General features: G+C 48.0%; 1 protein-coding gene across 2 annotated transcripts; it reads left to right on the top strand.

Annotated features, from left to right (window-relative positions):
- Positions 1–30,078: 30,078 nt before the first annotated feature.
- On the top strand, positions 30,079–53,748 carry TENT5C (terminal nucleotidyltransferase 5C). Of its 2 annotated transcripts, none has more exons than XM_043877373.1 (2): positions 30,079–30,235; positions 48,167–53,748. In XM_043877373.1, the coding sequence occupies exon 2, from the start codon at positions 48,193–48,195 to the stop codon at positions 49,366–49,368; it is 1,176 nt and encodes a 391-aa protein (XP_043733308.1). In that variant the 5' UTR covers positions 30,079–30,235; positions 48,167–48,192; the 3' UTR covers positions 49,369–53,748. The 2 variants fall into 2 exon arrangements, with proteins under 2 accessions (XP_043733308.1, XP_043733309.1); XM_043877374.1 differs by lacking the exon at positions 30,079–30,235 and adding an exon at positions 31,012–31,141.
- Positions 53,749–71,430: the final 17,682 nt, after the last annotated feature.

The raw sequence follows: 71,430 nt of genomic DNA, 5'->3' as shown, positions 1-71,430 counted from the left end.
GTAAGCTCTCAGAGTCTTCAAAGTGAAGTCCCCTACCCCTCAAGTGTGCACACAGATAAGCCACTGCCATCAACCTCATTCATGTGAGACTAGTTGAGGAGGAGAGGTGTCTGAATTGCTTGTCAGCCTTTTTCTATCCTCTTGGCTTCCCTGATGGCTCAGATGGTAAAGAATCTGCCTGCAATGCAAGAGACCCAGGTTCCATACCTGGGTCGAGAAGATTCCCTGGAGGAGGGCATGGCAACTTACTCTAGTATTCTTGCCTGGGAAATCCCATGGACAGAGGAGCCTGGCGGGCTACAGTCCATGGGGTTGCAAAGAGTAGGACACGACTGAAAGATTAACACTTTTACTTCTTGCCCCTGAAGACAGAGGAGGATGAGAGAGTCCAGGTTTAGGGCTGCAAGCCCACACCCCACCTGGAGCCCTTGGGGTCAGGTAGAGGGGGAGCAAGCTTGGCCTCCACTTGATAAATAGCGCGACTTGACTGGCCCCTCCTTACGCATCTTCTTGGAACAGGTGAGCCTCATAAACAGGGTTGTCCCAGGACAAATCCACAAAGAACTTGGCTGGGCCCTGCTGCTCCAGCTTGGAGGCGGGGGGCGGGACAGGGGGCAGGTGGCATCCACTGCCACAGATAGCCTCGGATTCCTGCAACATGGTTTGGTGGGAATCAGCACCGTTTAATCTCTACCCACCGTGTACTGAGCACCCCCTTGGTTCCTCCTGGAGATACAGAGATGAGTGGAGCGCAATCCCTGCCCTCCAGGGGCTGCCAGCATAGATACTGATAAGCACCACATACATCAGTGGTGCTCCCCCGGCAGGCAGCTGGAAGGAGACTGCTGCCCGGGTCCACCCAGAGCACCACACACAGGTGCACACACGCACACACACCACATGTATACACGCACTGTCCACAGCGCCTGGCTTGTGGCTCCTCCAATCCTGTGCCGATCTGCTGGGCACACTCCTGCCTCTGGGTTTCTGTTGTCTGGGGCACTTTTTTATGATGTCAGGCTTATTGAGGAATATAATTTGTATAGGTAGGATTCATCACTCTAAAGTGTATAGTTCGATGAATTTGGACAAATGTATGCAACTGTGTAATCACTGCTACAGTCAAGATAGAGAACATTTCCCCACAGCACAAAGTTCCCTCAGTTTCTCAACAACTGGTATCTCCCCTCCTCAGATCCTGTTTAAATCACCACCAGCATTTACTCCCCTTTCTCCTGCTTATATTTTCTCCCCAGCACCAAACATCTTGTGTACATATATACACTCACATATGCATCTTAAGTATGCTCCATCCAGTACGTGATTTTTCTGTTTGGTTTACTGTCATATTCCTGGTAGTGCTCAGGAGTTGGAGCTCAGAATTCCCAGTCCAGAGAGACAGATAACAGACAAGGGATGGAAAAAAAAAACAGACAAGGGGTGGAGGGTTGGGGAATATTGGGGGGTCTCTCTCAGTTGGGGGGACAGACCTGGAGAGCAGCAGGTGGAAAAAGGAGAAAGGAACTTTGTCATCTGAGCCTCAGAGGTCGTTTGGTGGGGCTGATGAGAAGCGGTTGGACAGGTGAGCAGAGGGCATCAGGTCTGCTAGGCAGGGAGTTTCTCATGCATCAGACCCCCTGCCTTTTTCACTCCAGAGGAGGGGCCACATGGGAGAATTTTAAACAGGCTCTGATCCACATGTTAACACGGACTGTCTGGCTGCATCGTGGGGGCAAGCCTGGACGAGAGACAGACCCAGAGGCTGGCTGCTAGGAGCTGGGAGGCGATGGCGACTGAGATTGCATTTGGGCAATTGGGAGAGGAGAGGACCCCATAAGTTCAGGCAGTTGGTGGCAGCATCATGTGCTAGGGGCCAAGAGGCAGACTTGGAGCTGCCAACCCCTACCGGTGGTGGCCCCGGCAGGACAGTCTTGATGGAGTCAGGTCTGGAGCTGTGGCATCGCAAAGTGCTCTTAGGAGACAGTTTCGGTCCCCACAAGGTGCCTAGCTTGAGTGACATTACCAGGCTGTCCTTCTGCCTGGAGCCCCCTGGGCTAGAGGTCAGGCCTTGCTCAGGTTCTCCTACAGGGCTCCTCCTCTGCTCTTACCTGCAAGTACAGCCTCTAGGTTCTGGTCACACTCTGCCTTTTCATTCTTTTATTTTTATTTATTTTTTATCGATTAATTAATTTTTTAATTGAAGGATAATTGCTTTACAGAATTTTGTTGTTTTCTGTCAAACATCCACATGGATCAGCCGTAGGTATCCCTATGTCTCCTCCCTCTGGAACCTCCCTCCCATCTCCCTCCCCATCCCACCTTTCAAGGTTGATACGGAGCCCCTGTTTGAGTTCCCTGAGTCATACGGCAAATTCATTATTTTATTTTTAATTAATTAATTAATTTTTGGCTGTGCTGAGCCTTTGTTGCTCTGTGCAGGCAAGCAGGGGCTCCTCTCTAGTTGTGGTGCACAGGCTTCTCTTGCTGCAGAACTGAGGCTCTAGAGCATGGACTCAATAGTTGTGCTGCACAGGCTTAATTGCCCTGCAGCATGTGGAATCTTCCCAGACCAGGGATCAAACCCATGTCCTCTGCATTGGCAGGTGGAGTCTTATCCACTGGACCACCAGGGAACTCCTGCCTTTTTGTTCTTCATTCTTCTAGTGCTTCAGATCTCCACCTGCCAGGATGGCTTTCTCACTGCAGGACACCCAGTGGGTGACTTCTGAGCCATTCTGGAAGCTTCCTTCTGACTCACCCTTGCAGATGGCAAGCACATCCTGATCCTTCCGTGAGGCTGTGTGATTTTTGGAACTTGTCTTGATGTTCATCTTACACATCCAGCCCATCAGAGGCCTTGAGCTGGGTCTTCAGATTTGCTTTGCTGGGATGGGTGTGTGTGTGTGTGTGTGTGTGTGTGTGTGTGTGAAGGATGAGTCAAAAGATGTTGTTCTTGTTGCCTTCCCTGTCAGCAGATTTTAACTGAATCTTCAGTCAGTGCTAAGCTTTGTGACAGGAGCTGGGGGCGTGGAGATGGATAAGACACACTCATTGTCCTGAGAAAAACAGAGAAGATGACATATGAACTAATCAACCACAACACAGAGAGATACGTAGATATAGAGCATACTGTGGGACACCTCAAGAGGGTGTGATTGAACATGGGAGGGAGTATTCGGGGAAAGCCTCCTGGAGGAGGTGACATTTGAGCTGGGTTTTGAAGGATAAACAGGAGTTTTCACATGGTGCCAGCAGAAAAAAATAGGTTTTGCACTGCCTGGAGGACTGAAGGTCCATGATGGTTACAAAGTTATGATCATTGATAAAGTCCTTGCTGGGCTACTGGGGTGATCAGAAAATTCTGAGAAAGGAGACATTCATCTTGGAGAGCAGTGTGGGCAATCATTCACTGGCTGCTTTCAGCCTCAGATTCCTGATTAACATTCCTTGGCATTCTGTATCTGCCATCCTTTCCCCAGGGCCTTCTCTTCTCTTCCCTCTAATGTGCCTGCCTCTTTCTGGGTTTGCCCCTTCTGTGATAGTCTGGGCCTGGGTGCAAGGCACTGCAGGACTCCCTCAGCCACACGGCAGGGTCTGGAACTGCTCCAGCATCTTGTGGAGAGAAAAGGTGCAGAGCAAGGACTCCAGGGGGCAGCTAATGCCCAGTGAACTAGTGGGGATCTGTCTGTGAGTGACAGGACCCCAGCTGTGAAGCTAAGCAGATGGAAGGAAGGTCAATCCTCCCAGCTGATCACTGATCACCAAACGGGGCTCAGAGCAGGGCTCCACCTCAGAGGGCACCTGGGGTACCAGCAGTGGGGCTGCTCAGAGCCAGGCATGGGAACCAGGGCAGAGAAGATGGAGCCAAGTCCATGGGGTAGGGCAGAGGCATCAGTTAAAGATGGCTTGTGCTGGGCAGTGACAGGGAGGCTCCGAGTGCTACCCGGGAGCCAGGAGCTGCCAGGTGGGGCTGAGCCCACAGCTAGACGACTTTCCTCTGATGTAGAGAACTCCATCAGGCTGGAGCCGATAGGTAGGAAGGAAAACTAGCTCCATTCCTTTGAGAAGGGGCGTGTTTCACATTTTGGACTGTGTCCTTTACAGAATGCTGAAGGCTTGGCAGACGTGACAAGTGAGGGTTTCACGCTGATGCCTAGTATCATCTGGGGCTCTCCATGTGCCAGGCACTGTGCTACACGTTTTGAAAACATTGCCTCACTTAATCTTCATCCTCTCTGCTCTGTGTGGGAGATGCTGTTATCATCTCTCATAGAGATGAGAAACCACAGCTCAGGGCAGTTAGATGTGGTGGGCAAGGTCGCGAAGCTGTAAGTGCTGGGGAGCCTGGGAGCTGTGCCCCGGCCCGCCGCATGGGCCTGCTCGTCCCCAGGGAACAGAGCTGTGCCCAGCCTGTGTTCCTGCCCTCTGCCCTCGGCTCCCCGCATGGGCCTGCTCGTCCCCAGGGAACAGAGCTGTGCCCGGCCTGTGTTCCTGCCCTCTGCCCTCGGCTGCCCGCATGGGCCTGCTCGTCCCCAGGGAACAGAGCTGTGCCCGGCCTGTGTTCCTGCCCTCTGCCCTCGGCTGCCCGCATGGGCCTGCTCGTCCCCAGGGAACAGAGCTGTGCCCGGCCTGTGTTCCTGCCCTCTGCCCTCGGCTCCCCGCATGGGCCTGCTCGTCCCCAGGGAACAGAGCTGTGCCCGGCCTGTGTTCCTGCCCCCCGCCCTCGGCCCCCCGCTCTCCCCACAGCACTGGCCAGGGTGGGTCCCTGTGGTGGGAGCGGGGGAGAGCTGGGCTGCTCTGAGCTCAGCCAGCCATCCTGTCGGCCTCTGCCCTTCCCTGGCTCAGCAGCGGCCCAGCCTGGGTGTCTGTGTGTTGGGTTGGCCCTCCTGGGGCTGAGAAGCCACCGGGGCTGAGTCACAGAGATTTCCTCAGGATTAACGCTCCTCTGAGGTCCATGGTACCTGCTTGTGGTAGAGGCAGTTGGCTCTTCCAGCCAAGCACTAATCCTAGTGAAATACTTGGTATTTCCAGTCATTCCGGCTGGAATTAAACTTACATCAAGCCCCAGGAAGCACAGCCAGGAGAATGTGAGCTGAGTCGCCAAAGAAACCAGACATGTGGCCTGCTCGGACCGGGGCTCCCCTCGCAGGGCTGGGAGGTGGGGGCGTTCACACGCCGAGAGCAGGAGGGGCAGAGCCCTATCGGCGCTCACGCCGCCCCGCAGGCCCGGGCGCCTCCCCTCCTCGGCCCCACCTGTCTGGCGTGTGTCCTTGCGTCCCTGTAAACTCCCTCGTGGTGAATGGCGCCTCTCGGGAAGGCTGACTGAGGCAGCAGGGGTCAGAAGCAGGGTCTCACCTGCCTTCTGAGTTGGCATCACAGTTCTGCCCAGGGTCACCCAGTGGTAGTTGGTGGCAGAGAGGCAGCTCAGCTGAGCAGGCACTGAGGCTAGGGCCTGAGCCTGACTCCACTGCACACGGGGTGGCCACTAACTTGTGACTCTCTGGGTCTGAGGGTCCCAGTTTGGAAAAAGAAGATAATGGGGGACTGTGAGTGTTCAGTGGGTTAATACTTCTGAAGAGCGGGGACACTTCCATGCCCGGCATATTGAAACACTGTGAAGCTGTAATTATTCTCTGGGCCTGGGTTTCCTCACCTGCAAGATGCAGCTGGGGGAAGGTCTTGACCTCCAGAAGTCTTCCTGTGCCGTCCAGTTCTCTGGCTGTGAAAGGGGCCCACCCCCAGCAAAGCACTTGCCTTGGAGGCGTGGCTGACAGACAGCATTACCTACTCCACAAGCCACACCCCACCAGTGGCTGTGCATGCATGAGTGAGTATATCTGTGCATGTTTGTGTATACATGTGTTTGTTAATGGATATATGCATGTGTGTGCTTGTGGATATGTGTGTACACATATATACCGGTGTCTTGTGTAGATGTGTACATGTATGCGGTCTTTGTGTGGATATGTATGTGCATGTGCGCATGTGTGTCTCTGTATATGTGTACAGGTGTCTGTATGTATATGTATACATGTGTTTTGTGTGTGCATATACACATGTGTATGTGTGCACATGTGTGTGTATAAAGAGACATGTGCATGCAAGTTTGTGTACAGGTATATATGTGTTTTGTGTATTTTATACATGTGCATGTGATGTGCACATGTGTGCATGTGTGTGCACACATGTATATGTGTATCTGGGTGGATAGTGCAGAGATCTAGCTCATTAGGTCCTTTGTTGAAGTACGGTGGGACTATGGTCCTAACCTCACCACACACCTCCTCTCAAAACCATCTGAGCAGACAGAGGAGGTGACATGAGCCTAAGAAGAAGGGATGCAGTGTGGGTTAGAAAGTGAAGGCAGGGGCCAAGAGTGTTTTAGCCAAAAATATTCAGCAGGATTTAGAGTGAAGGGGGGCTTCCCTGGGGGCTCAGTTGGTAAAGAATCTGCTTGCAATGTAGGAAACCCAGGTTCAGTCTCTGGGTCAGAAAGATCCCCTGGAGAAGGAAATGGCAACCCACTCCAGTATTCTTGCCTGGAGAATTCCATGGACAGAGGAGCCTGGAGGGCTATAGTCCGCGGGGTTGCAAGAGTCGGATAAGACTTAGTGACTAAACCACCACCACCACAGAGTGGAGGAGCTGACAAGTGAAAGTGAGGCCAGTCACTAGAGGCGGGCATCACACTCTGAGCTCTGTGGCTCTCATGTCGTACACCAGGATGGTGAAGCTCAAAGAGGTTGAGGAACATGCCAAGGCCATCAGCAGTTATATCAGTATGTGGCCTCAGGGTTGACCAGTGCAAAAAAGCCAGCCGACGGGGCAGGCAGCATCACCAGGCCCTCCCTCTGCAGGGCTCTAGGTCAGGAAGGGAGCTGGCCTCCCCAAATTGCGGGACAGCAATGCCCCTATCCTGGTATAGGGGAGAGGTTGCTGAGGAAGAGAAGACACCGGGTCATTCCTATTTTAGTTCTATTTACAATGTGTATCTTTGGTCAGGCCAAGTCACCTTTCTGAACCTCAGTTTTCACATCTGTCATATGGGGCTGCTACCCCACCACAGCCTCATAGGAAGAAGCCGTATAATGTCGGGGTTGAAAGTCCAGTCTTTGGTGCCCTCAGAGTGAAACCCAGAACCGATCCTCAGCAGCTGTGTGACTTTCGGTCAGTCACTTAACCTCTTAGCCTCAGCTTTCTTCCACGTGAAACGGGGATAACAGTGGTCTTGACCTCATGGGACTGGTGAGTTTTAACTCAAAGAATGATTATAAAGCACTTAGAATGACACAAAGAAAGTGTGCTTTTGCCATTGCTATTATTTTGTAAGCTTGTTAGGGGAACAGAACAGGCTTGCTCAAAGGAGACTGCTGAGTTGTGGAAAGATCTGCTGGAAGGGAGGGAGACTATTAACATTCAGTATGTAATAACGTAGTGAAGTCGCTCAGTCGTATCGGACTCTTTGTGACCCCATGGACTGTAGCCTACCAGGCTCCTCCGTCCATGGAATTTTCCAGGCAAGAGTACTGAGTGGGTTGCCATTTCCTTCTCCAGGGGATCTTCCCGACCCAGGGATGAAACTCGGGTCTCCCACATTGCAGGCAGACGCTCTACCATCTGAACCACAAGGGAGGCATAACATAGTATAATAACATAGTAGTTTGCACTTATTCACACCCTCCTTCCCTGTGAGAAAAATGTACATTCTTACCCCATTGACTTTGGACTTGACTGTGTAACACAATTTAGCCCACGGATTGTGAATAAATGTGATGAGGTGTTCCACATCTCAGCAGAAGTTTAAAGAGAGTTTCCATCATTGCACTTGCTTCAGAAGTGCGTCAGAAAAATGAGCTGACCCTGGGACAGCTCCTACAGCCAGGGCCCCAGGATGAGGAGTGATGGGGCCAAGCACAGGAGCCATAGCCGACAGGCTCCTGCAGGTGATGTTCGGGAACAAGAAATGTGTATGATTGTGAGGCCCCAAGATGCTGTGGTTGCTTGTTACTGCAGCCAAACTGACACGTTTATTAGGAAGAAGAAGGGTTGGAATGTTACTCAGCCATTAAAAGGAGTGAAGTCTTGCCACTTGCGACAACATGGATGAACCTAGAGGGTATTATGCCAAGTGAATAAGTCAAACAGAGAAAGACAAATGTTGTTATGATTTCACTTGTTTGTGAAATCTAAACAAAATAAACAAATCAGTTCAGTTCAGTTGCTCAGTTGTGTCCGACTCTTTGCAACCCCATGAACTGCAGCACGCCAGGACTCCCTGTCCATCACCAACTCCCGAGTCCACCCAAACCCATGTCCATCAAGTCAGTGTTGCCATCCAACCTCTGTCGTCCCCTTCTCCTCCCGCCCTCAATCTTTCCCAGCATCAGGGACCCATCAGGTCTTTTCAAAAGAGTCAGCTCTTCAAATCAGGTGGCAAAAGTATTGGAGTTTCAGCTTCAACATCAGTCCTTCCAATGAACACCCAGGACTGATCTCCTTTAGGATGGACTCATTGGATCTCCTTGCAGTCCAAGGGACTCTCAAAAGTCTTCTCCAACACCACAGTTCAAAAGCATCAATTCTTCGGCTCTCAGCTTTCTTAAATAAACATAACCAAACAGAAACAGACTCATAGATACAGAGAAAAACAGATAGTTGTGAGAGGGGAGAGGGGTGTGGGGAAAAGGAGAGAAATAGGTGAGGAGATTAAGAGGTAAAGACTTTCAGTTACAAAATAAGGGAGTCACAGGGATGAAATGTACTGCGTGGGTAATATACTCAATTATTCTGTAATATCTTTGTATGCTGATGTATTGTAACTAGACTTATGGTGGTGATAATTTTGAAATGTATAGTAATATCAAATCACTATGTTGTACACCAGGAATTAACATAGTGTTGTAGGTCAATATACTCCTAAAACAAACAAACTCACAGAAAAAAAAGATGAGATTTGTGGCTACCAAAGGCAGGAGTGGGGGGAACAGGGGGAGGGGAATAAAATGAAGGTGGTCAAAGGTACAAACTTCCAGTTATAAGGTAAATAAATACTAGGGATGCGAAGCATAACACAATAAGGATAATAACACTGCTATATGTTTGAAATGAAAGTTGTTAGAGAATACATTCTAAGAGTTATCACAAGGACCAACTACATTTTTTTTTTTCTACTTCTTCAAGTGTTGTCTCATATGAGATGATGGATGTTTACTATACCTATTGTAGCAATGGTCTCATGATCCATGTAAGTCAAATCATTGTTACACCCCTTAAACTTATACAGTGCTGTGTTAGTTGCTCAGTCGTGTCTGACTCTGAAACCCCATGGACTGTAGCCCACAGTCTCCTCTGTTCATGGGATTCTCCAAGGCAAGAATATTGAAGTGGGTTGCCATTTCCTTCTCCAGGGGATCGTCCCGACCCAGGGATCAGACCCAGGTCTCCCACATTGCAGGCAGATTCTTTACTCTTTGAGCCTTCAGGGAAGCCCATACAGTGCTGTATGTCAATTACATTCAATAAAGCTGGGGGAAAAGAAAGAAGGCAGAGAACAAGGAAGAGGAAGTGGAGGAGGGGGAGGAGGGAAGGGTCTCTAAGGAGATGTCCCACCACCTACTGAGAGGAGAGGTGCCAAGTCTTGGAGGCTGAGGTCAAGGAGGGGATTGAAGTGACAAAACACACGCACACGCAGGTGTGTGCCCACGCATGCATATGTACACACACACACACACACACACGAAACACAAGGAAACCTCAGCAGAGTCTGCCCTTTATTTCCATAAGACCCTGCACTACTCAGCAGGTCCCTGGAGCTGGCCAGCTTTCCCACAGGGTCGTCTCGCCCCCACCCCACCCTGCGGGCTCCTCCCTTGCTCCTGGCTTTGGTCTCTGGATCGTTCTCGTTAGAAAGCCCAAGAAGCTGCCTGCGTTGGCTCCCGTTTTGTTTGCCCTCACTTATGCCAACGCCAGCCCCCGCCGCAGACCAACGGAAACATTTCCCGGCCTCCGGTTGGATGCCGTTCTCTTCCCGTGGGTCTTCCTTCCAGAGCCAGGTCTGTAAACTTGGGGAGCAGATGGTGTGTTGCCACATTCCCTCCGGTCCAGAAGTGGTTTTTCTCAGAGGGGACCAAAGACAGAGAGGGCTGAGGTCTCGACCGAGCTGCTTGCCCTCTGGCCCCTGCGTCCTTCCTGAGGGGTCCCCAGGGTCTGGCCCACACCGCCATCTTGCTTTTTGGAAGAGGGACTGCTCAGAGATTCTGACCTCACTGGTCCGGGAAAACTTTCCATCTCTAGTGCTTGCCATCCGGGAGGCAAAGCAAACATCTGGTCACATAGTTCCCTTCCTCCTTGCCAGCCTTTCCACTCGGGGATTCCAGGCATTTGTTCCATCAGTTCTTTATTTTCCTCCATACCATCTAGCTGAGCTTCAGCTGCTTGTATCCCCTCCCAGCTAGGGAGACATTCATGGCCTCTCTCCCCTTGTGTCTGCTCCTGGCCCTGACGGGAATTTTCCTGTGGCTTTCTGTGCTCTCCAATCCTGCAATTTACCACCCAATGCTTCTTGCACTGAAGACTTTCCGGGCAGAATCTTGGTCTAGTGTGGTTACTCTGGGTAATCGTCACAGAAGGCCTTGAAGAAGCCGCCTCCGTAGCCAGCTCCTGGCAGCTTTGGCCTGCGTTTGGTGCTCTTGGGGTGCAAGGGCCAGACGCATGCTTGGGCAACCTCCTGCGTCGCTGGCAGAGTCTGTGAGCAGGAATGAAGCTCTGGCTGGCTCGGCAGGGCTTGTGGAGTACTGCCTCCGGGCTCCTCCCCACTCAGCCCTGTGGCTTCTGGTCTCTCAGACGCTGCAGCATCTCTTCCTGCTCCTGTGTCTTCAACATCCTTGCAACTCGGCCTTTCTCGGCTGCTGCTGCTTCCCTGGCTCCTGCCCTCCATCCTTCTCTCCTCTCTATCTCCTGTGCTTCTGATCGCTCCTGCTGTCTAGTGCTTTGTGGCTTCCAGTCACTGCCATCCCTTGTGGGGTCTCTCAGCTCTGCTTCACTCTGCTGACTGGAGCCACCTCCGTGTGGCTGCTGTCAAACTTGCCAAGAGGCCTCCAGCCCACCTTGTACCACAACCCTGACTTCTCAGCTCCTCAAAGACACCTAACTCTGTCTCCTTGGCATATCTATTAGCTCCATGCAACAGGAACTGGGATTTTGGTCTCCACAGTGGCTGAATGATGCTAGCATGTGTAGATGCTCAATGAGTATTCTTGAGTGGCTAAGTGAGTGATCTTGTGCTTTGATGTGACTGGAAGGAGAAATTGTAGGTACCCAGTGAGGAGCAGGGAAAGGCAGGCATGGTCGGACTGAAGGCAGCAGGGGCGGGGAGGGAGACAGGCTGAAGGGAGTTCAGGTCAAACTGTGAGGCTTCAGATGCCAGGCCCGAAGTCTAGGCCTGACTCTGTCCCCTGTGCCTGAGGCTGGAGCATCGTGCTGAGGAAGCTGTTGTTATCGTTGTTCAGTCACTCAGTCATGTCCAACTCTCTACAGCCCCATGGACTGCAGCACACTAGGCTTCCCTGTCTTTCACCACCTCCCGGAGCTTTCTCAGACTCATGTCCATTGAGTTGGTGATGCCATCCAACCATCTCATCCTCTGTCATCCCCTTCTCCTCCTGCCTTCGATCTTTCCTAGCATCAGGGTCTTTTCTAATGAGTCGGCTGTTCGCATCAGGTGGCCAAAATATTGGAGCTTTAGCTTCAGCATCAATCCTTCCAATGAATATTCAGGACTGATCTCCTTTAGGATGGACTGGTTGGATCTCCTTGCAGTCCAAGGGACTCTCAAGAGTCTTCTCCAACACCACAGTTCAAAAGCATCATTTCTCTGCTCAGCCTTCTTTATGGTCCAACTCTCACATCCATACATGACTACTGGAAAAACCATAGCTTTGACTAGATGGACCTTTGTCGGCAAAGTAATGTCTCTGCTTTTTAATATGCTGTCTAAGTTCATCACACAGAGGAAGGGGTGTGCGTAATTCAGGAGGAGGCAGCCACCGGAGAATGGATTGAAGCATAAGAAACCTGGAAGCCTGAAGACAGGATGGGAGGCTCTGGAAAGATGCTGGGCTTGGCTAAGAGCTGGCCAGAGCCTGGACGAATGGATGGTACAGAGGCCTGGGGGACTACAGAAGGAGCCAAGTCCGAGAAAATGGGACCTGCAGGTCCTGGAGTCTCTGCATGGGTCCCATATTCTGATCTCTAGGAGGGCAGAGGAGTGACAGAGTCTGGATGCGGGCAGATGGTCTGACCAGGAGCAAGGGTGGTGGCCATGCCAGTGTGGCCTGGGTGCCCAACAGCCCGGCATGCTCCCTGTCTCTGTCATTTACTAGTTTGCTGAACTTGACTGATCACTTCTGACCTCTGCACCTCAGTTTCCTGACCCATCCCATGGGAATAAGAATCTCCTAGTTGGGACGATTCCCTAAGAAAATGCAAGCGAAGGGCACAGCACAGTGCCCATGTGGACTTAGTCCTCTGGAAAACAGCAACAATTCCTTTGTAACTAACATTATTATAAAATTATAACATGTTCGTTGCACACACTGGGACCTAGAAGGACTGGTCCTTGCAGATTCAGGCGGAAGAGCTCAGCTACAGACCAGGCTTCCCAAGAGAGTACAAACACCTGTGTCTGGGTTCTCGGGAAGGTTGCTAAGCCCCTCAGTGGGGGCGGAGGCAATGAAGGCTGCCCCTCAGGCCAGTGAGGCTGGAAGACTGGGGTGCAGAAGCCTGCTGGGGGTGCATTGGACTCAGCAATGAGGAGCTGGGCGGCAGAGGTGACAGAGGGGATGTCCTTCTGACCCAGTGTCCCCCTTCTCTTTGGCAGTGCTTCTGACAAAAGGGGTGATGGAAGCAGTGGGTGAAGCACTGCCCAGAGTGTGGACTTGGGGTTGGCCGAAGACGCTAGTCACCAGGTGTCTCTGTCTGCAGGCAGAGCAGTAACACAGACACACCCAGTGACTGAAGTGGCAGATTCTATCAGCAGGAGATGTTTTTCAGGCTTGCTTTTGATTGGAATGGCTCTCACACATCTACACAGCATCTCCACTCCACCCTGTTTTCTGGAACACCGGGCTCACTTCCCAGTGGTCCCGAATCACCATTGCATTGCATATGTGGGACACTGGAGCTTGGGGAGGGAGGCAACAGCTCTGACTCAGAGCCAAGAGCAAGCCTGGGCCTACGGCTTCTAAGCATCAGGTTCCTGGCCATCCCTGAACTTCTCTGTACTTCCTTCTGTGCATCTAAACAAAATGAACACAGCATTCATTGTCGAGTCCTTAGTTTGAAGGTTCAGTCAAGGTGAGCTGGTTATTAAAGTTCATGAAGAAGCTGTCACATCCCATTTCACCCCTAAAATAAAGCTGCAGTAGGTAGGCTGCAGTCATCACTATCCATATTTTCAGAGGAAACAAAGGTTCAGAGGGTTATGGAGCTGGCTGGATAGCACGTAAGCCCTGGTCTTTCCACCTTGACGCTTGTGCTCTGTTCCCCAAAGAGGCGCTCTGCCTGCTTATGGTTCAGAAGCTGTGAGGTGGGTGTGAGGTGTTGATCTTTCTAACAGTTCCCCCAGATGGTGGCCTGAGGAGCATTTATAAAGCTGGGACTAGGAGGGCAGAGGTTGTGCCCCCTGCCTGCAGCTTCTGACAGAGGAACAAAGGCACAAATGATGAGAACTTCTCAAGGAGAGGTCTGCTTTCCCCTTGTCCATGGTATTAAGCTCCAAAAAAAGGGATTGAAAGAAAGTGTGCCCAGAGCTGCCCAGGAGGTGTCTGGAGGCCGTCCGCCCTCGAAAATTCGAGAAAGGTGCTGCTCTTCAGTAGAGGCCAGAGCTGGAGCTGGATGCCTGAATTCAAATCTTTTTTCCCAGCTGACTAGCCCTGTGGCTTTGACATATCATTTAGTCTCCCACGTCAGTTTTTCCATGTGAAACAAAAGATCCTACCTCTAGGAAACAGCTCTTGGTACGGCTCCCGGTGTGTTAAATAACTGTGACCTACTGTTCAGAATATCGCTAGCACCGACCCCGGCAGCCTCTCCTCCTTCTCAGCTGCTACTGCTTCACAGCTCACGGCCAGACCCAGCCAGGAATAACCAGGCACAAGGATGAGTGTGGAGAAGAGGCAAATTCAGCAGAAAGGGTGGGCCAGCTTTGCTCCAAAGCTCTGTAATCTGCCTTGCCTCCTCCCAGCAGTCTACAGAGCCTCCCCTGTGACCAAGGGCCCATGGAACACTGGCCAGATGAAGGGACAGGCCAGACTGAGCCCTCACCCTCTGACGGACATTGCCAAGTGCCATCTTGGAAATGATGGCCGTGAAGAAGCTGGCCTTGCTCTCCTGGATGTGTTCCATAGGGCATGAGTGTGGTGGGTGGCACAGACCTGTGGTTGCTCAGCCACCCCCTCAGAGCTGTGTCCCCTCTACACAATGCCAGAGACACAGGACTCTGTCGGCACAGTGGCCAAAGGCAACAGGTCAGGCTCCATGAGTGGGTGCCTGGAGGAGAGGTCCACTCTTCCTCTCACCATCCTGGCATCAGGAAGACTTGGCTAATGGCCTTAGTGCTGGAAACTACGTCCTCATCTTGGGCTTTCTCCATTACCACCAACTCTGCTCCGCCTGGATGGCTGCCCTGGGGAATTGGTTCAGTGCAAAACAAATAGAAATGTATTTTGTATTGGATCATTGGCAGCAAGGATGGAGTCTAACTGCCCTCTGGCCTGTTAAACTAGAACCAAGACCAAGCGTCATTCTACAGTAACACAAAGGTCAGCTCACTCAGATACACAGACTCTAGGTTAGAAAGTATGAGACTGAGGAATAACCCCCTCGGTGTGTGGATGGGAGCCCCCAAGGCTCAGAGACACTTGTCCAAGGTCACACAGCAAAGTGAGAGCCAAGAATGGAACCCAGGTCTCTGAAACCTCCCCACCTGGGTCCTCAGCTAGTTTGTCTGGGGTTGATATAATTCTTGGATGTCTGCCGGGGCTTTAGGCTTAATGAGGTAGAAGCTGGCTTACCCTGAATTCTAATGATTAGAAATGCCATTTCAGGATTCTCCGATACAATGATAATCATTATTCCTAACAAGAACAACAGCACTTTGGAAGATTTTAATGTAACTTTCTAATCTAACTTTCTAACTTGAACATTCAATTTGTTTAGAGGAGTTTCGGAGTTGCCAGATACTCTATATATAGTTGTTTTTGTTGTTGTTTAGTCACTAAGTCATGTCTGATTCTTTGTGACCCCATGGACTGCCAGAACACCAGGCTCCTCTGTCCTCCACTATCTCCCAGAGTTTGCTCAAATTCATGTCCACTGAATCAGTGATGCTATCTAAACATCTCATCCTCTGTCACCCCCTGCTCCTCCTGCCTTCAATCTTTCCCAGCATTAGGGTCTTTTCCAATGAGTCAGCTCTTTGCATCAAGTGGCCAAAGTATTGGAGCTTAAGCTTCAGCAACTATCCTTCCAGTCAAGGTTGATTTCCTTTAAGTTTAACTGGTTTGATCTCCTTGCAGTCCAAGGGACTCTCAAGAGTCTTCCCCAACACCACAGTTCGAAAGCATCAGTTCTTCCATGCTCAGCCTTCTTTATGGCCCAGCTCTCACACTTGTACATGACTACTGAAAGCACTATAGCTTTGACCACATGGACCTTTGTCAGCGAAGTCTGTATAAAGTAACTATTCTTACATATTAACGTATATAAAATCAGCCAAAAAAACTGACTCGTACCATCTCTCAAGGTGCCCAGGTATTTGACCACACAGAATATCCTATTTCTCCAAAACCTGGATACTCGTTCTTGGAATACTACCTAAAAAACCAGAAGTCCAAGACTTGAGTACTCAAAGTGGCTGTAGAGTTGGGAGGTCAGCACAGAGGACAGGCTCCCCGCTGACAGGTGGTCTGTTTGGGGGTCGCAGGGTAGACCTTGGACTAGGCAGTGGAGCCCTGGGCTTCTAGATGGAAGGCTTGGCTGACTGACAGAGGAAAGAGGAGGCTGTGATTGTACCTGCGGTGACAGTGTGTTAGGATTGCCTTGTTTATCAATGAAGGCTGGCATTTCTTCAGGACATTAGAATTACCATTCATTCCAGCAACGTGTCCCGTGACAAGTACAGCTCTGCAAGTGAGCTTGCAGTCAGGCTCTATCATCCTTTCCCACTCTCCCCAGAATTTGAGAGCAGCACCTCACTTTATTTATTCTCCCTACTGCTTCAGTGAGGTTGACATGATTGTTCCCATTTCTCAGAAGAGGAAAGTGAGGCACAGAGATGAAAGAGCTCACCAAAGGCCACGCAGCAAGCAAGCGGCAGAGCCAAACTATGAATCCAAGCCTACCTGACACCCAAACCTTTCTCTTAGACCAGCTTTCTTTCCTTTTAGATATTTATTTATTTTCGACTGTGCATGGGCTCTTCATTGTAGCTCACAAAGTGAGTGGGCTCGGTAATTGTGGTGTGTAGACTTAGCTGCCCTGCAGCACGTGGGATCTTAGTTCCCTGACCAGGGGCTGAACATATGTCCCCTGCATTGGAAGGCAGATTTTTTTAACCATTGGATCACCAGGAAAGTGCCTAGACCAGGTTTTTTAGTTGTGGTCCATGGTCATCTGGATCAGACCTACTGGGGGTGTTTGTCAAGACTGAAGACCTCTGGGTTGCATCTCAGACCTATAGTATAGGAACCTCGGGATTGGAACACAGGAGTGTGCCTTCTTAACAATACCCTGAGGGGTTCTAACAGTAGGTCTCGAAGTTTGATTAACAGTTTCCTAATTGAAGGAGCCAAGTAGATGCCCACAGATGGGATGCCCTCTCTAGGGCACTGAGGTCTGGATGCCAGGGATGGGCTATCTCCCTGAAGCTCAGCTGTTTCCAGCCTGAGAGACACAGCTCTTCCCTATCCCACCTTGTTATGTGGCCACCCCCTCCTCACAGGCGCAGGCTTGTCCCCAGTCGTAGGTTCTCCATGCTGGCTCATTAGAATGACCACAGCATTTTCTGCCATGCAGTTAGGCCAGGTCATCCCTTACTGCTGTGCCTCTCAGTTATATAGGCTGCCCCAGCCCCAGCTGCAAGAACAAGGGAGAGGGATCACCTCACCATGTGTGCATGACTGTGAACTGCTCAGAAACAGACTTCTAAACACTGGGGCAGGAAACCTGCACCCCACAGGCTAGGCATCTCATCTTCTCATCTCATCTCACCCCACAGCAGCATCTCATCTTCCGGTTTACCACTGTGTACAGATCAGGGCCAACAGATTGGTATAGTTTGCAAACGGATCTCCCTGGTGACTCAGTCGATAAAGAATCTGCCTGCAATGCAGGAGACCCAGGTTCGATCCCTGAGTTGGGAATATCCCCTGGAGAAAGGAATGGCAACCCACTCCAGTATTCTTGCCTGGAGAATTCCATGGACAGAGGAGCCTGGTGGGCTACAGTTCATAGGGTCAGGAAGAGTCGGACACAACTTAGCGACTAAATCATCACCATTGTAGTCTGCAAGCAGCAGGTCTGTGATTACTCATACAAAAACAAGCCCTTTGGGAGACAGTCTATGATGGCTTCCAGGCTCTCACAACATGATCCCTTTAGCTCTGGGGATGACAGGAAAGGCTCTTTGGCCTGGAGTGAAGTTGTCCCAAAATAAGACAAGGAGGAAGGAGGGAGGGAGCAGCCCTGGGAAGGCACCCACGTTGGTGACAGCTGTCACTCTGCCATCCCTGCAGCCCTGCAGCTGTGTACCCTCAGGCTCTTGGCCCCCCTCTGCTGTCCCTAGATCACCTGTGCCTATGATCCCATCCCTGTGACCTCGACTGAGAGCGCCTGGTCCAGGGAGGCCACCAGAGGGAAGGTGCTCACATGGTGACTGCTGATGCCAGTCTCCCCCTCAGGCTCTCCCTCTGGGAGTCTGCATTTTATTTTTTTAAAACTTTTTATCTTGTATCGGGGTATAGCTGATCAATAATGTGATAGTTTCTGGTGAACAGCAAAGGGACTCAGTCATACATACACATGTAGCTAATTCTCCCCCAAACTCCCCTCCCATCTAGGCTGCCACATAACATTGAGCAGAGTTCCCTGTGCTATAGAGCAGGTCCTTGTTGGTTATCTGTTTTAAATATAGCAGTGTGTACATGTCCGTCTTTGGGAGTTTGAATTTTAAATAGCATAGGAGATGGGGATTTATGGAGGGGGAGTGAAAGTCGCTCAGTCGTGTCCGACTCTTTGCGACCCTATGGACCATACAGTCCATGGAATTCTCTAGGCCAGAATACTGGAGTGGGTAGCCTTTCCCTTCTCCAGGAGATCTTCCCAACCCAGGGATTGAACCCAGGTCTCCTGTGTTGCAGGCAGATTCTTTACCAGTTGAGCCAAAAGAAAGTCGCCAGTCTCACGAGCTAACAGAATCATTAATATACTGCTGAGAGGGCAACGAGGAACGTGAGTCCCAGACGCCACCTTCATCTGTTCGTTCCCACACTGGATCCTGGGCGCCGTGAGGACCCAGACTCAGCTCTTCCCTGGTGGGAGTCTCAGTGAGATGCCTGCCTCCACACGACCCCAGCAACTCTCCACCCAAAGCTTAGAGGGCTTATTTGGCAGAACCCCCAGTGGGTGCACTTTCCAGCTCTCTTCCCCTTTGAAGTGGCAGCTGGTAGCCTTGGGCTCCAGAAGGAAGGAGGGAGAGCGTTGACACCAAAGCACCAAAGTGTGACAGGCTTTTTCCCACCTCGCATGGCTTATCTTCTGTAATGCACACAGTGCCTCTGAGCGACAGAAAGGGTGTCCTTATTCATGGATGAATGACATGAGAGTATTTTAGAATGAACGACACAGTATTTTAGACCTTTGAACCTATGCTCTCTGCATGCTTGCTCCTGCTGTTGAAGTGCTGTGGACATGAGGATCAGCATGGATGGCCCTGTTTTTCTGCCGTAGCCTTTACACTTAAAACCAAAGCCAAACAAACATCGGTGTCTTTCCAGAGGCCCAGGAGGTCACCTGACGGATGGCCCATGTGTCATTTCTGAGGGCAAAGGGGGTACTTCCCTGCAGGAGAGCCATCTGCTTCGGGCCCCTTGCTGCTCAACCAGAAAACCCTTGGCTCCTGTCTCTGCCAAGGGCAACATGTTGAGCTGGAGGGTACCCTGGACATCCCTCCTCCTTCGCTAGGAGAGGAGCCTGAGTCCCAGGGAGGGGGAAGTCTCTTAGATTGTGTCTAACTGACATTTTGGGAAAAATTCCTGGTTAACACACAAAGGCACAGTACATCCATTATCTCATTTAATCCATGGTACATCTAGAGGTGAGAGGTCCTCTTATTATCACCACCTTTGTTATCTTGAGATAAGGAAGCTGAGACTACTTAGCAAGGTCAAATATTCTCCCAGAAGGACAGAAGGCAGAGCTTGAAGCTAGCAAGTCTGGACCGGGAGCCCCCTCCCTGCCCCCTGCCTTTCAACTGTCAGATGAGTCTGCCCCTTGCCCTGCCACATTCGTCCTGTTGCAGAGAATTCAGCTCAAATGATGCTATGACACAGGTGGTGCTGTCCTTCTAGGCCCCCGTGTTCCATTGCACTTGATAAGCTTTGAATGTTGAGACTTAAGTATCTGATACTTGGTCACTACACAATAAAAGAGGGAAGGAGTGTCTTATTTGGAAAGAAAGACTGAAATAGGAAATGCTTATGTGGAAGATGGGGCCAGGGCACTTTGGGACACTGGAAGGTTTAGAAGGTGGGCTTGAATGAAAGTGATAGAAAATCAGGATTGATGGTCCTTAAATTGTCAGATCTGATACTGGTCAACATGATAGTCCTACTTTTTCTACCTGACAGTATTTAAGTTGGAAAAAAAGATTATTTAATTATATCAGATGCTTTGTTTGCTGAGTATCAGAAAATAATTAAATTGGGTAAAACACAGGGAATCAATCACGGGCTTCTGGAAGAGAAGAGCTCGGTGGCAGTGTGGTCTTCTGGCTGCTAGTCCTTGGGTCTTTGGCCCCGCTCTTTCTGGCATATAAACTCTTCACACATTGGCTTCTTTCATGGCAGCTACATGGCAACAAGATTCCAGGACTCATCTGCACATCATCCTGTTCAAAAAGAGATGAGAATTTGTGGCTTGGTGAACATGAGCTTGAGATAACTTCTCATCCCTGACTCATCAAGGGGATAGGATTACATTGATGGCCATAGGTCCATCATCAGGACACTGGGATGTCCACATCAATTCAACCCAAACAACACGGCAGCTTCCCAGCTGGGAAAGGGGAAGTGGATGCTTGGCACCAGTGCAGAATTCCTACTATACACATTTTTCTATCATCTCTTCACTTTTAAGTAAGGAACATCAATTAGTTTATGCCATCCCTAGTGTTAGATTCTAGTCTTTCCCCATGATTGGTTAAACTTCATTTGCTATAATTTCCATTATCTACTAATTAAAAGGGCTTCCTTGGTGGCTTAGTGGTAAAGAACCCGCCTGCAAATGCAGAAGACGCAGGTTCAATCCCTGGGTGGGGAAGATCCACTGGAGAGGGAAATGACAACCCTCTTTAATATTCTTGCCTGGGAAATCCCATGGACAGAGGAACCTGGTGGGGTTACAGAAGAGTTGAACACAACTTAGTGACCAAACAACAAAAACAACTAATTAAAAATCAATTATTATTATGTACTCCTCATTTCATAGACTGAAAAAAACTAGGCTACCTTGCAGTTATGTTTTATAAATCTTGACTGATAATTAGAATTATACTCTTATACTGAAGACTCATTGGAAAAGACCCTCATGCTGGGAAAGATTGAAGGCAGGAGGAGAAGGGGACAACTGAGGATGAGATGGTTGGATGGCATCACTGACCTGAAGGACATGAGTTTGAGCAAGCTCTGGGAGTTGGTGATGGACAGGGAAGCCTGGTGTGCTGCAGTCCATAGGGATGCAAAGAGTTGGACATGACTGAGCGACTGAAGTGAACTGAATTGAACTGAAAAATCACAAAGCCTTAAACTTCCACTCTTGTTCACAAATGAGATGACAAATACTACTGGTGTGGTCTTAAAACCAGATGTTCTCAATTCCCCTGGAGAATGTCAAACCCTGACCTGATCTGGACTTGGCCCAGGGGTCCTGGTTAATACCAGCAGGGCACTCTCTGTTATCAGCAAGCCCCCAAGGCAACCAGGGGCAGTGAAGCTCACAGCCCAGCTGGAGCCATCTTCCCAAACCAAGAAAATGGACTGTTGACCTCTCTGGGAACTTTCAGGTTCTATCATTTTCTAACATAGAATCTATCTTACACTGTCATGTGAGCTAGGCAAGGAAACTAGCGATAATAAATTTGATCATGATGCAATGGGATGCCCTCTTCTGAACCCCACAGGTAAACAGTACTGCAGTAGTTCTCAAGTTTTTGGTCTCAAGACTCCTTGAAAGGACCCTGCAGGACCCACCTAAAGACATGGAGGAGCTTGTTTATGTGAGTTCTGTCTATGGGTATCGATTGTGTCAGAAACTCAAACTGAGAAAGTTTTAAAACAAAGAACATCCCAATAGCCTGAGTGATGTCATCATGTCATGCAGCTTCTGGAAGCTTCCCTAGGCATTCATGAGATGATGGGAGTTCAAAAGGCAAATGATGACTTAATATCATCATCAACATCATTTTGGTGCCAGGCTCACTGAAATAGAACATCGATTTTGAGAGGGCGGGTTTTTTGAACCAGACTGCCTGGGTTCACCCTCTGGCTTCACCCTTTAAGCTGTCCATGCCTCAATTTCTCTGTAAGTTCATTAACTTTTCCAGACTTGTTTCTTCAGCTCAATAATTGGGCTAATAATATGACCTGCCTTTTAGGGCTGCTGGGAAAATTAAATAATACAAATACCTATAAAGCACTTTAGAACAGACTAGTATATAGTAAACGTTACCTATTATTAACAAATATTAGTTTCTATTGGCTGAAAACATTAGCTTTTATCACCCTCTGGCTATTGTTAGTGTAGAGGGTTGTGCTATCCCCATGGGACTTGTCCCGCTGCCTGGCTTATGATACTGAGCATCTGGGTTCCTGGGGGCCAGCCTGCTCAAAGTCCACCTTAGTCTCCAGTACTCGGTCTTACATCATGGAGGAGGCCACCCTGGCTGCAGAGGTCAATAACTGACTCTGCTTCAAATGAGACATAGAGGAGTCAGAGCCAGTGGCCAGGCTCCTAACTCACTGTATTGAGAGTGACACCACAAAGCAACAGTTAACTTTTTTTTTTAATTTGTCACTTTTCCCATATAATTTTAAGTTAATATACTGTATTTTTATTCTGTTTAAGAAATTTTCTCTCTCTTTCTTTCTTTCTTTCTTTTTTTTTTTTTGGCTGTATGGCATGTGGGATCTTAGTTCCCTGACCAGGGATCAAACCTGTGCCCACTGCAGTGAAAGCGTGGAGTCCTAACCACTGGACCATCAGCAAAGTCCCAACAGTTCACTCTTCGGCTGTGGTCAAAGAGAGAATTAACTCAGAACACTGCATTTCCTAGATCTGGAATTGTGGAAATTCAAAACCAATCATCAAGCTCATAAGTGCACTTATGAAAGTGTGTTGGACAGTCTCCGTTTGCCCATCCAGACCCTCCGGCCACTCTTCTATCAATAACTCTCCGCTCTGCACCACGGGGTAGAGGGGGTGCTGCCTTCTGGTAACTACACTCACCTGCCTTCTGGTTGAGTCGGGACACAGGGCGGCTCAGGCGGGAGGGTGGAGGGCATGAGGAGAGCAGTCAGGTGGTTTTCCTCTGGCTCCCTGCCTGCTGGGAGCAGACTGCTCTTCAACCAGCGGGTACAGCTCCTGTCCGGGGTCTCTCTCCTAGCTGTCCTAGGTCCTGGCTACCTCCCTCTTATCATCCCTTCAGGCGTCGTGTGGAAATGGCTCATTGCTTGTTGCTAGTCTTCAGGCCCCCACCCCTTGTTAAGATTTCCCTGGACCTCACCCGTGACGGGGTAAATGGTCCCTTCATCAAACTCTCCTCAAGAACCATGATCGAGTGTGCCATCTGTTTTCTCTGGGAACCTGAGTGAAGCAGAGACAGCACACGTGTGTGAGAGTGTGTGCGTACACACACTAGTGTGAAAAGATAAACACTAGAGTATTCACAGAATTGTTGCTGTGGGACTAGCCATGATTTCCTTCTTTCTTTTGCTTCTCTGCACTTTCTGATTTTTATACAAGGCAACATGCATTATTTATAGTAAAAAATCTGCATGAAAAACGAAGATTCACAGATTTATGAGATCCAGTGGTTTCTATCTAGGAGGGCTGGGCTCAGTCAGGGGAGACCAGAAGCCATCAGGTCCAGATTCTTCAGGGACAGAGCTGAGCCCTGATCCACTCTGATGGAAAGAAACTAAAGACACTGGCCATTGCCCCCTAGATCAGATGTCATGAGGATTATTGAGATAAACATGTCTGCAGCTTGGAATTCTTAATGTGATTAAAAAGAAAATAAGAGGCCCATTATCATTCTTTGGCCTCAACCTTGGCTGCCCTGAATCTTGCTGCCACCCTGATGGTGTTATAACCACGCCAGGTGCAGAGGAGAAGCAAGACGGCAGGGCTGTCATGGGGCAGGGGGCATGACTCAGCCTGGTAGCCTACAAGATTCAACACACATAGAACCATCTGTGTGTGTGTGTGTGTGTGTGTGTGTGTGTGTGTGTGTGCTCTGTCACGTCTGACTCTTTGCGACCTCATAGACTGGAGCCCTTCAGGCTCCTCTGTCCACGGAATTCTCCAGGCAAGTACACTAGAGCGGGTAACCATTCCCTTCTCCAGGGGATCTTCCTGACCCAGGGATTAAACTGGAGTCTCCTGCATTGCAGGCAGATTTTTTACCATCTGAGCCACCAGGGAAGCCCATAGAATCATCTGAGGATGTGCTAAATGCAGATTCTAAGGCACTTACCCAATAGGGCCAAGATGGGGCTGAGGCATCTGCATTCTGTAGTTGGCTGTCCTCCATTCCCACACACATACACCTCACAAGGAATAAAGGTACCTCAGACACTGAGTTTGGGGCAGAGTTTCTGCCTCCTTCGAACTCTCATCCCTAAGACTCAGTGAGCAGAGGAAGGGAGAAGGGGAGAAGGGAGAAGGGAGAAGAGGAGGAGAGCTTTGTGGTGGTGAGAGGCAGTCATGCCCAAACCAACCTGGTCATCACCAGGAGGAAACCCACAAGTGGGACATTGAACCGCCTGGGCGATTAGTGCTCCGGAAACCACGGGGACCCACTGGAGACTTTGACTGATGCCGTGTTCTTTTCCATTTCTTCTCTGATTACATTGATCCTGTACTTTTGCTGATGCTGTGACAGTCTAATTATAGACTTCTCAGCTGCTGAGCAAACAGTCGTACCCTCTCAGTATATCCGCCTGTTACACAAGCGCCAACTCTGGGACACTGTCATTATACACAGCCAACCCCATGGTGTGCTGGGCAGCCGCGCCACACACTCTTCACCTCCTTCATGATGAGGCTGGAGCTGGAGGTGCTGGGCGTGAGCCAAACTGGGTTCCTTTTGTTTGTTTGTTTGTTAACATATGGGGAAACTGAGGCCCAGAGCAGTGGTTAAAGCAATGCAGAGCTAGGGAAGAAATCTGAGACTTAGGGAAGGGTGGGAGATGTGTTAAAGTCTCCTTCCTTCCTTCCTTTCCTCCCTCCCTCTTCTATTTTCTTTCTTTCCTTCTTTCTCTTTCCTCCTTTCCCTCCTTTCTTTCTTTCTTTTAATGAACATCATCCACTCAGGTTCTATTTTAAGGAGTTTGAAGAGGAAAAGTATCACTGGACTAAGAGCAGAGAGTATCAGCAAGGTGGGGTCAGCTGGATCACCTCCATCCCAAAAGCTTCCCAATAATCCATTTCCTGGTCCTCCAACTTGTGAACTTCACAGATTTATCTGGATCTGTGTCGCAGAGCTAGATGGACCAGAGGATGCTTACTCATTCAAGCCATGCTCACAAGAGATGGATGTAAAGGCTGGGAGGAAGAGGCACATGTTCTGGCCATCCAGCATCTGAACCTCCTTCCTCTGTCTGGAGAATTCCCTACCGGAAGAGGGAAAGCCCACTTCTCAGAGCTAAAGCTGAAAACATCAAGTAATCAGAAGGTTTTGAGCCTTCTTTGCGACTAGGGCTTGGGCACATGATCTTGGCTTTGCCGATCAGCTGCCCTCACCCAGATTTGGGATCAGAAACTAGCTATGGGACACAAAGATTCCATCCATCAGTGGGTGGCAGCAGTGTTCAGAGTGAAAATTACAACATTTCCAGAGGCAGCAGCAGCAACATGCATTGACTATATCTACGGTGACATCATGGCATCTTCCCTGGACCCACAGTATGATTTTTACTTCCCTACAGTATGATTTTTAAGCCTTGTTCCTGGTAGCACAGCCAATCAGCCAAGTTCTCTAGCCATCCTGCTGATTCTGTGGGCTCCCCAAAATCTTAAAAATTAATTTCATTTTTCTCAAATCATCCAGAGTCACTTGTGATTGCTTGCAACTAAAAATCTAGACTAATATGTGGGCTGGAGGACAATGTTTGAGATCCCCTGGGAGGTGAGGCAGACAGTATTAGCAGGTGGGCATCTTCTTCCTCTGGCAAGCTGCACCAGAATGGCAAGAGCCTCTTCCTCAAGAGACACAGACTCCTGCCCTGGGAGGTTCAGGTGTTATGGCAGCTGGCGAGACAGACATCTGGGGCCTAAATGCAAGGTAGGTTCAGAACAGATATGGTCAGTTAACAATTTACACTTTGATGGAATCCCTTTTCCCTGAAGGGAGATTTGAAAACATTAATCCTTAGATAAGAGATCTGGAGCCCTAGAAGTAAAGGCAGTCACAGCAAGGCATTGAGATTTTACCGTCCTCTGCTCTTATCCAACTTGCTTGCCAAGCTCTTCTAAATAAAGGGAGAAAAGAGTCCAGGGTTGGCAAAGAGATCAATTTTGTGAACAGGGCAACTGCTGTCACATGCATTCACTACCTCACTTGATCAGCACACACAGAGACCTCCATGAAGCCGGGAAGTTTGTTATCTTTCCCATTTTGGGATTAGGGAGCTGAGACTCAGAGGGGTTAAGCCATTTGAAAGAGATACTAGCCCTCTGGATACATCTTACTTCCTTTCTCCAGTGATTCCTTTAGGGTGTTGAGCAGGAAGGGTGTCTAGAGACACTAGCTCAGAGAGATGAGGTCAGCTGTGCTCATATTTGGCATGCTCATTTCTCTGGCAGTGCCACCATCACCCCATTCCCCTTTCTGGTCCCCTCTCTTGCTTCATGCTGCCTCCATGCCCCAGCGTTTCCCTGCCATGCTGTACTTTAGGCTGCTGTCATAGCCATGCCCAAAGATGCAGCCGTCCTCTCCTCCTCGCCCCATGAGATCTGACATTCTAGGTCCTTTCCTCCTGTGTTTTGCTCCCGATTAAACTCACACCTTCTAATCTAACCTAGCACTCATTCTGCAATATCCAAGAAAAATATTGGCCTAAAGAAGCCTGAGAAGAGACGGGTTTACTGGTGAGGGTTCCAGGTGGGAAGTGGAAAGTTGTCATGCCTTGGCTCCACCAGAGACTTGCAAGGATGTAGACAATGCCATTGTAGTGGTTTTAAAACAGGTCTGTTAGTGCTATGGTGCTCCTGAGTTTCTTGATCTGTGTGCTAGTGATAGGCTTGTTCAGCTTGTGAAAGCTCATTGAGCTGTGTTCTTACGATCTGTGTGCTTCTCTATGTGCTTCTCTTTACATCAATAAAAGCTTTACTTAAGAATCCTTTTAAGATAAGATATTTAGACAAGGGCATTTTAATAAATGCTTATTAAGGTGATCCATCTTGGGATAAAGTAATACAAATACACAAGACTTCAGAAAACTGCTAAGTGAGGGTAACTGGTCACTATGCAAAAGGTTTTTCTTGCCTTAAAAAAGAGGATTAATGATAGAATCTCTTTGCTTCCTTAAGTATTTAAATTAAATCTTATTGAGACATGCAACTTTTCCAGTGTCATGGCCACAGTTGAGTCACGCCTGCATTTTAAAGTCTATTTCCTCTTTTTTCTTTCCTTTTCTCAACTTTTCTAGGTACAGATCAGTGAGCTGCTTAGAAAGCAAAGGTGTTTAAACCATTTTGATTTGGCAAGAAGGAGTCTTGGAACGACAGTTTCAATATCTGGTTCTGTGTCCAACGGGTGGTACCTGGTGACTTCTGAAGACTCCTTCAGCTCCAGGAGGAGCTGTATTTTCAAAAACAAAACAAATTTTGAAAATGGAAATAAAATTCTATAAAAGTCAAGTAATGCTCCAGTAAAAAAAGGGGGCTCAAAGAAAAATATATACACACACACAAATAAGGAATTTCTCTTCCAGCTCTTCCCTCCTTCCTACCACAAAATCGACTAAGGGTCCGGGAGTGGAACAAAATTTGATCTAAGCAAAGGTATAACCAAATCAGGCTAGATCAAATTCTAGGTTGGAATTTCTGAGGTTACTTGTGCTAATGGTATGCATGACAGTATCAAAAAAGTAAAAATCGTTCTAGGGCCAATGTAATATAACAATTGGCATTCATCTTATTGTGATCATGTATCCTGCATTTTTCTGGGCATTCTATACTTTAAGTAACTGGTCACTTTGTTTTCTTAATTGAATTTTTCATTCAATAACTATCCATTCATTCAACCATTCAACAAAACTACTGGACAGCAGTGCTGGACTAATTGGATATCCATATGGGAAAAATAAATCTTGATTCCAGACTACATAAAACATTAATTCAAGATGAATCATAGGTCTAAATGTGAATATAAATTGTTAAGTCATTTTAGAAAAATGTTTGGCAATATACTTAAAGCCTCATATGATCCTGCAGTTCCAATCACTGAGTGTAAACCCAACATAAATGGATGTTATGTCCTGTAAAAGACATATATAAGAATGTTTGTAGGTGAGAGGGTAAAGAGGTTCAAAATAAGTTTGGGGGAATTAATGAACACCACAGCAACTATAGTTAATAATCCTGTACTATATACTTGAAATTTGATCTTAATCATTCTCACCTCCCCCTATACTTAAACACACACACACACAAAGTAACTATGTGAAACGATGGATAAGTTAATTAGTTTGGCTGTTAACTAGCTTCACAGTGTACATGTATATCAAAACAACATGTAGTATACTTTAAATATATACAATTTTTGTATACCTCATTAAAGCTGTAAGAAAAAGAAAGGTTTGCAGCAGGTTCATTCATGATAGGTAAAAACTTTGATGGAACTCAAACATCCACCAGTAGAATATGTACATAAACTATTGAATATTTACATAATGAAATAATACACAGCAATGGGAAAGAATGAACCATTGTTACAGGCAACATAGATGAGTTTCACAGACACTGTTGAGTGAAAGAAGCCAGACACAAAAGTGCACATAACTATGTAACTCATCCAAATCAAGTTCAAATATTGGTGACAGAGATCAGAGAGTGGTTACCTTTGTGGGACACTGAATGGGAAGGGGCATGAGGAAGCTGGAGATGTTCTATATCTTGATCTGGGTGGCAGTTATTTGGGGGTACACATACGTAGAAATTCATTGTCAGTACACATAAGCACTTAACCAAATTTATACCCTCAAAAACGAAAAGTAAAAGAAAAAAAGAATTAGACCATCCATCTTGATTTCATGTACAATAATAGTCACTGTGGCTTTCCCTACAAGCATTCATACTGATATTCTATTTCCTTAGTGTTCCAGAGGACCTTCCTCTCCCCAGGGAAGGCATATATTTGAGAGCTCTATCCTGGTAGACAGTGAGAACCACACTTGTATCAGACAGGGACAGAAGGGGCAAGGCAGAGAAATACTGCGTGTAGGAAGTAATCTTTTCCCCACAACCTAGCAGGTTAGTACAAGCTCCAAAAATGTTTATTGATAAATAACAAGTTATTTATCAGTTATTTATTGATAAGTAATATTTACCAAACACTTTACATCAGGCACTGCACTGCTAGTTTTCCATTTTCTTATTTAATACTTATATAACCCTACAAAGCTGTTTCATTTTTAGTTCCACCATACAGGTGAAGAAACGGAGATTTATGGAGGGTTGGTTAAGTTACTTGCCCAGGGCCTCACAGATAGTTAGGTGGTGAATGGAGATTCCAATTCAAGTTAATCTGAATTTAGAACCTGGACGCGGAAACCACTTGCTATCGAGTGACTGGACGGCGTCCAAGCCCCGCCTGCATGTTGTATAACATACACGGCTGAGCCCTGTGACATTCCGAGTTGGGCTGTCGCTGTCACGGTTGCCAGGCTTGGCGATGGATTCCTCCAGGCCCTCAGTCCCTCTAACTGCACACAGGTGGTAACTGCGCCAGAGAACCAACTGTGCCGGTCCTTTCCCCAACGACCTCCAGGCAATTTGCGTGGGGATTCAGGAAGGCTCGCCCTGCTCAGCAGTCAGAAGTTTTTCCCGACTTCAAAACACACGTCGGACGTAGGCTTGGGGGTTTCACTCCCCACTCCTAGAGACCTAAAGCGAAAATCCACAGAGAAGCTAAAGAAAAACAGTCCTGCGAGGGAGCGGAATAGAGATGGGAAAAACTTGGGTGAGAAGTTATGATAGGAATGGGGGAAAAGAGGGTAGCGGAAAGTAGAAAGAAAGGAGTCCCATTAACACCAAAGTTATGGGGTTGTCGACCCAGCCCCTGTCTATTGCGCCTGCGCAGTGCTACCTTCTTGGGCACCCCGGCCCCTTCCCGCCGCCGAAGATTTACTCGTCTCTCAGCAACCATTCACTCGAGGAGCCAATCAGAGGGCACCTTTTGCCCTGCCCTTGCCGTCAGCGCCCAGGCGGAAGGATCCTGTGGGCGCCGGCTCCGCCCCGCCCCGCCCCGCCCCTCGCTCCCCCGGGAGGGCAGGCTAAGGGGCGGGGGTGGGGGCGGTGGCGGAGGGCGGGGGCGTGGTTAGGCCGTATAAGAACGGAGGGGGCGGCGGCAAGACGGCTCACTCAGTGCCGCTGCCCGGGGGCTGTAGTGACCGCGCCGCTCCTGCTGGGGGGCTGCCCAAGCCAAGGACCTGCCTCAGTGGTCTCCGCCGCCGCCCAGGTGAGTCCATGGCCCCCTCCTCTAAAGGTGCGAGGATGCGCAGTCCCGGAGAGCCGCGCGCTCTGCCTTCGGGGGGGTCTACCCTGGCCCAGCAGAGCTCTAGTCTTCGCCGAGCCTGGTGGGGGCGCGGGGGCCGGAGGGGGTGGGTACGGACAGGTGTCGGGCCCCTGCTCTCCCTTTGCCTCCAGCTCCCGCGACGTCACCCCCGCCCCCTAGACGGACCAACCCCGTGGGCCAGGCGAGACGCTCCGAGAGGGAGCTGCAACTTTCCAGAGACTTCGGCTGGGGCTGGCAAACTTCAGCGAGTTCCTGCTGCGCGCGTCCCGCAGACTGCGCAGTGGCCGGGCGCGGGCCGGACGGCCGAAGAGTGTGTGATGGGGGCCTTCGGCTCCTTCCCCGGGTCCGACGGCTCCCGCGCCACCCCTGCCTCCCTTGCGGTCTTTCGGGCTCGCCCCGGCGCTCCCGCGGGCGTGCATACCTCGGCCAGCCGGCCAAGAGCGAATTCAAATGCGGCGGTTTCGGAAGGCGCAGTTAGGGACGCAGCGGTCCGTGACTGTATCTGGCCTGGGAACCCGAGACGGGTTTTGGAGGAGAGGGCGGAGATCCCTAAGTTTTCCTGGGTTTTCACTAGACTGGGAACACCGAGAGCCGCAAAGCGATCCAAGCGAGTGACTGGTGCGCTGCTCCTCTCTCGGAAACTCGTCGGGAATACTGCGTCGGTGATCTGGTTCCTCCCCTTGTAGGAGTGAAACTTGCTTAGCCTGTCTACTGAAAGCCACGGCCGTCAGCGGACTCGGCTAGCGGAGCCGCGGGCGGCTTAGAGGCGCGGTGCCCGGGAGGTGTCGCAGTCCAGATCGCGGAGGTGGGAGGGAGTCGGACGAGGGGGACGAACCTGAAGAGAAACAGGTTGGTAACTGCACACCTAAACGCAGAACGCTTGTCGGAGAAAACAGAACGGAGCTACCTCGAAGGAAAGGGATGATTTCCGGGGAAATGCCTGGCGAGTTTCTCTGGAGAGTGCGAGATGACCCGAGCTCACTAGAACCGACTGTTAGGAATGGACCCCGCGGGAGGGATCCGCTCGGTCGCCTTGCCCGCCTGCCCCTTCTTTCTTTCTTTATTTTTCTTTTTGGTCCGAAGGGAGGCTTCTGAAGGGCTGACTAAATCTTTGTCTTAGGTAGGGACCAGCTGCCATTTAAATGTCCATTTGTTTGTAATGTAGTTATAACGTGCACACCGTGGAGTGTTACAGGGCACTTATTACAGGAAGCTTTATAAAGACTGTGTAATCATTTGTATTGTGACAGTTGGTATTCAGGAGATTTGGTAGGGAGGTTGGGAACCTGAAGCTCCCCAGGAAGTAAAGTGAAGATTATTAAATCCTCCTGAAGTAGGTTCCTGGCCTGGCCCAGCTGCCTGCAGCGGGTGGTGATGGTGGGGGTGGGATGTGAGTGGCCATTGTTGGCTACACTAACCTTTCAACGTGAGTGACTTGGCAGGGAAGCCAGCCGGGAAGGGAGCCAAAGCCGTCAGGGGGGTAGGAGTGCTTACCAGGAATTGTGCCTTCTTAAATCCGCAGAGGTGTTACGGGGGGACTGAGTCCCGAACTGGAGACCCTGAGACTCTGCTATCCAAGGGGGTGGGGTGTGCACTGGAAAACGCTGACTTTCTCCCTTTCAGGGAAGCTCGGAGGTGGGGCAGCAGGAGTTCTGCCCTTTGACATTCTTGTTTGTGAAGATAGAAAATTTAGTATCTCTGGAGTCAAGCTTTTACTTGAGATAACTAAAAACTTGTATCTTAAGGTATACCCACACCTTTAGAGTCCACTTATTCTCAATAAGGAGTTTTTGGAAAGCAGATTTGGGTATATTGTATATAATTGTTCAGGTAGCTGGGGATAACTTTAACATCAAAGTAAAAAAAGAAAACAACACTTTTTTTTCTGCCTCTAAATTATTACCCCAAACAACAGTCCCAAATTTCATAAGTTACTGTGTGTTCAGGGAATAAGTAGCAGCACCCTTTTAGTTTCTTCCAGGATACCTACCTTGTATCCAGAGATTAAGCTGGGGCAATTGAAGGAAAGGATTGGCTGGTACTTGGCCTGTTTGTCAGAATGGCCATGATTTAGTCAAGCACCCGGGCTCTGCCTACTTAGCATCCTCAGCTCTCCTGAGAGTGCAAGTAGCCACCGAATCACATCCTGAGTTGCAGCCGCTGGCCGGCCCCACCCCCACCCCCAGCAGTGCCCCACTGAGCCTGCGCGTGGCCCTGTTCAAGGCCAGACCAGCTTGTACACATTGAGCACTGCCCATCAGAACAGAGAAGTCCTCACATTTAGGAGAGTCTGAGGAACTGCCCGGCATTAAAGATAACTTCCTGTGGACTGGAGCGTCCTTGTTCTCCCAGTGCCAGAAACTTGGCACATTCGATGCAAAATTAGAAAATGACACGATTTTTTCAGCTGCTCGATTATGTCGTACCCTTGTCTGCATTTTCATCTTTGATGTGTCGTGTCAGTCCCTGAAGAATGACAAACCAAGAACAGTGAACGGATGTGGTAAACCCTTTCAGTGTTACCAAGAAAACATCTTGTAGATACCCAGGACTAGTTTCATGAGTTAAGTTAAACCTGTGATGTTGTGTTTGGGTTTCGCAGTCTGTCCCAGACCCTGAGCTGCATCTTGTTGTTAAGGGATGGGGGCGGGGCTTAAGGGGAAGCCACGGCAGAGTCTGGTGTTTCTTGGGATAAAACATTACTCCAGTTAGATAAGGTCCATTGCTTTTGTGTGTGGTCACTTAGGTAAACGAGGCAATATAGAAAAATGCTTTCTGCCATCTTAGTATTTTGACTGTAACATGTTAAATAAATTGGCATAAGCAGTATTGTGATGAAGCCAACACCTCTGTGTTTCAAGAAATGTTTATGTGTTTAAAGCCATTTGGGTACAGCAGAGTGCGGATCTGTGATGCTTCTGGAGCTTCTGGTCTCGAACTTTTTTATCCTTTTACTACATGTGTTAATGAGGAAGCTTAATTTTGAGATTTTAATTGTTTAGAGGAATTCTAAATGGGAATGGCATCTTTGTATAGCCCAACTGTGTAAGAAAGCCTTATGAATTGTTTAGAATTCATAGATTTTGTGCAGCTGGGCCCTGTAGCCTGTTCTAGAACTGTTTGCAGAACCTCTTGGAACAATAGGAGAAAACAAATGTGAAGAAATAATTGCTGACGTTAAGCAACTCTCCATGTAGGATGTTTTTTAGTCTCGGAGCCTTTGGGAGTCTTGGTCACCCAACTGTGTAAAGTGTTTATTTCTTGGATAACAGTGACCGAGTTCGTAAGTGGTTAAGTGCTTCCGAGGCAGGCGTTTGTGCCAGGTGCCAAGGAGGCCAAGGGAATGGTATGTGAAAAGGCCCATGGAAATGCTCTGGATGCAAATGGAGCTGGGTCAGCCTCAGAATGTCCCCGGGGCACTCGGATTTTGCCGATTTATTGCAGCCACTGGCACGTGAGCCCCAGGGGCAGGAGTCTGTGCTCATTGCCGAATGCTGGATGTGGGGCCTGTGTGCCTGTTAACTAGATCTACTGCCATTCCTCCAGAGAGGGAAGCACCTTTCAGGGGATGGTGTCCTGGTGGGCCAAGGTGCTGGAACACATTTTTGGATCGAAAGCTGCAGGCCCAAAATGCTGGGTGGCTTCGGGGCCTCTTTAAAAACAGAGGCCTCCAGGGAGTAGGTTTGGAGCCCATGGGCAGTGACGACTAATTGGCCGACAGCTGGAAGTCCTCAGGCCAAGCTCCAGAACCCACTCCCTTCAAGCTCTTTCCCTCTGCGCATCCACCCAGCACAGCCTCACAACGCTCACTCAGCCTTTCTCTCTCCATGTTCACTCGGCTGCTCGATCTGCTGAGTCTTTCTCTTTTTGAACTTTTTGTTTCCCGCTGCCATTGCTGACCTGGTTTCAGTCTGCAGACAGCTGCTTCATGAGAGCGGCAGCCCAGCGCCTCTCCCTCCCTCCGGCCAGCTCTCCACCCGCCAGCCACCTCCAGCGCCTTCACAAGCTCGTAGGCACTACCCATCCCTCTAGAAGACTGGCTGCTTCTGGGACCTGTACCTTTCCCACCTTCCATTGGTTCCTGACCTCCCTTCCTAACTGTCCTCCCTTACCTCATGGAACACACATTCAAATATTTGAACAAGCTAATGCTCCTCCTCCTTTCCCATATTCCGTTTTGACCTAGTTCTGGACCCTTCTCAGAAACTTATGTTCTTACCCCACTGGGGGATGCCCGTATCCCACCCCCTCCTCATCAGTACTTCTTTACAGTTCTACCTTGTACCTTATTTTGTTTCTTTTATTTTTTTTTAAACCTGATGTTAACATTGGATGAGCACAGAAAATTCCATATCTGTCTCTATATTCACTCCCTGTTAACGCATTTTGAGAAGAAAATTATCAATGAACCTTGAACTAACTGTTCCCACCATCTCGTATTGGCATCGTAAGCATTTCTCGCCCTGCGTAGCCCTTACTAGAATGTGAGGAGGGGTGATCCTCCACCTTGCCTGGAATGCTACCCCATTCCCCCAGACATACCCTGTTTATCCCTGACCCATGCTTGTGATGGTTGAGGTTGTCAGGACCACCTCAGTCAACTGACTCTGTGTGGGCTTGGCCAACCCTGGGAAGAGTGCTGATCCAGACACAGAGATGAACTGGGCACTGCCTTGGCACCTGCTCTGTGTCCAGGTGCTGGCCCGAGGGTGTTGGATGAGGCATGGGCACTTCTGCTGTCTCCCTTGCCCAGCCCCTTTGCTGTCTTCATCCTTCTCCACTCCCCCCACCCCTCCCCCACCTCTGAAGCTGCCTTAGTTATAAGGACACCTGGGTTCTGGCCCTGGAAGCACCACTATTTCTTCAAATTCGACCTCTTTAGTTTCTTCATTGTAAGAAGGACAACAGAGATATGAATCACGATTACATTCCTAATAGTCACATTACAATAAACAGGTGAAAAAAAATTTATTTAACCCATCATGTCAAACATTATCTTTTCAATGTGTCATCAATATAAAAATATTAAGGGTTATTTTACTTTTCCAAACCCTTGTATGGAGTGCTTAAAATCCAGTGTATATTTTATGTAGACAGCACATCTCAGTTTGGACTTGCCCCATTTCAGGTGCCCAACAGCTTGTGGTGCATTATCAGGTGGCACAGATCCAGGCCATCTGCAAAAAATGTTTAATTCTCAAATCCTGATTCTCTGTGCATGGGAGTCAAGAGTTAATAACAGGAGGTTTTAGAGAAGGAGTGTGAGCTAGAATCTAAGCTCTGTGAGGGCAGAGATCTTGGTCTCTGCTTCCTCATGGATCGTAAGCTCCTAGAGCAGTACTCGGAATGCTGTAGGCACTCTGATATCCAAAAGAACGAAAGGAAGCTCAGTCATTGTGGCCTATTGACTGGTAATCATTCACTGTGTGTGTCAGACCTGACACTGAAATACAGGGTGTTTGAGTCCTAGTCCTGCGTGCATTCTCTTGTTTTTCTATAGTTTTATAGAGAATAATCATAATGTTACAGAATTTCAAAGAACTGCAGGTAAAATCTTCTGAGACTGGCCAGGGAGCAGGAGTCCAAAATTTAATTAGTCAACAATTAAAACTTGAAAATGGGAGAAGAAATAGCTGTTATGTAAAAGGTGTCTACAAGATGCCTGATAACAGCAACACATGATGCTGTTTGATGCTACTTGGTAAATGCTAATTTGATGACAAGCATCCCAGTGAGCCATATGCATGATTGGGCTTCACACAGTGGGGGACACCACAGACAAGGGGGTGGTTTGGCCATTGGTGCAGAAACAGACATCGCTCCATGGTCTCATTCCTTTACTTCAATCCCATCCCTTCACTCCCTTCCCACCTCCCCACCCTCCTACCTAATAAATTTCTGTTCTTAGCAGTATTTATGATGATACCAGAGGGACCACTGAGCCTGGTGATCTTCACTCTGGCCGCCACCATGCTCAGTACCTGGAGGTCAGGTACCTGCTATGTGAAAGTTAACTCTGCAGGGAAGGATCTGTGCAAAACTAAAACTGGCATGGAACTGTGTATGTAATTAGCATCCTCATGGAAATGAAGGCAGCTCCTGCTAGGTATCAGTGAAGGGGGTTGTATATGTTCAGAGTAGGAGAAGTGCTGTGCTGCATTTGAGCAACTGAGAGTTGATTGTCCCTTTGCTGATAAGGCCCAAGTATGCTGCTTGTGATGAGATGGGGCTTTTAGCTGACTGAGTTGTCCTTTTAGACAACTGACAACTGTTCAGAGCTCTGAACCAGAAAGTTAGATGGTAAAGTAGCTTGTGGACATAACCCTTGATCAAACCTGGAAGCTCTCAGCCCTTAAACCCTATGGATTGTACGTAAACTTGTTCATCTTTACTGTAAGGTCTCCTTGGAATCATCCTATTTTCTCAGCCTAGTCAATGTCTAAAACTGTGGGACCGGCTCTGAGGATCTCTTTAAATGAGTTCAGACCGGTAACATCTCTGCTTCAGAAAGAGGCATTTGGTAGGAGGGAGGGAGGTACCCAGTAGGAACACGGATTATTTCCAGTTGTGTATGTAGCACTTAATCATGCTGACACCTTGGAAACATCAAGGCTTCTATGCCCCTCTCCCTTCCAAAGATATCTGTGTTCTGATCTTGTTAATATTTGCATTTGCCACGATTCAGGGTATTCATTTAAGCACTTGAACTTCTGTGGTGTTCCTGTTATAACATCTGGGCCAGTGTTTTGATTCTGTCTCATGCTGTTTTGCTGCCACAGCATGACTTCTTCCAGCGTTATCTCTCCAGCCACACTTGCTTAAGCGTCCTATTTTGAAAGACAGGAGCAAGCTTTCTGTTTGGAGTCATCGTAGGGTGGGTGTCTGTGGGTGGGGCCCAGGCATTGATAGCCAGGAAAAACTATATGTTGGCATCAGTGGGGAGGGGCTGCTCGTAGATTCCTCTCTCGGGGAAAACCTGGGCAGAGCGAGGGGGCATTAGCCTCTGTGCCTGCTTCCACTTCCACCTGGGAGACTCTGCCTTTGGCTCAGGCAGCATCGCAGTCGCTGTGGGAACTGAACCAAATTTTTTGACTCTAGTAAACATCAGAGCTCAATGACCAGGAGGAGGCTGATAACTCTGAGAAAATAGATTGAGGCTTCTGGCTGAGTGTGCCGGAGCTGGGTGAGAAAAGACCACCTGCTGAGTTGTTGTATCACTGACCCGAGAACTGGGCATGGCTTTGAGGCAAGGGGCACTTTTTTCTTCTGACAGAGGTGGAGTGTGTCTGCGGGTGGTTGAATGAGCAGCTGTAAACATTATTGTTGTTGTTCAGTTGCTCAGTTGTGTCCAACTCTTTGCAACCCCATGGACTGCAGCACGCCAGGCTTCCCTGTCCTTCACCATCTTCCGGAGTTTGCTCAAACTCATGTCCATTGAGTCAGTGATGCCATCCAACCATCTCATCCTCTGTCGTCCCCTTCTCCTCCTGCCCTCATTCTTTCCCAGCCTCAGGGTCCTTTCCAATGAGTCGGCTCTTCACATCAGGTGGCCAAAGTATTGGAGCTTCAGCTTCAACATCGTGACTTCAGCTGTAAACATAACTTCTTGGAAAAAGTCAACAAGGAATGTATTTTCTTATCCTTTTAATAAACAGGGCATTATTGTATCTGGTTCTGTTGCTCTGGGCGGTTGATTAATGTAAACTCTTACTCCGTGTACATAAACCACAGGTGTGCGTCTTGGTTATCTGTGACTTTGTAGTGTGTTTTGGGCTGGTGGGAGAGCTTCTAGAATGTGGCTGCCTTGCAGGTGGTGGGCTCACCCGGGGCCCTGCCAAGGGGCTGGCAGACAGATGGCTTCCTCAGGCTGCCCCCTGGTCCTAGATAACTTCGGCCTTCACCACCCTAGGAATTCAAGGAGTGAAGGAGGATTTCACTGCAGAAGACTGAATCCCTGTTGACCCTGGTTTTTCTGCTTTCTGCCCACTTATCTGCTGCAGCATATATCAAGTCCATGGTCATTCCAAGCGCCTGACTCTCTCTCGAGGATAAAAGGTTGTCAGGGGTCAGACTGCATGCTGGTGGGAAAAGAGGCAGGTGTCCAGCCTTAGGTCCAACGTGCAGGCGTTTGTCAGTCTGTTCCAGGCTGCTTCTGTTTTCAGGTGTGTTTCAGCTCTCCTTCCTGCGTCAGCCCTTGGGGTTCTGGTCACTTCTTGCCAATTTGTCTACCTCTTCTCCGCAGCTCCAGTGGGGCTATCTGTTCTCGGATCCCATCAAATTGCCCTCTTGTCTGCAGGGAGTATCCTGTTCTGTTGCTTCGTCAGCAGATTCACAGTCCTGATCTTCCAGCCACCAGAGCAACTCCCAAAGGCTGCTCCTTTATTCTGTGAGCGGGGCATGCACCTTAGTTGCAGATCCAGACCTGGATCAGCTCATTCCTAAAAACTCCTTCTTGTGCTATTACTGTTTCCTCTTAATGCTCAGCAAGCTGACTGCCCCAGCTCCTTCCATTCCTGGCTTCCCTCTCGCTTCCTGACTTGCTTTCTCTGAACTCACCACCACTCCTGACCTGGCCAGCATTCTGGAGCTTCCGCAGAAGGGAGGATCCCAGGCCTTCACCTCTCAGCCATTGTTGCTTTATGACATGCATTCGCATGACTATGTAGCATGTCTGTACTTAGTTACGTTCAATTCTGGTGGTTCCCACCAGGCTGGGTACACCCTCACATCCGTGATGCTTTTGAGGGCGAGAGTTCTGTGCTGACAGTTGTTAGATACTCTGGTTCTAAAGGCCTTGCTTGGGCAGTTGCCATCTGGTGTTACTCCACCGAGGGGGCCTTAGCACTTCTGGCCAACTTCTTTGCCACCATCTTATAACAAAGCTTCATACCTTTCTTCTCTCTTTTCTTCTTATTGCCATCTTCTTCCTACAACTTCCTGAGCAACCAGCTTACCTTCAAAGCTGTGCTCCCACCCCAGCATGCACACCAAAGCTACCTGCCTCTCAGGAAGCCGCCTAAGGCCCATTTCTGTCTCCTGAGTGGTGTGTCCTTGGACAGTTAACGTGTAGTCTCTCTGTTCCCTAGCTTCCCCACCTTTAAAAGTAAGGAAATAGTATCTCCCTTGCAGGATTGTTTTAGGAATCAAGCAGGTTGATCCCCATGAACTTCCAGCACTATTTTGCTGCCTGTTTGTTGTCGTTCAGTCGCTCAGTTGTGTCCGACTGTTTGTGACCCCATGGGCTGCAGCTTGCCAGGCTTCCCTGTCCTTCACTGTCTCTCGGTGTTTGTTTGAACTCATGTCCACTGAGTAGATGATGCCATCTGTTTGGGACATTGTCAGATATTTGGTTTAGTGGCTCATAGGTCACCTGGCCAAAGCTCTAGTCCCATTTGGTGTCCCCTACCTGCAGCCCTGTCTATAGGAAGAGCCCCTGGAAGGCTCTGCACCTATCAGTACTGGCCAGAGCATCTGAGCACATGGTGAAGTTAACCCAGTGAGGAAAGGATGTGGTTGAGAAATAGTTAAATGTTTCTGTTATGAAACAGTTGATGTGCAGGCACCGCGCCCCCCCCCCCCCCCCCCCCCCGCCGAGAGCTAGGATTTCCTGCACCCTGGCAAGGGCTTAGGTTCACTGGTGTCTCTCTGAGGGGCACCTCTAAGCCACCGAATCCTGACTTACATCTTTTGCTTAGCTGGAGTCTGCAGTCAAGCTGGCAGTGAAGGCTGGTTGACTGAAGCTTTGCTGTCTTTAGTGTATATGGTGGGGATGAGGGGTGATGGGAAGACAAGGTGTCATGGTTACATAGTTAGCAGAAGGCAGCTTTCTCCCTTATTTGGATAAGACCAATAACATTTCTGTTTCAGGAAAGATCACTTTGGTAGCAGCAAGAACTGGTCATCCCAGTGTACATGTGGGTTTGTAGCATGAGCTTACTATCCTCTCCCCATCTGCCACTCACTACTGGCAGAATTCGACCTGGGTGGAATTTGCCACCAGTTCTGAGAGTCAGAACATTAGCTCCAGAGTTGAGGACCTGGGGTCAATTCACTTAATCTTTCCTGATCGTTATTCTTTGTGTGGGCTACCCTGGTGGCTCAGACGGTAAAGAATCTGCCTGCCTGCAATGCAGGAGACTGGGGTTGGATCCCTGTGGCAGGAAGATCCCCTGGAAGAGGAAATGGCAACCCACTCCTGTATTTTTGCCTGGAGAATTCCATGGACAGAGGAGCCTGGTGGGCTACAGTCCGTGGGGTCCATGCAAAGAGTCAGACATGACTGAACGACTTTCACTTTCATGTAGTGTGCTTGTAAGGATTAATGGGATTGGACATGGAGTGGCTTGTACTAAGTACTCTTCTGTCTGCTTGCCCGCACACCTCTACACCATTATTTTATAGGAAAAAAGAAATAGGCCCAGAGCTGTGGTTTCCATTCACTCAGCTAGATGAGGGAAGGGGTGGGATGGGATGTTATGATGGGTGTTGCCATCTACTTTCACTTCTGTTTAAATTATCTAGGCTTTTATAAGCAAGGAAGTAGTTTCTTTTTGCTTAAAGTGCCCTCAGTTGTACACGGAGGAGAGTTCATGTGGAACATGGGTGCCCCCAGGGCCAGGAACCAGGGTGATGAGGGTCTTTGTCCCATATACACACACCTCCCTGGGACCCTGACACGAGGCTTGGTCCACTATCCACAGCCAGGTCTCTGACCCTGAGCTGGAAAGGGTCACTAGGAAGATCCAGACCATTGAGGTAACACCCGGTTAGCAGTATGAGGGCATGTTGTCATCAAAGGAATGCTGAACTGGGTTGAGTTCCTTTGTGTTCTTAAGCCCACAGCAGGGTCAGGGGCAGAGGTGCCGCTTAGCTCTCTGCGGGCTGGATGGAGTGGCTGCCACAGCTAAGAGCACCCTGTTTCACACTGCAGTTTTTCCACAGAACCTTCTGGGACTTCCATGACAAATGTCGGGACCTAGACGTAAATATATACCATTCTTTAACTTCACAGATGTACCTCTCCACACGTGCTGAGGACTCTGGGTACTTCTACCTCTAATGCCAGGCACACAGAGGAATCAATGCTGATTTGACACTAGCCCTCGACCATGAGGCTTGAAAGTATTACGAGTGCTCTTAGCATTTGTCTCCAACCTGTCCACCTGCCTGTCCTTTTGCTCGCCTGACGTCCCTTCATGCTTTCATAGTCTGTCACTCTGGTTTCTGGGGTCTAGATAAACTAGGGAGCAAGACTGAAAGTGAAAGTGAAGTTACTCAGTCGTGTCCGACTCTTGGCGACCCCGTGGACTGTAGCCCACCAGGCTCCTCCGTCCGTTGGACTCTCCAGGCAAGAATACTAGAGTGGGTTGCCATTTCCTTCTCCAGGGGATCTTCCTGACCCAGGGATTGAACCCAGGTTTCCCGCATTGCAGGCAAACGCTTTACCCTCTGAACCACCAGGACTGGAAATGGCATTTTTTTTTTTTCTTTTCAATGAAGGCTCAGACTGGTTTTCAGATCCAGCTGCCTTGAGTGTGCTAGGCAGTGGGAAACAAAGATAAGTTAGACATCCTCTTGTCCTCAGGGAGCTTGGTGTCATCTTTGGGCTTTAGTTCATCTTTTCCTCTTACCTTGTGCTGCCATCTCTGCAAAGCTGTTTTCCACTCGTGTGTATTTTATCCTGCTGCTGCAGCCAGATGCTAAAAGAAAAGGGAATTTAAGGGTACCTAAGATAGTTCATCATGAGCCAAACTTTTTAGAAGATTAAGTAGCTTAAATTGAGCAGGCAACTCTTCATCCTCATTGTGCCTAAAAAGGTGCCTAAATTTTCAAATCAATGAGAAATAGTGGTTCCCACCTTTCCTAATTTCTATTGAGCAAATTCAATGAATATGCTTCTCAGACAGTAAAAGGGCAGTAAAAGGACAGTAAAGACAGTGAAAAGAGAGTAAAAAGCACTTTCATTTGAATTTACCAGGCTTCAAATTATTTTGTGTTCTGTTTACTATTTTGTTAATTCTGCTAATTAGAATTTGCCTTTAACCAGGGCCTTTCATGAGTTGAGACTGTTTCAAGTAATTCTCTTATATGGGGATTATATCAGTGTTGATCTCTAGTAGTTAAAAACTACTGTTACACAAAGTTCTGGTGTGTAATCTAAGCACTGAGGCCTACGACTTAGATTTATTCTAGTCATACCACATTTGTCTAAGTAACTTGTAAATGTACTTTGGTACTTGAAATTGTTTGGCTGGATGAGGGAAAACAAAGGATTTATGTCTAATGGGCATCGTTAACTTATTTGGGACACTTCTCATAAGCTAAACCACAAATACAAACACAACCTAAATTTGAACTTTCAATAGCTTCAAGAGCTCCTCCAGATCTAAGTCATGATAAATTGAGAGAATTAAAAACTATACCATGGGGACTTTCCTAGCGTTCCAGTAGTTAAGACTCTACTTCCGCTGCAAGGGGCATGGGTTCAATTCTTGGTGGGGGAACTAAGATCCTGCATAACAAGCGGCATGGTCAAATAAATAAATAAAAGCTTTTTTAAAAATGATGTATGTATCAACAAACAGAGAAAACCTCAGGCTTCATGACTGAATCTAAAGAGTAACTAAATGGACAAATGTGTATAGACCAATTCAAAGTTAGCCAAAAAAGAAAAAACAACTATACCATGGACTTAGCATATGTCCCACGCTGTGCTTTTATATAGACTGTTTTTTTTTTTTTCTGAGAATTAACTCCACTATTCATATATGTATCAGAAGTTGTTGACATGGAAGATGCCAACCATAGGCACCTTGGGTTCCTGAAAAAGTGTTTATTGCATTTATTAAGGTTCTTGCAACTGCAACCAATAATCAGCAACACCATGAGGACAGCTGTTGTTGTTCAGTTGCTCAGTTGTGTCCAACTCTTTGTGACCCCATGGACTGCAGCACGCCAGGCTTCCCTGTCCTTCACTCTCTCCTGGAGTTTGCTCAAATTCATGTCCGCTGAGTCGGTGATGCTATCTAATGATCTCATCCTCTGTCGCCCTCTTCTCCTCTTGCTCTCAATCTTTCCCAACATCCAGGTCTTTTCCAATGAGTTGGCTCTTTGCACCAGGTGGCCAGAGTGTTGGAGCTTCAGTTTCAGCATCTGTCCTTCCAATGAACATTTAAGGTTGATTTCCTTTAAGATTGACTGGTTTGATCTCCTTGTAGTCCAAAAGATTCTCAAGAGTCTTCTCCAGCCCCACAGTTTGAAAGCATCAATTCTTTAGCACTCAGCCTTCTTTATGGTCCAACTCTCACATATAGCTATAGACATACAGCTCTCTCACTATAGCTATGTGTATAGACATAGCTATAGTACATCTGAAATGGGAAACAGTAATTCTTGTGAAACTACAGAAAACATTTTTGTATGCTAAATAGAATGACACTAGATGAGATGGCTTACCCATTGAAAGTCGTTTTTTTTTTTTAAATAATATACCCACAGTGGACGTCATCTTTTAGACAACACATAAGTAGAAAATTGCATAAAAGCCCTTCCAGATCAGAACTGTCCCTCCCCCTCATCCTGCCCCTCTAGAGATCAGTTTTTAGGCTGAAAGTGGGGGAAGCTTCTAAGTGCATTTGATGTTGATAAATGGGTATGGGGATGGTGGGATGGGCTGCAAAGAAAGGAATTAAAGAGCGTAAACACGGTAGCAGATTAGAAGTTTCATAGGGGAGAGATTCTGGAACATGGCTCATAAGATTTTAACTTTTTTCAATTAATATATATGTAAGTTCCAAATTCAAAAGAAATAAAACAAGTTTCCTTTGTACCCTAGCCTGGAAGTGGTATTTGATGTAAGCTGAGCTTATGTATCCTTTCAGGGATTTTTGGTTGTATAAGCATAGACTTGTGCCTTTACACACACAGTTTCAGACTTGCTTTTTTATTAATCTTGATAAGCATTTCATATTCATACAGATAGAGCTACCACCATTCTTAGGGACAACTGCATGCATTTGTATCCTGTTGTATAGACGCATCAAGTAATTTAACCTTTTTTACTGATGACTATTTGTAGCTTTATAAAGAATACTTCAGTGAATATCCTTGTGCATACTTGCAAGTGTACTCATAGAATAAAATCCAGGGTAGACTTCCCAGAAGTAGAATTGCTATGCCAAAGAATAGGTCCACTTAAAATTGAGAGTCCCACATTGTTCTTCAGAGGGAACCCCTGGGCAGTGTACCGAAAGTGTCTGCTTATTGGTCTTTGCTAGTCTGATAGATAAAACTGGTACATGAAGTCTGAGTTTGCCCGCCCCTTAAGGTAAGGTTGAATATGTTACAGGTGTCTGAGCCACTGTTACATCCTCTGCCCTTTCTTTTATCTTAGGGTTCTAGTATTTCTGATGCATGAGAGCTGCTTATTCATTAAGGAAGTGAGTACTTTGTCTAATATTATGAGTATTTTCCTACTTTTGTCCTCTCACTTCTTTATAGTGTTTTCACCATATAGATACTTTAATTTTTATATAGGCAAATGCATCACTTTTTGTGACTGCTGTGTGATGTAGAAAGGAATACCTATTCTGTGTAAATTTGCATAAATTTCATGTTTTTTCTATTACTCTTAGGGCTTCATCTTTTTACACTAGAAGATGAAGTCTTTGATTCATCTTTTAGATCTTAGATTGACATAAGCAAAGAGCCATCTTATTTTTTAAATCTCAATAACTACCCAGATGTCCCAATTTTCCCTTTTCTATTTTGAATGCCTTTTTTAATTATTTCCTTTTGATTTTTAAAAATTCTGTTTTATAAATTTGTCCATCTTTTTGTGTCAGTACTATGCTGTTTCAATTTTTGTGGCTTCATAATATCTCCTACCATGCTAGTAGACCTCATTCCATTTTTTCATAACTTTTTTGACTGTTCCTCCCCCTCCTCCCATTAGAACCTTACAAATTTTCAGTCTAAAATAGATTCTAACTTTGAATCTATGACAAGTTCAGAGATTTAAAAATATATGAAAATTTTCATGCATATGTACTCCCCCACCTTCCCACTGCCCCCTCTGCCACCCCCTGCCACCCCCAAGAACAAGTGATAGCTTTCCTCATATTCTCCCAGGTCTAAGATGTCCTAGTTCTAATGTTAAGAGTCACTGTTCTAGAGGTGGGAGCAGTCCTGACTTTAACTCTAGATGACTTTTCTTTTTTTTTAAAAAAACAAGTCCTTAAAAGTGAGGACTAAATGATTCCTACAGCTATTCACCTCTATAGCATTATTGAGTTTCTTCCTGGAGATTTTCTTAAAATTAATTGTTCCTCCTTTTCCAAGTACTGATTGAATCACAGTTCCTGTGTTGCTGTGACTTCTCATGCCCATATCAGAAACATGAGCCTTGGAAACCCAGTAAGATCAGATACACAGTGTAAAGCAAGTTGTATTTTTATAGGTAAGTCAGCACACCTGGCAGAAATCTATGTCACAAAATCATAATTTAGCAGGGTGTCAAAGCAGAGTTGGAGCCATACTTTTCTATAATCATTTGGACTTAATTGTGTGGTGTCCTGCAGAGTTGGCACAAGTGTACTTCATGCTCTGCCCGTCATCATTAAAGGGACCATAAAGAACCAAGTGTATATAAGAGCACATTAAAGAGAGATCTCTACTGTTCCACATTTGACTTGAAGCCAAAGGCCAGCCACAGTAAACATCAAGTATTTCATCACAAATTTCAGTTGGTATCCTTAACTTAGAAGTGCTTTGATAGGATAATCTAGATAGCCTAGGGCTTTCTAACGCTGTCCAAACAGGTTTGCAGGGAAAGTTTCATCTTCCCCTTGGCAAGTTTGCTTCAGCAACAAGCAGAAGGGCACCCATCCCCCATCCGTCTTCCTGGAGCCAGCTTTGATCACATGGTCATCCACCTTCCCATTGCCAACCAGCAAATTCAGTCCCCTAACCTCCCTGCTAAAGGGAGCCTGTGATCTGACTTGAGGAGAGAGGCGCATGATGGCCAGATTGGACAACTCGCCAGGCTCCCGACTGCCTGCTGCCTTCTACCACAGCTGAGCACTCTTGTTGCCTTCCTGCTGGCTTGTATCCCTGCCCCATAAATGAGCTTTTCTGTGACCTTCCTGTTTGCCCCGGTCAACTGACACGTCTTTCTTCTGCCTTCATATTACATTTTCTTTCTCGTACTGAGATGTCATGTTGTCACTCTCCTTCTTGCTGGCCGGCTCCTGGAAAGCGGCTTGTCTTGGTGTGTGCCTTAGCGCCCCCAACACAGACCGACAGCCATCCCGTCAATCTGAGCTCTGTGGGTCAGGCACGGGCCCCTGGTACCACCAGCACAGGACCGAAAACCCAAGCTGGAAGCCCAGGCCTACGCATGCTGGGTGTGCTTGCAAAGGCGGCAGCTTCCAGTCAGCGAAGCTGCAGGTCCTTGGGATGGGTTTTGTGTGTCTCCAAGTCAGAAAAGTGAAGCGGGTGGCAAACCTCTCTGCTGCGAAGTCTGAGGACAGCACCTCAGTCTCTTCCATCCATCTAGCTAATGCGTGACCCATGTGGAGCCACAGTACCTGGACTTACTAATATATCTGTTTTTGTCACTCCACATCAGAATTTCCAGGGATCTGTTGTTTTGTTTTCTGAACAGTATAACGTAGTTGAAAGTTACTGGGGTAACTTTGTGGTTCTAGCAGTCGATGTTGGAGAGGCATGCTTTTCTCCTAGTGCGTATGTGCTCAGTCGTGTCCAACTCTGCAACCCCATGGACTGAAGCCTTCCAGGCTCTTCTGTCCATGCGATTTCCTAGGCAAGAATACTGGAGTGTGTTGCCATTTCTTTCTCCAGGGGATCTTCCCCACCCAGGGATCGAACCTGTGTCTCCTGTGGCTTCTGCATTGGCAGGTGGATGGATTCTTTACCACTGAGCCCCCTGGGAAACCTTTTTCTCCTAGTACTGAGTGCTAGCTTTGTTTCCCTTGGGTAGGTTGAAGGGATTCTTTTTCAAAATAGAGTTGAAAAATCACACTTCCCCGAGGAGTTTTTCCACATCCTGGGTGGGGCCTCCTTGCTGGGTCAGCAGTTCCAGTACTTAGCTGACCTATCCCTTTGTTCCTCAGGAATTTTGTCATTCAGACAATTCCTTGGCCCAACCCTGGATGACAGGAGTGTTTGTTACAGGGCTGATGGCTCCTGAAAGTGAAGAGGGTACCAGCATACTTAATTCTAGCAGGACTAAGCCTAGAGTTGAGAATCCATCTATTCACTGAAAGAAGAAACCTTCTTTTGTGGGTCCTGTGTTCTAAGCCTAGAGTTGAGAATCCATCTACTCATGGAAGGAAGAAATCTTCTTTTATGGGTGCTGTGTTCTGTGTTGGCATTGTGGCCTGGGTGTCAACCAGCTCAGGATGTAGTTAGGGAGCCAAAAACAGGAGAGGCGATTTCCATGGAAAACAAGGAAAATTAGCAAAACCTATAGACCCTCTGTTGAATAATGCTGTGTTTTGGTTACTTGGTTTAGTGAGTTTGTCTGCTTGCCCTCACACACAGATTCTACCCCCACCCTACCCTCATGAAGATAAAACGGGCAAAACAAACACACAGCATAGAAAACAAAATGCTCAAGTTGTCGGATTGGCACAGGGTAAGCTTATGTGTATTTTGACCTCACTCCACATGGGCACTGTTCTAGATGTGTTTAACTCATTTAATCCTCACCACAGCACCCAACAGTATGTACGCTTTACCACTTGGCAGTAAGGAAGATGTTCAGAGAGAAACCAACCTCATTTCTGAGTCCCCGGAGCTGCTTTGCCACAGAGAAGTGAACCCTAACTCTGTTTCTCCCCCCCTCCCTTTCAGTTTCCCTGGCAACAACATCCCCCAAGATGGCAGAGGAGAGCAGCAGTACCAGGGACTGCGTGTCCTTCAGCGTGCTCACCTGGGACCAGGTGAGCCGTCTGCATGAGGTCCTGACTGAGGTGGTACCCATCCACGGGCGAGGCAACTTCCCCACCTTGGAGATCACACTCAAGGACATCGTGCAGACTGTCCGTGGCCGGCTGGAGGAGGCAGGCATCAAAGTGCAGGATGTCCGGCTGAACGGCTCTGCGGCCGGCCATGTCCTGGTCAAAGACAACGGGTTGGGCTGCAAAGACCTGGACCTCATCTTTCACGTGGCTCTGCCCACAGAGGCCGAGTTTCAGCTGGTCAGGGATGTGGTGTTGTGTTCTCTCCTGAACTTCCTGCCGGAGGGCGTGAACAAGCTCAAGATCAGCCCCACGACCCTGAAGGAGGCCTACGTGCAGAAGCTGGTGAAGGTGTGCACGGACACGGACCGCTGGAGCCTCATCTCCCTCTCCAACAAGAACGGGCGCAACGTGGAGCTCAAGTTCGTCGACTCCATCCGGCGCCAGTTCGAGTTCAGCGTGGACTCGTTCCAGATCATCCTGGACTCCCTGCTTTTCTTCTACGACTGCTCCGGCCATCCCCTGTCCGAGCAGCTGCACCCCACGGTCATCGGGGAGAGCGTGTATGGGGACTTCGAGGAAGCCCTGGACCACCTGCAGAACAGACTCATCGCCACCAAGAACCCCGAGGAGATCCGGGGCGGGGGGCTGCTCAAGTACAGCAACCTGCTGGTGCGGGACTTCCGGCCCACCGACCAGGAGGAGATCAAGACCCTGGAGCGCTACATGTGCTCCCGCTTCTTCATCGACTTCCCCGACATCCTCGAGCAGCAGAGGAAGCTGGAGACCTACCTGCAGAACCACTTCGCCGAGGAGGAGAGGAGCAAGTACGACTACCTCATGACCCTGCGCAAGGTGGTCAACGAGAGCACCGTGTGCCTCATGGGCCACGAGCGCAGGCAGACCCTGAACCTCATCTCGCTGCTGGCCCTGCGCGTGCTGGCGGAGCAGAACATCATCCCCAACGCCACCACCGTCACCTGCTACTACCAGCCCGCTCCCTACGTCAGCGACTGCAACTTCAACAACTACTACGTGGCCCACCCCCCGCTCACCTACAGCCAGCCCTACCCCACCTGGCTGCCCTGTAACTAACCTTGAGACCCGAGGGTTTTCCGCAGCGGGGAATCCCCCTCCACCCCCGACCCCGGGTAGGGCAGGGCTCTCAGTTAGGGGAGCCTCCTTCTAGATGTAGGTGTTTGGCTTTTAAAGCGGAACTCAGCTCTGATTCGGCTTTTTTTTTTTCCTTTGTGTGCCCATTGGAATGGGTCTCCAGTGTATCATGAGCCAACTGTAAAAGGACCTGCTATTCCAGGGCCACTTTGGAAAAGGCTATAGGCAGTATGACCTCTCCACATCTTTCCAAGACAGACACTAACATGCCACATCCTGAACGTCTGAGCTCCGGGCAGTTGTTGAGATTGGGAAGCACGTGGGCAGGGCGGGAGGCGCCTCAATTGCTGGGCTCCTCACTGGAGCCTAGGGGAGGTGATCTCAGCCCTCCTCAAGGCGATGTCACTTGAAATTCTCAGCATTTAATGTGAAAGTTGTGCGGATGGTCTTATTTTCTTATATCTGTTTTAGTCAGGCAGAAAAAAATGATAAACATGAGGGTGCTCTTGTGGCTTAATATTTTGTTCAAGGGGCTAAACTGCTTATGTTTATTCTCTGTCAGCGGAGCTGAGGATTTGTCTCCTCGATAAACCAAAGCCGATAGCTGGAGAATTTATGATCTGGTGGGATATGGTTTATGGTTTAGATGCTATGCTATCTCGAGGAATTGTGAGGTATTGCTGAGAGAAAAAAAATGACCTTTTCTTGAAATGTAACTTGAAAAACAAAATAAAATGTGCAACTTAACGTTAAGTAGAATTGTGGTGGTGGTGGGGGGTGATTGTAAATAGGAAACGTGAATGTTCAATCTTTCTTTTCTTAAGTAAGGAATTCTTGTTGAATGACACCTCCCCCCGCTTATCAGCTCATCACTTTTGTTTTGCTCTTCCCAAGACGAAGGACGGTGCCGAGTCTAGCGTCATTGCAGTAACTGACACGAGGGGCTTCCCATGTTTTAATTGGAAACCCATTCTGGTCACATTCCAAGTATGACTGGCTGTTTTTTCTGGAGTACTTTGGCTGATTTTTGTTTTTGTTTTTTCTTTTCAAAGAATAGTGGTTTCCTTCTCCAGGCTTTTTGGACAGCAGGTGAATTGCAGGAATTTCAGTAGATCCAAGTGACCTGTGGAATGGGCCACGTGTGTGCGGACTGTGCTGCTCACACAAGCACCAGGTACTCAGAACCTGGTTTAGAATTGCTTTAGATTTGCACCTGCCATCCCTTTGCTGCGTGGGAGGTGGACGCTCCTTCCATCGGTTGGGCCTCGTGTGCGAGCAAGCCCCCAAGGCACCTCGAGAGGATTATTTCTGGTGTATTTGGGAAGAATTGAGAGAATGAAGAAGAATCTTCCTTACGCTGGTAGATTGACCATACTTGTTTATACTCGCACTTTAGAAGGAAAACAGTGTTATTCTCTAGTCTGAAGCAAGCTTAGTAAATGGGAGAATTCTAGGCTACTGTTGCTTTCCCAGTAGGTTTAGATAAGGGACTTTGTGTTTTGAAGCTTTTTGTGGGATCTCTTAGAAAGCATCACTTTAGGGTTATCAAGGGCAGAGAAACGCCATGTTACCAGCCAGCTTGGTTTCTTACGTGATTTAATCAAATCCATGCTCCTGATTTTGATGTTTTCCTGTGGCCATAAAAATCCCAAGCCCTGAGTGATTGTTTTCTCCTTGCTTGAAGCAATGAAGTTACCATAATGTTTAGTAGAAAAGGAGTGGTTTACCTTTTTCTAAAGATTATATTTTCAGGGTTTGTTGTTGTTGTTGTTCTTGTTGTTGTTCTGGAATGTGATGTCTTGGTCCTCTGGAAAGCAGATCAAGTGTGACTGAAACCCAGGGCTTAGTTGGTATCCCTGTTGTGGACAAGGTGAATAGAAGCCACTTCTTAGTGTAACCAGCTCCTGTTGCCTGTGAGCCGATAGTTACAGTCGAATCCGCTGGCTTTGAGTCAAGACTGGTTCTGCATGGAGGGGGCCCTGGGGTGCTTCAGTGTTAAAAAGGGCAATGAAGAGTGAACCCCAGCTTTAAAAACTATGTGATCATCCACGTCGTTAAAAGGCTGCCATTGTGGTCAGATGGCAACATGTTTGCACAAAGATAACAGATCTGTTTAACCAAAGCTTTGAAATATGATGAAGCCGCCAACATAAGCACTTGCTCACAGAAGTCAGTATTGCTTCCACTGGAAGGCTCATGGATCAGGGTAACCAGGGTCCAGATTGAAGATGGGGTCAGAACTGCATCAAGTAATTAAATTTCCAGTTTGTCCTTGGAGTTCTTTCTACTTACCTTTTTTCTTCCTGTCTGGTACTAGTCCTTTAAGGATGAAGGGAGGCACAGAAGTTGCTAGAAGTCTCAAGCCCCTGAGTTCTTTACCACCACTGCACGATTGCCCTTCACCTGAAGTTCTTAGTCAGCCCAGCCGTTTTGAAGTTTGAGAGCAGACCTGTGTTCTAGAACCACCAGGGTAAAAAAGTGCACTCACCGAAGCTGCACTTTTAAACACCTCCTGGGCTAGTGGCATCTCTACCTGCTCTAGGAGCCTCTGGCCTGCTTCGGAATAAACCAGGTAACCTTGAATTTCAGGTGTCTGGAAATTCTAGCTGGAACCTGCCTTTCGTGCTGCTCACACAAGCACCAGGTACTCAGAACCTGTCCTGAGTCCAGTGGTTCCTCTTCTTTGTGTGTTGAGTAATGTGAAACTTGGCAGGGGCCAAGGGCCCTAGAGTTCAAGTGCAAGTTCTAATATAAACACAGGCAGCCTCACTTTTGCTTCAGGGCTCGGAGCAGTTTTCTGATGCTTTTTGCAGGCATGCAGCTTGTTAGCCGAGCCTGCTTCTTGGAGTCAGGTTGAGCAGCCGCGGGATTACAGCAGTACCCTTCCCCCCTTGTGTTGGCGGAAGAGGACGCATCAAATTCCTGGCCTCGAGCTTCACCTCACCTTTAAATCTTCCCTTGGCAGTGGGATGCTGTTCCTCACTCCATAATTTCAGCTCTGAAACCAAACTACATCACCGACACCTTCAGATCAGGGTTCCTGCTGACTGCATGTGGGAGGTGGCATGGCTCACAGCTGGGGGGACCTGGCAGGTTGGGAGATGTGGGTAGGAAAGATGCTAGGTTCCTAATATGTGGTAACAGATGTGGTTTGGCATTCAAGGTTTGTTTTTGTTTTTTTTCCCCAGTTTGACTTTTTTTTTACTCCGTGGGGATTAGAGTCACAGGAGAGCTGTGTGTGAACCTGTGTTTTGTGGTGATGCATTAGTAATCAAATTGCTAAAACCCCAGATCTTCTTGTCCTTCACCCTCTGCTAGCACCAGTCCATTACCTTCACAGTAGATTACAACTAGTACTGCTTTGTGAACTTTGGGAAGTGGTGCCACTCAAAAGCGACCTCCTAACTTTAGGAACACCTGGTTTTCCATTAACCTTCTGGTCCCGGTGCCTTGTTTTAGGATGGAACTGGATTCTGAGCTCAAACTTCCTCTTCCAGAGAACAAATGAAAGTTTTGCAGTTGTGAGCAGAGACCCTGATGCTCCCCAGGGAAGTTGCTTCCTGGGTATCTGACTGGGGCTCCACACTGAGGAAGAACCCTTGGGGTGGACTCTGTGAGGTGAAAGAGCTTCCAGTTGCCAAGGTTGGATTTGAATTTTTCATCTGGCAGAGACCAGAATGTCACAGCTGACTTTGGAACATACTCTGGTTTGGCCAGTTCCATTCAGAGCACCGGTGGAGGGGTGTGTAGCAGGGGATATATTTAAAAAGATCAGGCAACCTTTCAGGATTATTTGTGGAGACTTACAAGGTGAGGATCAGGAAAGAAAATGCTTTTTTTTGTGAGGTCAAGTTCTAAATCTTGTTTACCTATCACTTAAAAAATAGTTTTAAGTGGAAGCAAAAGAAAATGCTTAAGAGTTTTGCCTGGGCTAGTGGGAGTTGGTGCAAATCGTCAAGGGTGTTTGCATAGGAAGGTGAGAAAACCATCCACTAAAGAGGAAGTCGTTAAATAATATGGATCTCTGGGCGTTTTAAAACTCAAGCCATCTGGTCTTTTTTTTTTTTTAGCGAATTAAAAGAAAAATTGCTGCTTTAGGAAAATTAAGTCTTTATCCATTGATTTCCAAATTACTATAGATGAAAGGATACAAATTAGACTAAATTGAAAGCTTTTTGTTATTCTATTCTTGCATAGCCTTTCCAATATTAATCTCTTAGGTTGTGTGAGGTTTCCTCTTTGGTGTAATGGCCACTGACCTTCTCATGGGATGCAGGTGAAATCACTTGTCAACGCAAAATGTGTTAGAACTTGATGAAATAAAGCTTTGAGTTTGAGAAATAAAGATTTATTTAAAAAGACCGTGTCGGCTCTGCTCATTTCTTTGTGTCTCCTGGATGGTGAACTTATTTTAGGTTTCAGGTGAGTGTTTATCAACATGATCAGCCTTGTCTGAAAGATGATGCTTTCTCTAGGGAAAGGGATGTGTGGTTACATTTAGGGGCTGTAGTTCCTTCAATATTTGGATTTACACTGAGCTTTGTTGTTGACCACAGCATCTCTATTAACGGCTACATTAGATGGTGAAATCCACCTTCAATGGCACCATGTTTGATTCAGTGCTAAAGGCTCGGTTCTCTGGAGTTTGACTTTGGCCCCAGACCTGTTTCAGTAGGAACCAAATCAGCTTCATCTGTACTAGATGCCAGTGCTATCATGGTTTCTTCACACTTGAAAATAAGTATAGAGGTGATGAAGTGATAACATGAGTGGTTGTCTTTGTGTAAAATCCTTCATCCCCTTCTCTTCAACCTGCCTCTTGCTGCTCCTTCTTAAACCTTCCAGTCTGAGGATGGGAACTCTTCCCAGATCACTGCTTTGGCGTGTTTATCTAATGACCCCTTCCCGGAAGCCCCGACTCCCAGCTGCACCGTCCCTGTTGCCTCCTCACCCTGCCCTTCATCCTGGCGCTGTCAACACCGAGTCAGTGGTCTTTAGCCTCAGGTAGACTGCCTCCATTCTCGCTACCAACGCACCCTGGCTGGACTTAGTCTGGGCCTCGACATGCTCCTGAGGCTTAGAGTGACTTTCTCTTTGCTCCCTCCATGGCCACAGGCGTCAGGATCCATCAAAGAGCAATTTTCCAGTCTTCTGTTTGCTTGCCAGCCAGCACCAGGATCCTTTTCCTCTTCGTTTGCACTGAGTGTTCCTTCTGAAATGTTAGGCTCTGCCTTTTCTGGCACTGCCTCCGCCTCTCGCCTGGTTTATTTCATGAGTCAGGTCATTGGTCTCCCCTCCATTTTTCTTGACTCATCCGAGGGCTGTTTCTAAAACAGACTTGCCTTTACTCCTCCCAGACATTAAAACCTGCTTAAGGTTCTGCTGTGCCAGGGTGGGAGAGTCCCTCGCCTTGTATCCAAGCCAGCTTCAGCCTTGCATCAGTACCTCCTCTGCTGAGCAGGCCTCCCTCTGGTCCCAGAGCCCCTGAAGTCAGCCGACCTGTCGCACCTTCCTGGCTTCCCAGGCCACCTTCCCCTGCTTCTGATGCTACTCGCTTACTTACTGGGTTACATTAGTTTTTCACCTGAATTGTGAACACCTGCTTGTTTCGTTTCCCCCGCCTGCCTCCCACACAACTGGCAGAGATTGAACTTGTGCAAATGTTGAACTTGGCTTTTTTTTTTTTTTTTTTTGCCCCTAGAGGAGTTGAACTTGGGTCACTAGCAACCAGGAGCCTGAATCCTGGATACTAACATGAATGTGTTATGCCTGGTTCTCATGCCAGGAAACATTTGAGTCCAGGCATCGTCCAGACCAATATTTACACACACAGCAACTGATACGGACAGTGGCGGTGCTCAGTTCCCTGGAATGAGTAGTTATCTCCTGAATGCTGTAACACCATTGACCACAAGCTCTCGACCTCCTAAACAAGGTCAATACTTGCCGGCTGCAAACTTCGCACTCTGCTATTTTCTTCCTAACTCCCCACCCACCTAATATCCCCCCCAGACTTTTTCCCCTATGGTGTTTTAGTAGAACTGAATCGCCTCAGGGTAATTCCTCAGCGTTGGAGGACTGCTCCCATGGCCACCCAGGATCTCCAGGAGCACACATGCAATCAGTGGGCAGTTTTCCTCCTCCACTCCTTCCAAGAAGTGACTTGGCTGGAAGAGTCACAGACTTGTAATTGAGGATTAGCATTTGCTGGAAGATGCTACGAGCATTAACAACACCTGAGAGGGTTTATCCTGTGCCTCGGGGAGAAGCACAGGCCAACTGCTCCGATGGGACACACCCTCTATTAAACCTTCATCCTCTCAAAAGGCCTGCCCCTCCTTCTGCACGTGATGGCAGACAGAGCCGAGAAGCAAGTCAAGGTGGGACATAGTAAAGAGGTGGAAAGCTCCAAGGTGAGCGTCTGGTACCCCCCCTCCCAAAAGCTAAGGGGGAATTGGTCAAGTGACTTCCTGCCCCGAGTGACAGCCGCAGAGCTGGGCCCACAGTGCTGGCTGCCTGCCTCCCAGCCCTGTGCTTTCTCCTGTCCACGGGGCTGTGACCCCTCCCGAGGGTGAATGCTGTCTGGAAGAATGTGCTGGCCGGGCAGATGAACCACATGTCTCTCGGCATGTGGTTGACCGGCATCCCTCTCTTGAAATGGCTGTGAGTGCCACCAGAAAGCCACGGAAGCTGGGCCATGGTGGGAGGCTAGGTTTCATGCCTGGGAAGGTGATTCCGCACCTGGCTAGGAGCAAGCCGGCTCACCTGTTCTGGCCACGGCTGTGTCACAGGTCTGTTTCATCAGAGTCACCACTCAGGCTGCCTCTTCCTGTAGGAAGTGTCTTCCAAGTGGTCCCAGGGGAAAGCATGAGAAGCAGGTGTCACCTGCCTTCTTTTAGATGCCTTACCTGGGAAGGAAGGCTCTGAAGCTATACTCTGTGTGTGTGTGTGAGAGACAGACAGACAGACAGACAGACAGAGATGGAGACAGGCAACAGAACAGTGACTCTCCTAAATAATTTGCATCTGTTTGATATGTGTAGTGTCTTGAGTTTTTGCTCAAGGGATCTGTTAGAAGCTAAAGCCATGAAAAAATGGAATGACAGTTGCTCACATTTGACCAAGGCTTTAGTGTTTACCCCATCCACATTACATGCTTGTCAGCTTGTGGACCTCAGCAACCTGGTGGCAGGGAGCAATATTCCCACATTACAGACAAGGACCAGAAGTTCCCAGCACTCCCAAGGCAGAGCCTGTGCACAATAGCCTGACTCCAAGGCCCTCTCCAAGGCCCCCTCTTAAGCCCTCAAAGACACTCTGTAAACCACAGATCACAATATTAGTTGTTACGCCAGCCCCTCTTAAGGGCCGAGGAGGTGTTGAGTTGCCTGGTAATAGATCCGCTCCCACTTGTGCAGGAAAGGCATTCCTTGGACAGGCCAGCAGCTTTTCTCAGACAACCATCCCTTTGTGAATGAGGTGACGGATGGTGGGGGGACCTACTGCAGGCTTGCTACCATGTTCCAGGAATGTCACTGAGTGCCGTGTCCTGTCTGAGTGTTTGTACTGACTCACGACAACTCAGGCAGGGGACGATTCTGTTTACAGAGGAAACCAGACCATCGTACAGCTGAAAGAGCCAGGACAGGGCGATAGGGTGTCTAACTTCAGGACTCAAATCTTTTAGCCCTTCTACAATATGCTATTTGGCCTTCAACCTGTATTTTACAGGGTAGCATGGGGAGGAGGCAAGGAAAACAAATATCCCACCTTCCAACAGGAGCGTTTGGAAAGCAAAGAGCACACCTCCTGAGTCTGTGGTTAGTAAACATTATTAAATGGAGGCCGAAGAGACCGACTAAACCAATCAATTCAAAGCAAAAATAAAGCCAACTGACTAAGCTGAAATAAGGTACCTCTATTGGATTGGGGTTGGCATACAGTTTAATGTCACAATTAAAATGGAAACAGCATCCTTTTTCCCTTAAAGAAAAAGTTATGTGATAGAGGAGTATTTAAACTACCCCCAAGCCAAAGAAGAGGGTGAGGGAGTGCAGGCAGACTGTCTACGAGTCAGGAAATCAGCTCACCCACAGCTATGGCACAAGAAACCCACAGTGGAGGGGACTCAGAAAACTAATAGCAAAACCTGAAGCAGTTCCTGGAGTCACACACCTGTAGATTTTCATGCACTAAATATAGTGGTAGTTGGGCCATCTTATCCTTGAATAAACACCAGCTAGGCAAAGATTTTTTCAGAAAGAATCTCGACATTGGCTTGGGTCAGCTGGAGGCTGGGAGAAGCAGCCTCCTGGCAGCCGCTTACTTCTCGGCCACCCCTGCTATTTCAGGTTCCTTCCATGCTTCTTCCCTCCTGTTAGGTTGGCTCCATGCACCTGATTGTCCTTGCGCCTTTTGTCCCTCCCCCGAGGTGAGGGATCAGTTTCCTTGGCCTTCACATGATCAGCGTGGGGCGGGAGAGAAGCCGCTGTCTCCACAGCTCAGTCCTAAAGGCAGCTCTCCAGTGGGCTCATTGTCCATCCTACTGCAGGTACTACTCAAAGGAAAAGGATTCTTCCCTTGCCTTTGACTTTTGAAGTTTGGCTCCTGCTTGGCCACAGCCTGTATTTCAGGAAATGTCAGATCAGAGGCTGTGTGCTTTATGCTACCAACCTCTTGCCGGAGTGCCAGGCAGGGTGCCCGGGACCCCAGGTGAGGAGAAGGGCCAGAGCAGCAAACCCAGTATGCCTCCCCGACTCCTGCGTGCTCTCATACATGGCTCCCAGCCCAGCTTTCCTCAGGATGATGTCGATGATGATGGTACACACTTTGGGGGTGCTGAGAATTAGAAAAACAAGCATGTGATTTACAACTCCAAGCCCAGTACCAGACGTTCCTAGATGATATCTATTCCCTTGATATCCTCCGCCTTCCAGGAGCTTACAGTCTGCTTGGGGCACTAAGAGAGACTGTGTGTGAAAGCATTAACACGTGTGCCGCAGATTCCCTGGTTCTGTTGGACATCAGGAAGCTAATGGTAACACTAGCTACAATTTATTGAAATCTACAAGGTCAGTTAAGGGTGTCACCTGTACCATCGATAATGCTATGATAGCTCTGCCAGGTAAGTGAGGGGGTAGTCTCTCCCCTCTTCATCCCACCTCCCACTTAGCTGATGAGGAACTGAGGCTCAGAGATGTTAAGTGTCGTGTCGCAGCCCACACCACTGCTGAGGGCTTGATCGACCTGGGCTGAACAGTTTCACACCTGGAGCCAAGATGATGTGGACCATGCCCAGCTGCTCGGCTGAAGCTGGGGTGCCAGCCAGTGCTGTGTTCTGGCAGACTTCCCCATTGTTGCCCATCGGCCCGTAGGTTGCAATATCATCATAATTCCTGCTATACAACCAATGAGCCTCATTTCTGAGGGGTTGCCAACTCACACAGTTCCCTGGAACTTCAGACCTCCTTCCCCTGCCCTTGGGCAGAGGGTCAGCAGAGAAGGAAAGATACTGTTCTAGACGACCACAGTGAACTCACTGTACAATGAACTCATTCTGTTCTTTCACCAAACAACTTCCCTGTACTAGGAATTAGAACCTACATGCTGAAAAAGCCCAGAACCCTCCTGCTCCAGTGTGGCAGGCTCTTTTGTAACTGTGTGACCCACCGGTTTTGCTGGGATGTGCACATTTCTAATAATGGTGACGATGAACAAAGAGGACTTTGCATGGCAGGGGCGTTTCCTCTCTCCAAAGCTGCTGTTTCAGATGTTCCTCCTGCCTGAGCCCCAGAGCCAGCCCCCTCATTCCCCATCAGGGCTGCTCCCCCACGGGGACCTAGCAGCTCAGGGAAGTAGTAAAAATGGAGCTGGAGGGAGCCAGGGCTTTCCCTACCAGAGATTTCACATGTGTGCTTCCCCCCACACACTATTATGTTTTCCCTGCCAGACAAGGGCCTCTTCGACCCAGAGAGCATTCAGTAGCTTCTAGCAGCATCAGCAGCCAGGGCTTGTGGGGAAGGGCAGGTGGAGGGGGCACTCTGCCCAGCCACGTGGGATTGGCTTTGGGGGAGTTTTTGATCCCACCATCATGGAAACCAATTGGATAAATAACTTACTGGGAATGTTACAAGGATTTTTCTAGTATAAGGGTCAGCAATCATTTTCTGTAAAGCACCAGTTAGCAATCATTTAGGTTTATGTGGGCCATTCAGTCTCTGTCACAATTATTCCTCTGATTTTTTTTTTTAAATCACAAAAACAGCTGAAGATAATCTGTAGATAAATAGGCATGATGGTGTTCCCGTAAAGCTTTATTTCCAAACACTGAAATTTGAACTTTGTATAATTTTCATGTGTCGTGAAATACCTTTTTTTTTTTAACCCCAACCATTTACAATGCAAAAATCCATTCTTATTTGCCAGTTATTATAAGCAAACAGGTAGCAAGACAGATGTGGCCCTTGGCTATAGTTTGGCAGCTCTTATTCTAGATGACAGGCTGCCGCACAGGAAAAACACTCTTCCTTCTTGCCCCCCTTCCAACCGTGTCCCTCGACCAGAGGGAAAGGCAGAACACCAGTCCTGCCACCCACATGTCACTGCCTCCCAGTGAGCTCCGTGCTCAGGGTCTCATTGTGATGACCCGTTGGCACCTGCCAGCGTGAGTTACTGTCACTCACCATGACTCTGAACTTGAATGGGGGGGGGAGTGTCTAGCCACATAGACATCACCGCCCTCTGACCCCAGGGGGTCCTCTTGGCCCAGCTTCCACCATACCTCCTACCTCCCCATGAGGATCACAGTTTCTTCTGTGTTCCCAGAGAGGCTGGGCTCTCGCCCTTGGTGGTTCTTTTGTTGTTGTTTAGTCGCTAAGTTGTATCCGACTCTTTTGTGACCCCATGGACTGTTGCCTGCCAGGCTCCTCTGTCCATGGGATTTCCCAGGCATGAATCCTGGAGTGGGTTGCCATTTCCTTCTCCAGGGGATCTTCCTGACCCAGGGATCAAACTTGCGTCCCCTGCATCAGCTGACGGATTCTTTACCACTAATCTACCAAGGAAGCCCCGGTTCTTCATAGAGCCCTCAAATGTTGAAACTCCTATTAGGTAGGCTGATTCTACTCCTTATAATTCCTCTCAGAGAACTTGAGACACTTTGCTTGAGACTTTCAAGTTGTACCCCTCAGTGTTGAGTCAAATGTGCCCTTCCTGCCCATAACCCCCCAGAATCCCAAAATGCTCCCCTGAGGCTAAACCAAGCCCCTTATTCTGGCATCCTGAGGGCTGACTCTCAGACTCCAGAGACCACTTCTCTCTGGGGTCCCTGGGGCTGTTGTTTGAAAGTGCAGCTAACTGTGACCTCAGTTGGATGTCCAGCAGGGTCTGTCCCGTCTGGTTCAGGCTGCCCTGCCCCAGGAGCTCAGCCTACACTTTTGCAGCCGGCACATGGGTTGTCAGAGGTTCAGAGAAGTGATGGCCTGACCTACCAAATCCTCAAGAGGGATGGAGGTTTCAAACGGGAAAAGTGATGAGCCCAGAAGGGGATGGGAGGGTACCAATGACATCAGTGTGACCACGGCCATTCAGGTGTTCAAGGGACAGAGTGATGGCGGGGCCATGATGAGAGACGGGCTCAGCCCTGCCAAGAATAAGCCAAGAGGGCTCAAAGACACGAAGAGAATATCTGAAGGACGCTGGGCTTCGCTAAGTGGAACGTGACGGGCAAAGCCCACCACCTGGGGAAGGAGAAGGTGGAGCAGATGGTGACGCCTTGCAGCAGCCCGCGTGCTCAGTTCCTCCTGGGTGCCTGTCTTTTCCCTTCAAGAGGGAATAGGCAGTGAGAACGAGAAGTGGGTGGGGGCCGAAGAGTTGGATGGACTTAGCACTGTTTCCCAACGTCGTGTCCTTTGGTCAGTTATTTGACCTTTTGGTGTCCTTGGCTGTAGAAAGGGGGGTGCTTATCTGATACGGTTCATGTAAAGGAGCTAAGGTTAGTAAAGACCCTAGCAGTAAATAGATAGTTAATAAGTGATAGCTTGTGTATGTAGGTACATCTACTGTGTGTTTAAACAGGGTGATTCTTCAGTAAACAGGACAGTTCTTCAGCCTTCATTTTGGTCCTCAGATTGCGAGGTAAAATCACCTGGAGTGCTAGTTAAAAATTGGGCTCCCCAGGTCCCCACCCCAAGATTCTGATTCAGTGGGTCTGGGGGTCACACCACAGAACCACCTGCAGATAATTCTCATCACTTGGCATTTGGACACCACAGCCCTAAGGACTGGGCTTCCCAGGTGGCACTACTGGTAAAGAACCTACCTGCCAATGCAAGAGACATAAGAGACATGGGTTTGATCCCTGGGTCGGCAAGATCCCCTGGAGGAGGGCATGACAACCTATTTCTCTTACCTGGAGAATCCCATGGACAAAGGAGTCTGGCAGGCTACGTTCCATAGGGTCACAAAGAGTCAGACATGACTGTAGTGACTTAACATGCATGCATGCCCTAAGGGTTAAGGAGGAGATGTACAACAAGAACAGGGATGGCCAGAGGGTCCTTAGAGCTGGAAATGGGGTCCCAGTCTCCTACGTTGACATTCCAGGGCACAGAAAACACTCGTTAATGGGATCACATGTCACAGTTCTCAACAAGAAAAAAGATAACCAGAAACATCAAACCAATAAGCTAGACATCCACACAAACTCAGAATTAGTTTGAATTTTAAACAGTTGCCCACCCATATTCAATAAGAGAGACCAACCTGCCTGTCATTTTCTTAGACTTCCAGATCAGATGCAGAAAGATGTTTTTGTCTTTGTAGTTTTAGTTGACTATTGTTAATATATTGCATTTTAACTTCAGATTTGTTTTTACAAAAAGAAATTGTTCCTGGGGAGGAACTGTGTACTGAATGGTAATCAAATCAAGAGGATCTGTGATTTGTAGAATAAAACTGAGTCTAAGAATTGGAAGTCCGCTCAGAGGGTGGTGGTAAAAGGTTTTCACTTCCCATGGTAAAATCCCCAGTCTTGAGGGCCTGACTCTGCGAGGAGGATGTTCCAGTGGGCCTGGAAGTGACCAGCAGCTCTTCCTGCCCTTCTAGAGCTTTCACTCTGGAGCTTCACCCCACCCCCGTCCCTGCATAGGCACCACCAACACCCTTGGTTTCCCAGAGCCAGCTGAGATAATCTGGATGTTTTAAAACAACATTTTACTACGTTTTAAAGGAGAACAGAAGGAAAATAAATATAGAAAGAGCAAGGATTAAAACTATAGGACAAGTATTGGCTCCTGGTGCTCGCCAAGGTCAACTGGTCCTTGGGGCTCCAGCCCACACCATCCCTGGCTGGCCATCCTGTGCTCCAGCACCTAGGAGCTGGCTCCTGGTCTTAGCCTTCACTGGTGAGACTCATAGTTACTGTCACCACCACTCCAAGGTCACCTCCTTGACCTCTTGACCCTTCCTGAGTCCAGACCATAGAATCCAGGGACAGATTTCCTGCTGCTTTCTACCCAGGATCTTCTCTTTGGATTTCTACATCCACTGAGCTGAGAGTTTCCAGCAAAGACCTTGATGTGCAGGTGAGATATAGTCGCTTCTTTCCAGTGTACTACTAGCTGGGACGTCCATAAATCAGGACCCATCACTTACAGCAACCTCATGGTCCCTTGTGGCCTGCATTTCCCAGGTGGCACTAGTGGTAAGGGATGCCCCTGCCAATGAAGGAGATGCAAAAGACACGTGTTTGATCCCCAGGTTGGGAAGATCGCCTGGAGCAGGAAGTGGCAACCTGCTCTAGTGTTCTCACCTGGAAAATTCCATGGACAGAGGAACCTGGTGGGCTATAGTTCATGGGGTTGCAAAGAGTCAGACACGACTGAGCACTACTTCAGTGGGAAGCCCTGTTCCAATTAAGTCAGCCTGTTTGAAAAGCCTACACTAATGCCTTGGTACCTCTAGAAAGCTCTAGATTCTCCATCATTGGCCTTGAATCACCTTCCAAGTCTCCTCCCATTTTTCCCATCCTTAGCCTTCCACTGCTGGAGAGAAGGGAAGATGGAGGAGCTGAAGCTCTCTCTTTATGTGGAAAATACTCACCAGTTTCCCACTGGTCCCATCAAACCTGGTGTAAAAACTGGCAGGACACTGGCCTGGAGCTCAGGAGACTGTGTCCTAGTCTGGCGTGTGAGGCCATGTGGCTTCAGGCCAGGCACTGGCTGGCCCTTGCAGATTCTTCATCTGCAAAATGCAGGTGTTGGGTCAGCCCATCTGTAGAGGCCTTAGCCCACAGGTCTAAGCTGATCCTGATGTCATGGTGACCTTTGTGACTCAGAACAGCTGTGAAAGACTTGGGTGCTCAGGGGAGGCCTGACTTAATGTAGGGCCCTTGGTCACGTCACGTATGGGAGTGCCCTGGGGACTTTCTCTGAGCTCAGCGTTCTCATGAGGGAGAAATGGGTCAACTCTCTTCAGGAGGTGCTCCAAGAGTGCTTACTCCATGCCAGGCTTCGTGCTGGGCCCTGGAGATCCAAGGGCAGATGAGAAGCAGCCTGGGAGGAGCTGGTGGGCCCCTGAGAAATACTGTATAAAACATACAAGAGAAACTTCCCTACTGGTCCAGTGGTTAAGACTTCACCTTCCAATCCAGAAGGTGTGGGTTTGATCCCTGGTTGAGGAGCTAAGATCCCACATGCAAAAAAACCCAAAATATAACACAGAAACAATATTGTAACACATTATAAAGATTTAAAAAATGGTCCATGTCAAAAAAATTGAAATTTTTTTAATAATTAAAAAAAAGGCACACAAGAGTCACACTGTGGATCATACTAAAATGGAAGTGTACAGTGTTAGGGTTCATTGAAAGGAAAGACTGGGAATAACTCAGCCTTGGAGCTAGGTCTTATGGAATGAGTTTATGTGTGCTCTGGGGACCAAGGAAGCTGCAGGAAACCATTGAAAGCATTTGAGCCAGTGAGGGACAACGTCAGATTTGCCAAAGATCAGTGTGGTCACCGAGCAGTGGAGGGAGGTGCCAAGGTGAGACGAGGTGGGGAGAGCCTCCCGCGAGGCTCTGTAGTGGTGGCGTGGGTGTGGGTGTTGATGTGAACTTGGGCCAAAACAATCACAGAGCCCTTTACAAATGTGAGCATCACCAAAAGTAGCTTTATAGAATTTGTTCTATAAACCCATGGGCATGTGGCACACTTGTTTATGTTCATCAGTCATTGTATTTTATGTCCTGGAATGTTCTCATTCATCTCTGTTCTCCCCAAATCAGCTGTCTTCTCTCCCTCTCCAAACATACCCCCCAAAACCCCATGACACCCTCTCAGGCTCAGTTCCTTGGTTTCTCGTCTCTTAGGAATCACTGCCTTTCACTGCCTGACACCAAATGTCTTTCACATATTTTGTCTGGTTTCAGGCAAGAGGGTAAGAATAGCTGAAAGTGGAAGTCTAAAGATTCATTTTGAATTGGACCAATTATAAGTAAAAAAATCTTTATTCCTGCCATGTTCAGCATAGGCAGGATCCATAACAGTGTGGTCAGAATAGAAATAATGTCCACTGAGTACAACTCTTGAGCTTGAGGTTGGATTCAGTTTTGATGGAGCCAGCCAGGAAGCCCATGTCATCCACCCACCTCTTCCAATGGGACCTGCCATGGTAGAAGCCAGAGAATCAGCAGTTGAAGCTGTGCTTGATTTTACCCAAAGGCCAGAAGGCTGGTATCTGTCTTTGGACACTGTAGCAAAAGGATGGGAGTTGGGAGCAATGAAACCATCAGAGAACAAGATCATTACAACAATGCTGCTTTTCTGATTGAAGAGCTTACTCTAGGGACTACCCTGGTGGTCCAGTGGTTAGGAATTTGCCTTCTGGTGCAGAGGACGTGGGTTCAATCCCCAGTCCCGGAACTGAGATCCCATGTGCCACGGGGCACCTAAGCCCGTGTGCTGCAACTAGAAAGAAACCCTTGAATTGTAACTACTGAGCCTGTGCATTGCAGTGAATGCCCAGCATAGCCAAAATTTAAAAATAAATACACAAGTAAATGAAAATTTAAAAATAAATAAATAGAAAGTTTCCTCTAAGTGGTTGCTATTCAATCTCTTTGAAGACACTGGATGGAGGGGCATTGCTGTTTAGGGAATCTTTGGCAACTTGAGAAAGATCAAGCTAACCCCAGGGCTCCCTGGTCCTTTATCTCTCACCTCCAGTGGCCTTTGGGGCCACGCCTCTGAATTATCCTGCCTCTAGGCGATAGGAGTGCCGGGCCAGCTGGGTTCTCACATACCCAAAGATTAGCCATTGAGTATCAGCCCTTCAAAAATTTTACCTTCCTGATAGAATTATTTCTAAAATTCACTAGGTACTTTTCTGCCTTAATGAGAGCAGTAAATTGACAATACCAATTATAGTAATAATCCTACCATGATGAGTTGGGCACAGTTTTAAGCGTTTTGCATGTATTAATTAATATAATTCTCACAACAACCCTGTGAGGTCTGTACAAGTGATACCACCATTTTGTAAGAAGAGGAAACAGACACAGGAGCTCCAGTATTTGTCTGAGGCTCACAAATCACCAAGGGCAATTTTATCTTTCTTGGTAACTCAGCAATACCACCAGGTCATCTAATATTGGATTGTCAGTTCAGTTCAGTCACTCAGTCATGTCTGACTCTTTGTGACTCCATGGAGTGTAGCACACCAGGCTTCCCTGTCCATCACCAACTCTCGGAGCTTGCTCAAACTCTTGCCTATCGAGTCGGTGATACCATTCAACCATCTCACCCTCTGCCATCCCCTTCTCCTCCTGCCTTCAATCTTTCCCAGCATCAGGGTCTTTTCCAGTGAGTCAGTTCTTTGCATCAGGTGGCCAGAGTATTGCAGATTCAGCTTCAGCATCAGTCCTTCCAATGAATATTCAGGACTAATTTCCTTTAGGATTGACAGGTTTGATCTCCTTGCAGTCCAAGGGACTCTCAAGAGTCTTCTCCAACACCACAGTTAAAAAGGATCAATCCTTCCATGCTCAGCTTTCTTTATAGTCCAAAATATAATATTGGACTGTAGCCATGCATGTAGACACACATATGGCAGGTCTAGAAGTTTGAGAATTGACCTGGGGTCCCCCAAGTTAGGTTTCTTAGGGGCTCAGTGAGGACCCTGCATTTGCCACATTTGCTCTACATGGGGCCCTGTAGAGAAGCAAGACATGGGAATGTCCCCAGAAAATGAAGGTCAGGGGACTGTAATGGGGACTGGGAGGAGAGGGGAACTGGAAACAACGTGGTGGAGGAAGCATGTCACCATGGTGACAGGGTGGTGGGGGATACTGAAACCCACAGATGGCAGCAATCATGGGCTTGCCCTTTGCATGCAACAGGGTGATGGCTGTTGACACTTGGGTGGGTTGGATGGGGCCATTCAGTCATGGACTCACCTGGGTAATCTTGACAGTTACCAAGCTTCCCCATGGACTAGTTTCCATATCATTAAACCGGGGAAAAATATTTAACATTTAGAGAGGACTGACTTGGATTGACCCAGATATGTTCATAAAGCCCCTGATAGAATGACTGAAATATAGTAATAACTCAGTAAATAGTCTTAGCTCTTTTTAATAACGAAGTTCTGGAGTGAGGCCAAGATGAATGGTTGCCTTGGGTTACATAACACATCCCGTTCACGACTTTGAATGTAGTCTCGGAGCCACAATGGGCAAGTTGCTCTGGAGGCAGTTTGTTCTCTGAATGGCAAGCGGCTGGGCTGGTGCTGCTGCCCAGCAAGCTTCCAGCCCAAGTTGCCACCCTACTGGGCAGCCTTTCTGAGCACAGCCCCTTGCATTCTGGCTTCCCAGGCAGTCATATGACTGGTTCTCACTGTGCTCAGCTCACTGTAGCTGGGATTGGACTGCTTGCATGGTGAAGGACTCCTATGTCAGCAGCTCTAGAAGCCAGCAGGTCAGAGGGGAGGCCAGAGGTCTTATGCCAGAGGCTCCTAGAGGCCCCTCCTGCATTGGCAGGTGGATTCTTTACCACTTGCACCACCTGGGAAGTCCCAGAGGCCCAGCAACAGACACGTCTAGGCAGCGACCTCAGGCCTAGCAGCACATGGCTTAGCCCTGCAAAATCTAGAGTGTAGAGGCTGCAACTGGTCCCCAGTTCCTTTCTTCTGTGGCCTAGTTATGCACCCTGCCTCGTGTGGACTGGGGTGGACTGGAGTTCCACCTCCAGGGAACCCCACCTTTCCTAAAGAAGACCACTGGATGAGCCAGCATTGCTGAAATTGGCCCACAGTCCCCAAGGAAGCTGACTCACTGGAGAAGACCCTGATGCTGGGGAAGATTGAAGACAGAAGGGGAAGTGGGTGACAGAGGATGAGCTGGTTAGATACCTTCACCGGCTCAATGGACATGAATCTGAGCAAGCTCCAGGAGGTAGGACAGACTGAAGGACAGAAGAGTCTGGCGTGCTACAGTCCATGGGATCTCAGAGAGTCAGACACAACTGTGCAACTGAACAGGAACAACAACCCCAAGGTTAGGGTTAGGGTTAGGGTTAGGGTTAGGGTTAGGGTTAAGGAAGCAGCCTTTTCCTCAGCCCAGAAGTCAGAGAGGGTGCAGTTGGAAGTGCAGGAGGTGGGGAGTCAGGGAGCAGGACCTGGGACTTCAGGGTCCAGGGTCCAGCGGGAAGCCTGAGGAAAGTTTTCTTCGTGAATAATCTGGAAAAGAGAAATTTTTTTAAAAAGTAATTTTAGTATTTCTTAATAGTATGTCTATTACTGAAGGGAGAACTGATACCCCAGGGATCTCCTACATTTTTCTTTTAGCATCAAAAGTCATATTAAAACTGAAGTCCCTTGTGGGTTCCCAGTATACGTAAAGCAGTTGGAAGGCGGGCAGCGGGGCTGCAGCTGGTCTGGGACTTGGAGCCCCACTTGGGTGCTGATTACTCCTTCAGGAGCTCTGACTCATCCCTGCAGAGCCCCCCAAGGGCTGCACCTGTAGAATAAGAGGAAGAGGAACTGAAGCCCTGCCAGAAGAAGCAGAGCTCCGTGAAAGCCCACATGCCACCCACCCCATATTTGAAAGGTTCAATTCTCAGAAAAATGACCTGCTCCACCTAGGAATTCCCACTGATCCTGGATCGGTGTATCCAAATGAATGAGCTTTATAAAAGTTAATTTTTTAGCATTTTTTTTTTCATTGTGGTAGAAGTCACATCATATAAAACGTCCCATCTTAACCACATTTAACTGTACCGCTCAGTGGCGCTAAGTACATTCACCTTGTTTACACCTCTCATCATCATCCATCCCCAAATATTCCCATCTGCCACAACTGAACCTCTGTCCCCTCAAACTTGAGCTCCCCATCCCCCTCCCCACCCTGTCGCTCCCCTGGCCCCTGGCATCTACCAGTGTACTTTCTGACTCTATGAGTTTGACTATTCTAGGAATCTTGTATGAGTGAAATCGAACAGTATTTGTCTGCATCTACTATATGTTGGAATGCATTTTTAAGCTTAACTTAATACACGTCCTACAGACAGACTCTACCTCCTTTTTTTTCCGCCTGTGCTATACCATAGCTTCTCGCCAGTTATCTGTTTTATACACAGTAGTGTGTATATTTCAATCCCAACCTCCCAGTTTATCCATCTCCCTTTTCCCCCTTGGTGTCCATACATTTGTTCTCTGTGTCTCTATTTCTGCATTGCAAATAGGTTCATCTGTGCTATTAAAAAGTAATTTTTCAATCAATGAGATGAGGAGATGTACACTTCACTTTTTCTTATTTGTTATAACTACCACCCAGTTTAACCAATAAAACCTTGCTGGTCCCTCAGAAGTCCCACAAGAACCTGGAATTATATCATTCTTCTTCCTCCCCACAGGCGCTGCTCTCCTGACCTTTGTAACAGCTATTTTTTCCCCCTTTTCCTTATAGTTTTATCACCCCTTTATGTACCTCTAGGTGCCATTGTTTAGTTTTGCCTGCTTTTGAACTTGATAGAAATGAATTCAAAATTTCATTCTTTTAGAACATGTTTCTCTCATTCAACAGAATGTTTGTATGATCCAACTATATTATTGAATAGAATGTTTTTCTTTGCAGGGGATTTTGAATTTGTCATTTTCATGTTTTTGGACAAGTTACTTACCTTTTATCAGCTTCATCACAGACTATGGTTCAGAGATGGTTTTAGAGCCTCCTCCAAATTCCCATCTTATTGCAGAAGAGATAAGATGAATATAATGCAGGGTGTCATAAATCACAGAAGTAAACAATTTTTTATGATGAAAAGCCACCTTTACATTGAGCAGAGGAGGGAAAATATCTTTTGGAACAAGGTGATTTCAAAAAGAGAGATTTTCCCATATCACTGGAGATTTTATTTTGAAAATTTCAGAAGTGACTTTCCCACTTTAGCAAGTCAGGAGGATCCCTAATAACAGAGCCTCAGTGGACAGCTCTGATGGATAATAACATCTCGCCTTCTGTCACATTTCTTTTTGTTATTAACGTGCCATATGAAATTCATGAAAGTTACACATGGAAATCACAGACAGAATTTGTTGGTTCTCTGTCACTTGAATTTTGTAGAACTGGACTTTGGCTGTGATGACTGCCTTTTACTCACCGTTTTCTGTCTACCCCAGCCTGAATGCTCCAACCTGTTCTGTTGAGCACGACCCTCATGCCTTCCATCAGTACACTCAGCCTTCCTTTTCCCTGCTCATTTAGTCCAGAAGATCATGAGCGGCTTCTAGTTATCACGGACCTTTTCTGGATTTGGTGAGAAAACTTCACGAAGACCTGGAATGCCCAGACTGCCCCCAGACCACATCTGAGGTCCAGCAGCATCTGTGAGGTCCCCACTGAACTCTCCCAGAGTTAACTCTCACTCACCGGGACCTGATGTGATTTCACTGTGTATAAATCGTAATGGAATCCCAACAGTTTTTCTGCTGGTTCTGGAGAATGTCTCAGGTAGGAGGAGTTTTTTTAGGAGTGTGCACTGGTTTAACTTAGGCTTATTTTATTGAAGCCAGCGTGGACATGAGGAATTCAAATGTTTTTCTAGAGCAGCACTGTCCAATAGACCTTCATGCAATGATGGGTATGTTCTCCACCTCCTCTGGGCAGTATGGTAGCCATTTAACACTTCATTAGACACAGCGCAGTAGCCACCTAGCGGCTGTGATTGTGTGCGTATGTGTGCGCGCGCGCGCATGCTCAGTCGCTTAGTCGTGTCTCTGAGACCCCATGGACTGTAGCCCACCAGGCTCCTCTGTCCGTGGAATTTTCCAGGCAAGGATACTGGAGTGGGTTGCCATTTCCTACTCCAGGAGATCTTCTGACTCAGGGATCGAACCTGCTTCTCCTGCGTTGGCAGGCAGATTATTTACCGCTAGTGCTACCTGAGAAGCCCAGCGGCTGATTAAGGAGCTGCATTTTAAAATTAATTTTCATTTAAATAGCCACATGTGACTAGTGGTTCTGCTATTGGACAGCACAGTAATAGAGTGTGCCTCTCTTGTATCATCACTTCTGGGCACATATTGAATGTTCTTGTTTTCAATGCAAAACATAACAGGTGCCTCTCAGTCTCCCCCGGCATTGTCTCATCTCCATTTACTTCTGCAGCTTGCTTCTGCTTCCCCAGTGCCCAGAAATCACAGAGATAAGGCCATACTTGCTCTCAGTATTGCCAAATCAGTGCTCTGACATGTGTTATTTTCCTCCTCTCTCTTACCCTCTAGTTTCATTCCTTCAAGCAGTATGCTTTTACTGAGTGTCTGTGGGCTGACATTCTGGGTGATGATAAGAAAAAGAATACTGTCCCAGTTTCCATGTTCCATGTTATGGTCTGTGGCGTTCATTTGATAAATTGGTGACCTTCAAACTAATTAGATCACAACTCTGAAATACGTTTTACCTTGCAACCTAGGAAGTCTGCGAGATATATTTATAACAAAGTTTCAGGGAAAGATTTTTACTTAAATTATATGCACAAATAGCATATAATC

This window comes from Cervus elaphus, chromosome 20 (assembly GCF_910594005.1).
Source record: "Cervus elaphus chromosome 20, mCerEla1.1, whole genome shotgun sequence".
NCBI classification, from domain to species: domain Eukaryota; kingdom Metazoa; phylum Chordata; class Mammalia; order Artiodactyla; family Cervidae; genus Cervus; species Cervus elaphus.
The sequence above is the reverse complement of the archived record's forward strand: the minus strand, read 5'-3'. Positions and strand labels throughout refer to the sequence as shown.

What these genes read in the sequence shown, in the direction of transcription:
- TENT5C (XM_043877373.1), top strand. Translation starts at nt 48,193, where the DNA reads ATGGCAGAGGAGAGCAGCAGTACCAGGGACTGCGTGTCCTTCAGCGTG.